This window comes from Acomys russatus, chromosome 9, assembly GCF_903995435.1.
Source record: "Acomys russatus chromosome 9, mAcoRus1.1, whole genome shotgun sequence".
Lineage (NCBI taxonomy): Eukaryota > Metazoa > Chordata > Mammalia > Rodentia > Muridae > Acomys > Acomys russatus.
Window position 1 is genome coordinate 25,392,646 of NC_067145.1, and position 50,915 is coordinate 25,443,560.

The following is a 50,915-nucleotide window of genomic DNA, read 5'->3' on the forward strand; positions in this document are numbered from 1 at the left end:
GGCTTGCCACCCAGTTTGGCAATATTTGGTGGTGGGAGAATCTTTAAACGGGTATAGCAGGAGACTTTTGGGTCGCTGAGGGAATCTGCTTGAAGGGCATGTGGGACTCTGGGCTTCCCCCCCCCCTTCATTTGCTCCCCCAGCCGTGAGGTGAGCGGATTTGATCCACTGTGCTGCCTTGACCCAGGCCCAAAAGCAATGGGGCCAGTAAGGGAGGGACCGGAACCTCTGATATTGTAGCCCCAAGACTTTAATCATTATTTTATTTAATTTGTGGTGAGGATAGAACCAGGGTGTGACTCCTGCAAGGCAAGCAGTATAAAATTGAAATACCGCCCACCCTCCCACAGCCCAACCTTTTCTTTTTCAGTTGGGTTGTTATAGGTGCTTGTGGTCGTGTCAAAGGCTAACATACACAAGAGGTGCAGCCCTCCGATGTCTTTCTTGAAGATTTGGACACCAAGGCTCTGAAAGACTCAGTGATGTTGCCCAGGTTGCAAAATAGACAATGGAATGTTACTTCTTCAGACTCTCTTTCCAAATCCTGTTTAGAAAACAGCTTACTTAGAGAAGACGGGGAAATATGACCCAGAATGTCACTCGGAAGCCAGCCAACACTAGGAGGAAATGCTACTGGGCTGAGAAACCTGGTGTCTGGGCCCAGCTCACAGTCACCTGACTAAAAATGCTTCTTTTCTTTCTTTCTTTTCTTTTTTCTTTTTTCTCTTTTTGTTTGTATTTTGTTTTGTGGAGGGTTTTTTTTTTTTTTTTTTTTTTTTGAGACAAAGTTTCCCTGTGTAGCCTTGATTGTCCTGGACTCGCTTTGTAGCCCAGGCTGGCCTTGAACTCACATCGATCCACCTGCTTCTGCCTTCCAAGTGCTGGGATTAAAGGCGTGTGCCACCACACCTGGCCTCTTTTCTTTTTTTCTTGTGTGTGTGTGTGTGTGTGTGCACGTGCGCGTTTGTGCGTGCACATGTGTATACGCGCATCCTTTTCTTAGTAAAATGAAGTATCCTGCCTCATTCCTACAGCCATTATGAGATTCAGATAACACCACTCAGTCAACAATTCTAGTATCTATTCAGGATACACAGATGCATAGAAAGCTTCCAGAGTGGTGGTGCTCAGCATAGCCTGCATCTGTGACCAACCGGGCTGGACACATGCCCGTACTCCTGTCCACAGGTGAAAGCAAACAGATATGCTCTCTACATGCTAACCATCTTCATCGCTTTCTGCCAGGTCCTCACTTGTTGGTCTGCATTCAGGCGACATTGTAGGAAATCAACTGCCTCTGTGTTCCAGGATTGTAAGGATCTTCTGTGCTCACCATGGCTTTAGGGCCAGGACTATAAGTGGAAACTGTAGAGCAGGCTTCTCCTTTCCTGGAGCTGGCATTCTAGACTATGGAGAGGGACAGTAGATGAGCTGAGAGAAATAACGATGATCAGAGGAGGTTGAAAGCTGTGGAGATGGTAAAAAGCAGCACAGAGGAGAGCAGAGCGCCTTGGCTGTATTTCCAGATTCCACGGTCAGCTGACTTTATGAGCTGGTTGTATTGCGGGAAAGAGTCAATCATGCCAGCAACTGGAGGAGACAGTGCTCAGTGAAGGATACAGTAGATGCCAAGACCAGAAGAATTGGCCTGTCCCACTCAGAATGGTTAATATGGGCCAAGGAGCCAAGGAGCCATGAGCTGATAGTTTGCCAGGCCCTACCACAAAAAGCCTGGTAGGCTGTATTGCTACAAGTTGCATTTGATATCCATAAGTGAGGCCAGCCAAGCTGAACGGCAGCCAGAGTGGCCAGAGAACTACACAAGGCCGAGACACGGTACCCATAAAGCTAAAGAGAATTCACAGCTGTCTCCCATGCTGCTAAGACATTAAGGGCACTGGACAAGGGACCTTTGGATTTGGCAGTGCGGGGTCAGGGAGAGGACTAGTCAAGGGGGTAAGGAAGAAATGGAGACGTGTGGCATATAGGCTCTTTGAATAGCTGTGTAGTCAAAGGTACATGTGCAGCCCAGAAGGGATGGTGGCAGAAGGGATGACCTTCCTTTTCTAAAGATAGGAAGGCGTGCAACTAACTGCTGATCTTGCAGAGCTAAGTTGTGGAGAAGTACCGGGTGAGTCGCAGGGCACAGTGGGCCAAGGAACCATTAGCTATCATCTCTGAACTAAAGCCCACGCTGGGGTCTCGAACCGCCAGCAGGCGACGCTTCCCTTAGAGACAGCTCGGCCGCGAACCCACACCGCCAGTCCAGCTCCTCGCAGACCTCGGGGGACCGCCGCGCCCTCCACGTCACCCTTCCCCTACCAGCCGCTTTGGAGACGTACGTGGCGCTGACCGCTGCGCATGCTCCACACGGACGGGGCAAGGCGGGGAGGCTCGCACAGTGCGGGTGGGCGGGGCCGTGCCACGCAGCCGCTCGGAGCCACGCCTCCCCACCCCCAGCCCTGGGTGGCAGTGCGCGTTCCCGAGCGGCACGCGCCTCACGCCTTCCTTCCTTGGGCCTCACACTCGCACAGCCGCCCACCCGGCCGCTGCCCATCACCCCTCAGAAAGCCAGCGGCGCCATGTCTTCGCCTCCAGAAGGAAAGCTGGAGACTAAAGCTGGACACCCGCCCGCCGGTACTGACTGGTTTGCACTTTGTCTCGGGCCGTCGGGCGGGGGCGGGGCAGCTTCGGGGTCCCTGTACCCCGTACCAGTGCGGCGCGCACAGGTGAGCGGGTCCCGGGTCGCAGGTGAGCGGGGACACGTAGCCACCTCGGAAGTCGCCGCGGGTGCCCGTGCTAAGCCCAGTAGTACATACAACTCGACACTCAAACGTAGGCGTTTCTATGAGATTGCACAAATGTTTGGAGGGGGAGTCCCCAACAATTAAAAGGCAGTGTTATATCACGGTGATTAACAGTGGGCTGACAGCATTTCACACTGACAGACAAAAGGAGCGGAAATAATGCTGATCATTAATCACCCGGCATGACTTCCTTTACTCGCTTTCTTTTCGCACCCAGCTTTCTCTTGAAAGTGTGGTTAAAATAGCAGTTTTAAAGCAAAACCTCAACTTCTAAGCCAAGGCAATTGAGTCCAGTAAAGCGCCACCTTTTTAAGGAAATGGCACCTTTGTGTGCGTCTCCACTCAGTTCCTGTTTGCCCGTCCTTGGCGGCCACGCTGGAGGAGTTGGCATTTTCACTGCCCTTTCAGGTGGCAGTGTTGCCCATGGGAGCACCACAGAAGGCCGCGGGTCCCAGAAACGAAGTCTGCTTAAAGTGGTATAAAGCCAGGCCTTCTCGAAGCAAACTTTAGAGGACTGGGTGTGGGTGCGGTGGGGACACATCTGTGTCAGCTGTCTGCAGTGAAAATTGACACTCTCCAGCTGCTAGCCCCCAAGGAGGACAGGGGTTACCGAGGAGAGGAAAGGTCCTTTAAAGTATGCTGCATTCCAAAGCCTCTTCACTGTGACAGCGCTTCTCAACTAACCTAACTGGGTTTAGGAGTGAGAAAAGAGTCCCAGCGCCTATGTGCTCCGTGTGAGATATGGTGATAGTCTTCCAACAAAACAACCCTTAGAAAGAGTTCCTTTTTGAGGGCCTGGCTCCTGCCCCTAACCAAATCTATCCGCAGTTGGTACTGGCTTGCAAAGAAAGAATTGTTCTTGTCCAGTGGCGTCTCACTGAGTATATAAAACCACACTTAAGGGTAGACCCTATGCCCAGTAGATAGATGGCCAATGCATAAAGAACTCTGGGTATTTTTGTAGACTTCCTGTCTCACGTTGCTTTGGGTTTTGTTTTTTGTTTTGTTTCGTTTTTTGTTTTTTTATTTTTGTCTTATTAGTCTATTGTTTGTATATTTTGGTTTCTGATTTTGTGGAGTGTGTGTGCTTCTTATTTTTCTGTGTTTTAAAAGGAGAGAAAGCACGAAGTAGGGTGGGTAGACAAGTGGAGGTGAATATCATAATCTGATTATATCATGTGAAAAATTGCTATTGGAAAAAGGGCAAACAAAACAAAGCGAAAAAGAAAAATTCCCTTTAAGGGAAACCTTGACATTTAATTCCTAAAGGAGTAATTTTGAGTCCGCCTGCCTGTGGCTCTATGCTGCTTGGTGAGGCCCACACTGCAGGATCACACGCCTCTTGCTACTGGTTCTCCCTAGATGAGGAGTTCATTAATGTGTGTTGTTGGAAAGACGTTGAGTCAAAGTAGCATTAATTACATTGCATGTAGAGACTATCCATATGGACATCTTAGGATCCGAGGAAGAAAAGCCCACATGGGAGAAATGTCACTTGAGAGTTCTCATTTTCTTTGGTTTGTGAACAGGCTTTTGAGTTAGGGATGGAATACCTTGTGTGTGCCTACAGCGAGAACCACCTTGTCTGTGCCTGTGTGGCAGTGAACTGGGGCTCCGAGTTTAGGGTTCCGAGACACACTACTGCGCCTCTCTGGGGCACTGGGTTTCCTCACCTGAAATGAGAGGTTGGACAAGATGGTTTTTCTCTGGACTAGCCACTGGTTGGGCCCAGCTTTGGGGCTGTAACTCTTGATCCTTTGTCCCTGTTTGTTCTTCTAGTTAATCAACAGATAAACTCAGGTGACTTTGGGGCGCGCCCTCTAATTTACCTGATTAGCTGTCAGCTTCAGAGTGGCATACCCCAAGGCCAGCTAGACTTGTGAGCCCTGCAGGGTAGATGGGGAGGTGCCATTAGGAGGCTGTGGGTCTCTACACTTTCTCCCTAACACGGAAGACCCTGGGTTCAGCCTTTTTGTGGCAGGAAGGCCACAGTGCGCTTCAGCTGTGCTGCAGAATAAATATTTTTAAACAGAAGAAAGGGCCGCTCACTATAAAGAATAGTAAAGGATTGCCACAAACACAGTTCATAAGTCAAAAGTCGCTGCCTTCAAAACTTTGGGAACTCTTTCGTTAAGTGCTTAAATTGTATAACAGATTTGTGCCTAAATCTTTAATTAGAAATAATAAAATTTTCTCACCATGACTCTTTTGCTGTCCTCTCTTGTGTTTTCTCTAACAACTGCCCCCCCCATCTCTACAGTGCCCCCACTATTCTCACTGCACCTACCTCCTACTGTCTCCTACTCTTCTCCTGGCTTCCAGGTTTACAAATATCTTTACATGGCGGGGGGCCAAAGGGGGGCTGGACCAGAAGGAGACACTCAGTAAATAGCTCCAGGAAAATTACCTCGGGGCCTGCCGCCCCCCTCACTCCCTAAGAGCATGCCTGCAGCCTCCCTGTCTTCCTCATCCACACAGGTGGCTGCACGGTGGAGCTCCAGAATGGAGGAAGCAGTAACTAAGATCTGGTCAGGGTGACAGCACACCCTCATTACTTAACTGTTCAGCGCTACTCATTACCACGGCCAACTGTCAAGACACTGTGGGCAGTGCTGTCTAAGTCACTGGCAGAGATATTTGGGGTGACCTGCTAACCTCTAAGAGCTGGTTATCCGTGGGTGTCCTGTCCTGAAGGACCTCAGCAGCCTGATGGTATTCACCGGTGCCTCGCCCAAGCTGTGAGATTTACTGGGGGTGGCCTGCAAAAGGAAGGTGGAAGGAAGGAAGGATGGAAGGACAGTACTGCGCAGAGAGCTTCCTGTGGTAGACAGCGCTTCATTGTGCTCTGCACACATCTCCCTAAAGCCGGCTGGTCCCAACCGTAGCCCACCCTGCTAACTCTTCACCAGGAAGTGTGTATGGAGAACTGGGGTGAGACCGTTTGTTTCGCTGCTCTTACTAAGGTAGCGGAATATTAAGAAGCTGCTTTCAGTTCTAGCAGCGGCCACGGCCTTCCCAGCAGCACAGACTGTACATCATCCCTGCCAGCCCCCACGTGAACTGGATAAAGATTTGCTTGGCAAATAAATGTTCCGGGCCGGTAGCCACCCCCCTCCCGCCACATGCACCCGTTTCCCGTGGAAGCCAGATCTGGTTGAGTGTTGCTGGTTTTCTGTGAGGCTTCCCCAGAAGTGGTTCCCATATCCCCCTCACAGAACCACGTCAGATGACAACATGAAGGTGACAGTTTATATCAAGTACAGCAGGAAACAGACCAGTAAGTCACCTCCATTACACTAAGCATTCAGACATGGCTTTGGGGCACATTAAAGCCCATGAATGACAATTGACCCTGAAGTGCTTTCTTGTGGAAGTTTTGGGATTATCCACACTTTTCTGTTGCTAGAAATGGGAGGTGAATTTGCCTTTTATTGTAGCAAGCATCCTGTCATATATGTGGTAAGCAGGTTCCCATGTTTAGCCTGTGAAGCCAGCCACTGACCACAGCTTGAAGGGAGCAAGAGCCATCTGTGTTCACTCCCAGCATGCCAAGGGGCAGGAAGACCCACTAGTGACTTGTTTCTCTTAGCTTCCATCAGGGTTGACCTAGCATTTCTAATGCAGTTATACATGCTGCCCCTGCTCCTTATCCCTGCCTAGCTTCCCCTTCCAGAACCTTCTCTGTGTATCCTTTTCTTTTCAGCCGATGTGTCGTGTCCTGATTCGGGTTGGTGGCTGCCTCCCATCCATACATCAGCCATATTTCTTTTACACAGGGAATAGTCACTTTTGTGAAACAACCCTGTTAGGTACAGCATGTGAGCTGGAGAAATTGAACTTTCTTTTTCTCCTGTTGAACCTCCAACAAGGAGCAGTGTAGAGTCCCAGACACTTACTACCCCATGGTGCTGCCATGTCTGCGCAGGCTGCCACAGAGGATGAGTGTGTGTGTGCACATATCCGGTCTCTGGTGCAGCCCATGAGAGGCATGCTTTGCTGTGTTCGTTTCTATGGCTACTTCGGGTAATTATATTAAACTTAGTGGCTTTAAAGCCATTATAAGCTGAAAGTCACTAGACAAACAATTGAGTTTAAAGTCTTTGCTCTTTTTAGTCGTACGACTTTGTTTTTTTTATGTATTTCAGTAAAGGCAGAATAATTGAGTTCTTTCTTCTTTCACAATCTGGAAGAGTCCAAAATAGGCATTGCAATGCCAAAGTCAAGGTGTGAGCAGGGATGGTGTCCTCTGTGGGCTCTGGGGAGAGCGTTATTTCTGGACCTTCAAATGTTGAGTTCACCGGCATACCTTGGTTTGTGGCCTTTTCCTCCACCTTCAGTGCCAGCAATGACTACTTATGTCTTCCTCCATACCCACCGTGACCTGAGTCTTCTGATGCCTTTCATCACATCTGAAGACTTTTCTGATGACACGGTCCACCAGGGTAATCAAGAATAATTGTAAATTCAGATGACTAGCTCTCTAGTTCCATCTGCAAACTTAATTCGACATACCATAGAACACCTTTGTAAGCTCTGAGGAGTGGGGGACATTATACATTCTGTTGTTACCCATGGCCCAGCTAAATAGCCTACCCAGTGGCAACAGAGTCCAGAAGTGGCATCAACCTACACTTAGCAGTCCCTGCCTCCAGGATTTCCAATGTCCTGCTTCCTCACTCCAGCCTTCTCTTCTGACTCACAAGGCTGCTGGGCGACTGCCAGCCTCCGCACTCAGACATGGTGGTGTGGAAGATGGGTGCCTCTTAAGCTCATTTCTGCCCTGGACAGTGTGTCGTGAGTGATTGGGCACCTCAGCAGCCTGTGCCCTAAGCACAGATTGATTGTTCGCTTCATGTTACTCTCCACTTCCTTAGTGATGTAGCCGTCTGAGGTGCAGGGTCAGGGCATCAGGGAGAGGCTTACAGTTTTAACACGTACCACAGAGAGCCTCTGTAGAAACCCTACAGGGTCTAGGGCACAGGGTTCTCGCTGGGCTCTCCCACAACTGGCAGCTTGATAAGCCAGACATCAAGAACCGTTGCCCACCCATGGTTCTGTACCTCTTCTGTCATTCTCCACCTTCTCTTCACAGGGTTTGCACTCTGGGTTGTGAAAGCTGCCACTGAAGAGAGGTCCCTGCCCAGCCTGGTGGTGTCTGTCTCTTCCTAGAGGCATTCCTCGTAGCTAAGATAGACTGCATTCCCTGTTCCCTTCAGTTTCATCTTCCCATCTCACATATCCCAGGGGAGGTCCAATTCCACCTCCCCTTGTATCCGTGCCTCTGCGGTACACTGCCTGTGCTTAATTCTAACCTACAACATGCACGTTGCTTTCTTGTGTTCTCTCCATCAAAACAGTCATCCGGACCCTTCATCTCTTAAGGGTGGATTAACCTCCTTTTAGATAACATTTCAACAGCTCTTTCCAAGAAAGAACAGAGGCGGCTGCCCTTGCACAGCTCAGCACGCTGTAAGGTCTGCAGCCAGGCTTGGGAGACACTGGTATGCATTATTAACAGCTCTCTGCACTCCCTGTAAGATGCTGTGCCCAGAGCCCACAGGATGCTGGAAGACCTTTCTCTCCCTACTCCACCATCCTGCTAACAGATTTTTCCAGCCTCTTGCTGAGCCTTTGCATCGCTGCCAGTGAATCCCTTTTAATGCTCCATACTGTAACAGCTGAAGGGAGCTTGTTCCAGGAATGGCAGGTAGTCACTGGCCTGGTCCGTTCACTCCCAGGGCCAGTCTCACAAAGGAGGCTTCCTCCACCCTCTTTGCATTTGGACGGGAAGTTGTTCCACAGATAGCTTTTTGTTTCTAACTTTCTTCCTTTGTACAGGTGATGTAATGGTAGGGCCTATCCGTAGTCTCTCTCTACACTGTGCTTGGAAGGGTTTGCAGCGATTAAGGATGTAGATCTTCTAGATCTGTCTGGTCCAGCTGTGCCCCTGGGGGAAACTGGCTTGGTATTTCACATCTCAGATCCTGTGATGGTGGTGAGGTTGGAGCCTAGAATATCACAACAAAAACAAAACAAAACAAACAAACAACAATAAACAGAAGTGGCAGGATTACCCAGGACCTGGGAGTCTCCGGGAGCATCCTTATCTAGTCCTGGTGGTGTCATGACGAAGGTCCGACAACTCAATAATCACATGCCAGGGGCACATCGGTCTCCCTCCCTGTGGGTGGTGCCGCCATAGTGAGGAGATGCTCAAGCACAGAGGATTTGAGCACATGAGACCTTTCTGAGCTCTGACTTCTCATTTTCAGCGCCTGCTTGGTAACAGTGGAGCATATCTTGTAGGCCAGGCTCTCTCAAGAGATGTTTCAGGAGCTAATTCAATTATTCTCAGATGGCTCTGTAAGGGAGGAACACTGTCACTCTTTCTTCACAGATGGAGGATCCTGAGGCACAGACACACACAAGTGTGGGTAGAGCTGAGGTTTGAACCTGAAGGTCCAGGATCCATGCCTTAAGCTCAGCATTACACTCAGCATGAAAGGAAGCTGCTACTCTTCCAATGTGAATCTCTCATTTCGGTAATAAGCACACACACACACACACACACACACACACACACACACACACACACACTTGAATTTTTCTTTTCTAGTATCTCTAAAAAATAATACAGCCTAGATTTGCAAATGGTTCACAGATTTTTAGTTCTTACAAAACAATTCTAGATAGACTGATAGAAGCATTGCAATGTACCATCCTAACCTCTGACATCATTGCAAGCTAAAACAAATCTGCCTCAGCCTTGAGTTGTTATTAGCATTGCCAGTCTTTATTGCTGCATTAATCACAAACATACAGAGATGGATTAATGAAGTTAATTGTTTTTAGAAACAGAATTAAATGCAAGTGCAAATGCTAGGGAACTGAGCTCTGGCGACATGTGCTGTCCCAGGGGCACCTCAGAGGTGTGGCCATTTCAGACGTCATCTTGACAGTCATTTCCAGTTCTCTTGTGGAACATATTGTATCTGTGAACTGCCACATTTGAAATGTCCCGAAGGCATCACTTCTCAGTGACTATCCCTTTGCCACCACTTGGGTAACAGAGCGCCACAGTTGGACAGCTCCTGCAAGAGGCATTTCTTTCTCATGGTGTGGAGACTGGAAGTCCAAGATCAAGGTGTTGACCAGCCTGGTTTCTCCTGCGCCTGCTTTTTCTCTCCTTTCCTTTCCCTGTCTTCCTGCCCACCCACCCCCAAATCTGACCGATGGCCTCACATGACCTTTTCTACATGCATATGCACCCCAGTGCACAAGTTCAGTTACATTGGCATCACCTTCTATTTTACTTTTTCTCCTTAAAGACCCTAATGCCAAACGCCCTGACAGTCTTCCGGCTGTGGTTATTAATACTTCACCGTATGGATTTGGTGACTATGTATATCTGATGCCAAATACCATAACAATCTTAAGGCTGTGGCTGTTAATACTTCACCATATGTGTTTTGTGATGCAACAGCGTCTTTCATCAGTTTCTGGAGGGCATGGGTGGGAGGAAGGAAATATATTCCAACAACCACTTAATGAGGCAATTCTAGACTCTTCATTCTGTCAAAAAACATCCCTTATTCTCAGGTAGAAAACCATCTTAACCTGCCACAGTATTTTAATCTAAGTACTTCAAATGGGGCTGGAAGTTTTAGATTAAAATTTTGCCTGCAAAGGATGGATCTTCTGTGCTCTTTAGTTTTTTTCAACCTGAGCTCAAGGCAAGGGAAATCTATAAGGACCAACAACAATGAAGATGTGGGATTGAGGCGTGAGACTTGGGCCTTAGTGGGTGGGTGGGTGTGAGGCAGGTAGCTGAGCAGACACACAGAGACCTCAGATGATAAAACAGCTGCACAAAAACTGTAAGACAGGTATGCCCGAAACAAGCACGAGATTAGAAACGAGGAAAGACTGAGGCCTCTGCAAATAAAGATTCAATGAATAAAGTTACTAAAAATCAATTGTTGAGATAAAGGCAAATTTCTGAGAACGTTCTTAAGCCCGATCTGATTTCCTTCCAAAGTAGCGGGGCGTTCCCCATATTAAAGGGTGAGACACGGAGGTTTTAGTTTCAACCCAGGCTGGCAGGCACATCATGGTCTAAGCACAGCACTCTAATCTACCGGCCTGTTCTGTGGACTTCTTTGCCTGCTGGCCACCAGAAGCTAGTGTCCTTGTCTTTCCCAGGAAAGTCAGAGTTCAAGCCTGAGAAAACCTTCACCTGCTCCTCACTGCCCATAAGCTCTGTAAACTTGCCTGCTCCTTGTGACCCAGCAGGAGCCATCCAAACCAAGAACACCAGAGACAAGCTGACTACTCCGCTCCATGTGACACAGGCTGTGTGGTGGTGAAAGAGTAGATAGCTATCCTTAGGGAGGAAGGGAGGGGCTCTGTACGTGCAACAGAAAATACCATGCCAGGGCACTCTGTCCTTATTTAGAGGTCTATTTTAGGAGGTCCGCCATATCAGAAGCTATGTGCTGGCAAATACTGGTGATGGAAAAGAATTATGTTTTAAAGGAAACAGGAAAACAGTTTATCCTGGGCCAGGTTGGCATAACTGTGTCTCAGGAGCACAGATTTACATGACTGACACAGCCCCTCTGAGAGAAGTAGCAAGCTTTTATAGCCACAGAAGGAAGTTGTAAGTCTACAGTCGGCAGATACATTGTTGAGAGTGTCGGGTGGGTGGCTGTACAGATTGGAGAATCCTTCCTGTAGGTTTCAGAAGTTGCTGCATTCTTAGCTTTAGGTCTGGGAGAAGCTACCGGTCTGCCAAGCTTAGGAGAACATCTGAAAGGGTTTTCCAAGTCTTGAGAACATTAGGTTAGATACAGAGATTGTCAGTAACTGTTAATGGCTGAACGTAACCTGGATAATTTAGACTCAGCCTACACGATTCCATCTGTACATTGTCACAGAGCTCACTCAGCCCAGGCAAGCTCAGGCATCCTACGGGATCTCGAGACAGATGAGCTTCTTCAAGGAACTTCAGCTCCACACCACGGTGTAAGGCCAGGTGAGTACAGGGCCAACACTTGCAAACCACATTGTGGAAAATTGCTGCTAAAAGATGGTTCCCAGGATTATCGGGGTGAGGGGAAATCTGTTCTCAGATACCTTTGAGGAGACTTCATGTTCCATCCCACCAAAACACATCTTGATGTACATTTTTAGCATGGTGAAGGTTATAAAATCTCTCTTGGATCCATTGTGCTGGGGAGATGGCCAAGTTGGTCCAAAAGCCCGGGGATCTGAGGAGTTCATGTCTGTGATCCCAGTGCGAGAAAGGAGAGAGAGACAGATTCTCAGAACTAGAGAGATGAAAGACAAAGTGTGCACCTCTGGCCTCCTCACTCACACATATGGTTCTGTCTACCTATCATTTCTCACACGTGTTTCCTCCATCCTAGACTCTCCACATCCAACCCCTCCTCCTTGTAAAATAGAGTAATCACATCAAGCCCCCGAGTCAGTGATCAGATTGCAAAGAGATCCCACTTCACACCAACCATCATGGCCACAATTAGAAGTAACAAGTATGGGCACACATGTAGACATTGGAGGACTCATCCTGGTATGTGGTTTCTGATTTCTCAGTGGGGCCCACATAGTTTCTGTGGGACCCAACTTTCCTCACCCTAATACAGAGCCAAGGAAATAGATACTCAGACATAGGAAATTATGTAAGTGTTATCCAGAGCTGCAGTGCAGTTAGCCAAACTGCTAACAACCTAAATGCCCGTCACTTGGTGACTGGGCAAATCAAAACATGGCGCATCCATGCAGAGAAGTGTGCTTGGTATTAAGGAATGATGCCCTAATACATGAGGTAACACAGGTGAACCTTGAGAATACAGAAGAGACCCAGTGACCAAATTCGGTGTGGTTTATGACTTCTCCACCCTAGATGTCCAGAATAGGGAAAGTCTGGACGGTGGTCACCAGGAGCCACGGCGGGATGGACATGGACAGCCATTCATGGGTCTGGGTTTTCTGCATGGCGTGGTGAAAAACAGTCATAGCAGTGGCTGCGCTGCTCTGCATATACTCAGGCTATGTTAGACAGTCTAGGCGGGCGAACTCTGTTGTACACGAAGTGTGTCCCATAAAGCTTTAAAAAGAAAATAAAACCCAGCAGCAGCAGCAGCAGCAGCAGCAGCAGTCATAGGACAGCTTGAGAAGGCTTGCTCTGAATGGCTTTGCAGGCCCTGACTGGGCTCTGAGAAAGTCCCAGTAGCAGTTCTCTCTTGTAAAGAACCCTTCTGGGGCTGAGGGAACTGCTGTTCCAGGTCAGTGCTTACTCTGAAGGCCTGAGGACTAGCGTTCAGGTTGCTGGGACCCACCTAAAAGCTGGGCAATATTAAAGTCTGTAATCAGTGCTGAGGGGTGGAGCTGGACAGATTCCCAGAACTTTCTGGACAGCCATGGCTATGTCACCTGATCCAAACCACTGGTATTTGAAGAACTAAGATCCCCAGGTAGGGTTTCGGTGGCCTGTGTTATGTCTATGTGACACACAGACCCTAACCTAGGAGCCACTTTGTCACGTGGCTTATGTTCTGTTCACGCTGCTCTTAGAAAGTACTTTAGAGGTGATCAGAAAGGAACACTGGAGTTTCCTTGGGGAGTTTCTAAGACATCAGAGCGCACCAAGGGCTGCATCGTGTTCGTCTTCTCTACTTCACAGTACCTTCCCTCATCAGTGATGGTCGCTGTTCTTGGAGTCCATTAAATAACTGTGGCCTTCCATCAGTTGTACCTGATCCATAGGCCTCACCACCCTGGTGACCCCTGCCTCTGTTTTTATTTCAGTGAAAGCTGGCGGGATGCGGATTGTGCAGAAACACCCACATACTGGAGACGGAAAGGAAGAGAAAGACAGGGATGAGCAAGAGTGGGAAAGCACCAGGTGAGAGACAGCTGGTGGCTCAGCCAGCCTGTGTAAATGGCCACTGGTTAAATATTAATGTCTGTTCTGTGTTTCTGGTAACTCCTGGGCTTCCAGCCCACGTGCTGTGTGTTTTCCTTCCCATCACAAGGCAGGGTTCTGTGCCTAGCAAGAAAGAGACAGTGCCTGAAGTCCTCCCTCCAGCCTGCCTCCCCTAGGCCCCTGTCCTCTGCTTTAGTCGGGGTTGCTGATCCCAGGAGCTGAGCTGGAGCACGGCCTTATGCTGCAGCACTTTACTTTGGTGGGACACAGCGCCCACCTCTCCTGGCAGGTCACACTGCTGGAATGGAAGAAATAGGGTCTTGTGCTTGATGGACCTTTGTCCTCTGGTCTCTCTGCCCAGGCCAGAGACACGTGTACTGCCCGTCTGTGCTGGAAAGGCCTCACTAGGGCTGCAGTCTGAAACCCCTAGAAACTAGATGCGTACTTCAGTGACATCTCTCATTCGGCCCTCTTGGGTCCTGGACCCTGGTTTACCATCTATTTTCCTTGAAGTTTCTCACCTCATAGTTTGGTTCATTGTGAGTAGCCCTGTCAGAGCATGATCACCAGAGACACAACTGTGGATACATCCACGACACAACTGTGGATACGTCCACGACACAACTGTGGATACATCCACGACACAACTGTGGATACGTCCATGACACAACTGTGGATACGTCCACGACACAACTGTGGATACATCCACGTGGAAAAAACAAAGAAGTAAAGTTCTCTGCTCAGAACTTGACTGCAGACAGTGTCTCCACCACAGTAAGAAGGAAAGGGGGTTATGTGTGGCAATGAAAGGCGCTGTGGTCCACTCTCTGTGTTCTGAGGGATGGAAAGTTATCTGTGTGTAGGAAGTAAGACAAGACGATCCCTTGCGTTCCTGTCTGACTCTCCCATGAGTTGAAGCACACCCGCTATTGCAGATGAGAAGCTTAAGTAACGGAAGGTGGGTGGCAGTGAGAGAAAGATCAGGGGTACCCGCGTTATGTTACAGCACTGTCTTCACCCCAAAAATTAATCTCCTCCACCTCTGTAGAGCCTGGGGTTTTGAAGCAAGCTGACTGCTGAGTAGGTCACTGCATGTGCGAACAGTCTCTGTTGTGTTCCCTGAAGTCAGCTGGCTGTGTTCCTTGTGGGCACATTAGCTTTGGCTTGGCCCTTCAGCCGTGTGGCTTAAACCATGTGACCTAGTGGGAGTACATCTGGGGTGGGAGAAGTCTGTGGACACCAGGCTGTTGATTTGCGTTGTCAGTACAGGCCTCAGGCCTCGTGCCCCCGCGTGACGGTGTGAGTTGCTACAGCTCAGGCTGGCCTCACACCCTGCTTCTTGAGGGTTGGACTTATACAGGTGTGTGCCGCCACCCCTAGTTAATAACTGCTGACTTGTGGTCAGGAGCCCATGCCCATGAACAGCCCATGCACCTCTGCACACAAGATTCCCACTGCTCTTTGTTGTTTCCCCCTGCTTCGCAGCTGGCTGTAATCCCGTTCCCCAGTACCCCTCCTTAACTCTCTACGGAGTAGACTGAGCTCCTGTTCTGGGCTAGACACGTGCTGACTAATTCACATCGGGGTAGATAGCACCTAAAACTTAGAATCACCAAAGTATGTGAGAAAGTCATATCCCACTCTCCACTCAACTGTGGAGAATATTCTGACCATTGGCTAGATCTGGGTAGGGGCTTAAAGTTTACCTCCTGTATTGTCCTTGGCTGGTGCCTTAGTTTGAGCGGGACCCCTGGGCCCAAATCTGCCTATCATATTGTTCTACTTGTAGATTTCTAGGACCCTCTGTATCCTTTTATTTTGCTATTCTCCCATCCGTCTCTCATTTAGAGTCCCAATAGGATGTCCTCCCCTCTGTCAGAGGAAGGACAGCAGGTTGCCAATAGGAGACTTGATACCCTATGAGCATATACAGGGGGAGGTAATCCCCCTCAGGAACAGTCATAGGGGAGGGGAATAATGGGAAAATGGGGGGAGGGAAGAATGGGAGGATACAAGGGATGGGATAAACATTGAGATGTAACAAAAATAAATTAATTTAAAAAAATATCCATTGGAAGGAGGGAGGAAGGGGAGGATACAAGTGATGGGATAACAATTGAATTGTAATCTGAATAAATTAATTAAATTATAAAATAAATAAATAAATAAATAAATAAATAAATAAATAAATAAATAAAACTTAGAATCACAACGCCCACTGTATGGATGAAGAAATCAAGGCCTGGGGAGTCCATCCAGCCCACGGAGGCTTACCTAGTTGGTGTCATAGCTAGAGTTGAGCCCAGGAGCCTCTCCTCAGCACCAATGGCATCTGGATCCTCCTCTGTCTAAGATGAATAGGTTCCGAAAGTCTGATCTTCTCAAATCCACCCTTCCTTCTGTGCCTCACCAGAAGGAGATGGTTATGAGTGTCCAGTAAGGCTCCAGGGAGTGGGCTGCTCCACTCCATGTATGGAAAGGCCTGTTTATTTTCAGAATGCACAAAATAATGTAGTCACCCGCCGGGGAGTGGTATGCAGTTTCAGCATGCACATTCTCATGCTCCTAAGCTCTTACCTCTTTCCATGTTTTGATCAAAATGCTCTCCGAATATGAAAACAAGCGTGCTATCCGTGTCACATGGCCAGCTTCCCCCTCAGATCCACATTTGTAGAGTCCCTTTTAAAGACATCCTAGATATTTAAAACTGTTTACCTACTCCTTTCTGGTGGCTTCCCTCTTCCTCTTGAAGGTAGAGCTGTGATTACAGAAAAATGAACATCCAGAGCCCAGAGGAGGTCATTATGGGACCCAGAGAATCTCAAAACTTTCCCTGGCAATTATTTCCTCAGATAAGCTTGTGCATCCCTTATTCCTTTAATCTTTAATTTTATGGGGATTTAAAAATAATGTCTTGAACGCCGCCAGGCTGTTTTGAGATATTACATTTAAGGGAAAAGGAAAAAAAAATATATCCAAACCATGAAAATCGGGACTGGAGAGATGGCTCAGTGGTCAAGAGCACTGGCAGCTCTTACAGAAGAATGGGCTTTGATTCCCAGCACCTACATGGAGGTTCACAACCATCTATGGCTCCAGCAGGGGATCCAATGGCTTTTTTGCCCTCTATAGGCACTAGATATACATGGTACATATACATGCAGACAAAACGCTCATGCACATAAAATAATTAAATATAAAAGGAGAGAACTTTATAACTGATCTAAGACCACCCTCTCTTTTTTTTTTTTTATTAATTTACTCTTGTTACATCTCAATGTTTATCCCATCCCTTGTATCCTCCCATTTCCCCCCCCCCCATTTTCCCATTATTCCCCTCCCCTATGACTGTTCCTGAGGGGGATTACCTCCCCCTGTATATTCTCATAGGGTATCACGTCTCTTCTTGGCTACCAGCTGTCCTTCCTCTGAGTGCCACCAGGTCTCCCCCTCCAGGGGACATGGCCAAATGTGAGGCACCAGAGTACGTGAGAAAGTCATATCACACTCTCCACTCAACTGTGGAGAATATTCTGACCATTGGCTAGATCTGGGAAGGGGTTTAAAGTTTACCTCCTGTATTGTCCTTGGCTGGTGCCTTAGTTTGAGCGGGACCCCTGGGCCCAAATCTGCCTATCATATTGTTCTACTTGTAGATTTCTAGGATCCTCTGGATCCTTTTATTTTGCTATTCTCCCATGCGTCTCTCATTTAGAGTCCCAATAGGATGCCCTCCCCTCTGTCCCAGTTTCCTGGTAAGTGAAGGCTTTCATGGGACATGTCCCTTGGGCTAGTATGCAGATATAAGTGAGTATATACCATTTGATTCTTTCTGCTTCTGGGTTAACTTACTCATTATGATCATTTCTAGCTCAATCCATTTATCCACAAATTTCGGGAATTCCTTGTTTTTAATAACTGAGTAGTATTCCATAGTGTATATGTACCACAGTTTCTTTATCCACTCTTCTACTGAGGGACACTTAGGCTGTTTCCATGTTCTGGCTATTATGAATAAGGCTGCTATGAACATGGTTGAGTAAATTTTCTTGTTGTGTGCTGGAGCATCTTCTGGGTATATTCCAAGGAGTGGAATAGCTGGGTCTTGAGGAAGCCCTATTCCCATTTTTCTGAGATAGCACCAGATAGATTTCCAAAGTGGCTGTACTAGTTTGCATTCCCACCAGCAATGAAGGAGTGTTCCTCTCTCCCCACATCCTCGCCAGCGTGTGGTGTCACTTGAGTTTTTGATCTTAGCCATTCTGATGGACCACCCTCTCTTGGTGTTCCTGCTATTCTCTCTGTACTTTCGACATCCCCGTCTCTGTGTGTGTGTGTGTGTGTGTGTGTGTGTGTGTGTGTGTGTGTGTGTGTTCCTGCTATGTCTCTGTACTCTTGGCACCACCCCTAGGTGTGTGCACACACTCCTGCAGTCTCTCTACAGTCCTTGCACAGTAGTGCTCCTCTCTTGGCACTCTTGCTATTCCCCCTGTACTTTCTCTCCATGCAGCTGGTGTTGTCTGTATGCTCAGAATAGCATGCTGGGAACTGCTTAATCACATCTCTCTGGAGGACCAAGCCTTGGTTTGTAGCACTTGTTGGTTCTGTGAGGTAAATACTCCCACATGGCCTGTTTTAAGTAGAAACATGATCTCACTGAGCACAGACATGTGAAGAGAGACCTCTCGCCAGCTCTCACTAGAGTCAGCTCCAGCAACCCAGCACTACAGCCACCTCGTGGTGGTTGTCTGCACTCCATAGTCTTAAAAGAGGTGTAAAGATACAAAATTCTTTAGGATCCACTGTAAATGTCCACATGTTTATTCTGTCTGGTGTCCTCTATAGTAATGAAATGGGTTAAGTATGCTTCTCAGACACTCACATGTTGAAATTCAGCCTTCACTGTGAGGCAATGAGATGGTGGAAAGGTGGTCAGACCAGCAGGGCCTTAAGAGGTAACTATGTTGAGGTAAGTCATAGCCTGGATCTCCATGATGGAATCCCAGTGTCTTTATAAGACAAGATGGCGCATACAAGAGTGATACATGTGCAGTATCCCCAAGCTGCTCCCCACCTCCTTGGAACTGTCCCCAGAGGCAGCACCTGACCTTGGACTAGACCACAAGCCAAGGCTCCTTTCTTTAAACTTGGATTACTGCATTATAGTGACAGAAAATGGACCACAACGGAAGGTCTTCTAGGGATGAATTCTTTCATCTCTTACTTGTCTGAAAATGTATTTGCTGTGACGTAACATATGACATAAACAACTTATAAGGAGGGAGATTCATGCTGTGCATCAGAGGGCTCTGTGCTTGGGCAGCACACCATGCTGGAGGAGTCTGTGCAGGCAGACAGGGGAGGTGGAGAGGGGCTGTGGACCACAGACATGGTAGCATCCCTGTGCTGGCTTTTGTGGGCTCTCCTTCTCTGTCTCATGGCTGCTGTGACACAGATCGTTCTGTTCTGCTGTGCCCTCCCATCATGATAGACTGAGCTTTCAAAACTGTGCCAAAATCAATCTCTCTTCAGTTTTTTTCCCCCTGGCAAATATTTGGTTATAGGGATGATAAAACCAAAGCAGAGACCTGGAACTGGCAGTGGGACCGTCGCTGTGACGACCTGGCCATGTGGACCAACAAGAATGCCAAGGTGCAGGGCAGAGACACAGTTGTGGAATCCTCGTGGCCCTGGGCCTCACAAAGGAACAGGGCTCGCCTGGGCCTCCCTCCTCCCCGAAAAAAAAAGGGCTGTTCTCCTGAGGTCAAGTGGGAGTGATCACAACTGCTCTGCTTCAAGGTGGCACCAGCCATGTCCAGCCTGGAACAGTTTCTCCACAGCCAGTAGTCTGATACTCCGTGGTTTGTAAAGGCACTTGCCTTGCACACCCTGCCTTTGACACACACACACACACACACACACACACACACACACACACACACACACACCACCTCCAACCACCTTTCTCCATGTCCACATTTCCTGTTTTTACAACATTAGGGAAGCTGTCAACAAGACCCTGATTGTTTGAGAATGGCCTCTAGGCTAACTTTAAACCTGAGATCCTCTTGTCAAAGCCTCCCAGTGCCTGGGTCATTTTTACATTTTACACACACACACACACACACACACACACACACACACAACACACACACACACATACACACACATCACACCTACACACACACCATACAACACACACAACGCATACAACACACACATACACACACACACATACACACACACACAACACACACACACCACACACATACAACACACACACATACACAACACACACACATACATACACACACACGCATACACACACACACACGCATACACACACACACACACACATACACACACATACACACACATACACACACACACGCATACATACACACATACATACACACACACACACATATACACACACACACACACACGCATACACACACGCATACTTGTTTAGTGCTATACCTCCATTATATAAGTTATATAATACCCACAAAGTAGATTGCAGCCTAATTGATAAAAGTGAAATAATCAATAGCAACTTGATACTATCACTAGCGAATATCTCAAGGCCCTACCACCCCAGTGGTGAAGTTTCCCACTAATAAGGACATTTCTAATGACCTTCTGGGTAATTGCAGGTCTGGTAGGGGCGGACTGCTTCTTGTCAAATCCAATTAGACTGCTGGCATTTGCCACCTCGCTGGTAATGAACTGAGATGTGGGGTTTTGCTCATAAGTGCTCACTGACATTAGCCTCATTGTAAGCCACGTGTCCATGTCGTCAAACTGGTTTAAACTCGTTCCTTAGGTAGCATTGGAACATAGCTGTAGGCACTTGGGATGTGTCAAGGATGCAGTGAGGCCACAGCCTCACACGGTTGTGCATGTCTTGCAAGGTGCTGAGGGCAGATGAAGGGTCTGGGAGAGGTCACGCTATGTGCCTCCATGGGAGATCCCAGGACCATGATGGACAGTCCACCTGCAGACAGGTGCAGCAGCCTGTGTGTCAGGATTTAACTTAATACGGTTTGCTTCTCTGAGGCAAACAAGTGTAAGTGGTGCGTCCCCATGTTCATCTGCTGCTCCAGACTGACCATAGGCATCTGAAGCTCAAGGCTCCACCTATCCCCTGATTGGTTCACAGCCCCAATGCCCATCTATGCACAAAGAGCATGTGTGGCAAACAGCAACAGCAGGAATTGGCTGTTTGCCCTCAGCCAGCCTGATTTCCTGCACCAGCACAGGAAAGTTGCATTTGGTGCACGGTGAACAGAGCATGTGGATGCTCCTAAGTCACAGGATCCCACTGGACTCCTTAGGTCTGGGGAGGAGACAGGAAGTGTGAAGTCTGAGTTTCCCTTGGGGCCACACTGCTAGTAATGGGCTTTGAGACAGCATTCATCCAACATCTGGGTCCTTAGCAGATTTGGAAAGCAGAAGTGGTCTGTCAGCTTCTCTGTGGTCCTCAGGAGCCAGCTGCAGCCTCCATTCCAGGAGGGCCCCTTTCAGCATGTGGAGGAGAGAGGAAGGGAAGAAGACTTTTCTGTATGTCCACATGAGGATTAGCCTTTCCATTCATTCTTGTTTATGGAGACTCCAAGAATTGCACTGTGTATCTGGAGTATTTGCTTACCATAAACACATGTGCCGAGCTTAAATCAACTCTAAACACTTGGCTTCATAGAATAAAATATTTAACAGTAACAACATGGAAACAGGAGCCGTGATTGAGTCTGCTGCCTTATAGTCACCAAACCCTTTAACTCTTTTAAGTAGGCCTGTTGGTTTCAACTGTCCCAACTACCCAGCACTCAGAAAATGCCTGGTTGATTCATTTTTAAAGATGGATTTCTAAGAAACCTACAGACTTGCTGACTTCTCCAGCGGGCAGGACAGGTGCTGCCTGTGAGCGGGAAGAGGCTCCTTGTCTGAGTTCTGTTGTCGCTCAGCTCTCTTGGGGCAAAGCGTTGATTGAATTTTGCTTATGTTGATCCTTTGGGACAAGGTTTAGTTATTAAAGATGAGTTAGATTGTGGATTGGAAGACTGAAAGTCGTGTCACACTCAGAACGGTCCCTTAGCATCCGTGGATGCTGCCTCAGAAGTATAGTTAACATTGTCCCCTCTCTTCATTTATTTTTGCAACCTATAAAAGCTGTTTGTACCCAAAAAATAATAGTTCTATTAGAATATACACTCCAATATTATTTACGCTTTTAAAAGGAAGAAATTGTGTCTCATGCCACCACATGAGTGGACATTGAAATGCTGTACCTAGTGAAAGAAGCCAGGGGTAGAAGGACACAGCCTGCAGGATTCCACTGGCAGGGCTGGTGCAGTCTCAGTTGTAGTTGTGGAAGTAGCCAAAGGGTATTGGGAGGATGGGGGGCAGTGTTTGTTCAGTGTGCCCTCTTAGATGCTTAGGATGGAAAAGACCCAGAATTTGTCTCAGCGCTGTGAACACGCTTAGCACTGCAGACCTGTACACTCGACAGTGGCAAAGGTGGCGGCATCATTAAATGCTTAAGTTCAGCACAGCCAAGAGGCCCCTGCACTGCAGCGCTACCCTGTGACTCAGCAGGTCTACCCCTAGATGTTCACCCAAGAGGATTCAAAACAAAGGATCAAACAAAAGCCTGTCTGCAGGTGTTTAAAGCATCCTTGCTGATAAGAGCTAAAAGGTGACACTGTGCCAGGTGTCCATCATCTGATGAGCAGGAGGAATGTGCTCCATCCACGTGGTGTGGTATTATCTAGCTGAGAGAGTGACTGAGGGCTGAGTCTTGTCACAACAATAGGCAGAACCTGAAAAACGTTTTGCCAGGTAAGGGAAGCAGACACCAGGGGCCATGGTTCTGGATCCATTAGTGGGAAGTACCTAAAGGAAGGACATCCATGGACAGAAAGCAGCTCCCTGGCCGCTGATGGCTGGGAGGAAAGAACCCATACAGAGCTGCGGCTTGATGGGTCTGGGTTTCCTTGAAGATGATGGAGTCTTCTAGAATTACATATTCAGCACTGTACTATGTAAGGTGGTTGAACCGATGAGTCTTACGTCCTATGGCTCTTACCATCATGGAAGGGAGAGGGAGCTCTGGCTGTCGCCCCGCCCCCATGTCTTCTTAGCTGGGAAAGTACACATTCAGGTGCTGAAAGGATTTTCTACAGGGCTGTGGTTGCAAGCCCAGGGGGACCAGGACTATTCCCAGAGAAGGGGAAAGACTTGATAGTCTCATTGAAGAAGGGCCAGGGCCACTGAGCCACACCACTGGAACCTTGAACTCCTTATACAGTTGTCTCCTTAGGCCCAGAGGGCTAGCCGCAGATAGATGGGCCACATCCACAGGAGTGGTACCCGGAAGAGGAAGCAGGCATCCCTTGTGTCTCGTTTTAAGAGCAGGAGGTACTATGCCAGATGCCCCCAGGAAAGCCATTTGTCAGAACTGGGTCATATGACTATCCCTAACTCTAGTATGCCCAAGATTCTCTTAGACCTACAACAGGCTGAGTGTTTGGCATAGGGCCGCATCTCACAGAGCAGTCCGCACAGGCACCCTTGGCACTAATCCGACACTGCTGGTTAAGTTGCTAGAATGCTGCTGCAGAGATTGGACATCCCTGCTTTCAACAGCGGCTTCCAGCTGTCCCCAGGGTGCACCCAGCACTGCTGGTGCCAGGCACTTCCCTGTGCAGAGCCTGCTAGTGTGCTAGCATTCCTCTGGAGACTATAAGCCTAGATAAATGAAATTACGTTCATCTCCAGAATTAAACCTCACAGCAGAGGGCATCTTAGGGTTCTTCAGCTCCTACAAAAGCTGCATGTAGAAGACAACCTGACTCGACGTTCTCGACCACCCACGATGACAGCCAGGGCCTTGTTAGGGATCGGCGGTGTGGACAGACAAGCAGTGAAGGTTGATGCTGGATGGCTGTCTCAGGCCATGGCTGAGCAGGCCACCTCATGACCCCCACCAGTGTGGGGAGCTCACTGAGCCAGGTTCCCGCAAGTGCTCAGGAAGCTGAATACTTCTACCCTGGTGTTGCCTGTGTCCCTAGAAAGATGAGTTTTCTGCTAAGGCAAGTGCCAGAATGGGATCTTTTGCAGACAGGACTCCAAGAGTTATGGCAAACCCGAGCTTGAGGCTTTGCCAATGATGCACGTTGTGTAGCCCAGGTGTGCCTGCCCCTCTCTGCCCCCCTGCCCCTGGAGTCCACAAAGCAGAGCCCCATGTGGGGCAGTTGCAGCACTCTAGAGGAAGACAGAGTATGTCTTAGATCTTTCAAGTACGTGTCTTCTATTTCAGTCAAAAAAGTCATACTGCCACTGGTAACAAAGTGTTGGATTTATGTGACCGGGCTGTGGAGTGATGTGTGTCTCAGAAGCTGCTTCATACTGTAAAGTCTGTGCTCTTTACAGGAAAGGACTACTTGGTGTCGTGCAGCCTTAGCTACACTTTGCATTCTGTAACCAAGCTCCTGTAACTGATGGATTACAGAGTAAAGGTTTGTTTTGGCTAATGGTTCTGGAGATTTATAGCTGGAAGAGCTGCACCTGGCGATGGCTTCTGCTGAATCCCAAGGTGGCATGATGCATCACATGACAATAACAGGAGTATTGTGTATGTGTGTGTGTGCATAGTGTGTGTGTGTGTGTGTTGTGTGTATTTCATGCCATAGTATATGTGTGGGGGTCAGAGGACAACTGGGAGACTCAGTTCTCTCCCACAAGGTAAGTCCCTGGCTTCGAACTTAGGTTGCAAGGCTTGGCAGCAAGTACCTTTACCTGCTGAGCCATGTCACTGGTTCTAGCAGGCAGAATTTTGATGGGAAAATATGGGGATTGGTGCCAGTTAAAGGGGAAGAGCGTTGACGGTCCTTCTCAAGAGCAGAATCATCCTGCTGACACTGGAGCAAAGCCTGGCTCACTTCTCCTACCTGTCCCCTTCTTGTCCCTTCCTCTTTACGTAATGCCACCATCTGAGCACATGGCTCCCACGCTGTGCCACCATCTGAGCGCATGGCTCCCACGGCTCCCACGCTGTGCTGCGGGTCACGGCCAGGCACTCACTTTTCAAACAAGGCTCACTTCTGGTCTGCCGTTAGTTTGAACCTAGAAGGCTGATGGTTTATGCTTTGGCAAATAGACTTATCGACACAACAGAGAAAAAGAAAACATGGCTGAAGAATGTGTGTGTGAGGTCATCACATGGTCTGCCTTACCTCACTTGCTCCCCAACCCACACTCTGCACACTGGCTTGTAGCTCACTGAAGCTCTGAGAAAACGGAGCACGAGGTTGTGGTGCCGTGGCAGTCATTGTCACCTGTCCCTGGGTGGAATCTAAACCTTCCCAGTACCTCAAAGATCCTCTGCTTTAATATTCTGAAGTGTTGCCATCTCGAGGAAGCCCAGGACAGCCTGTCAAGGCAAGTGGAAACAATACAAATGATTCAGAATGCCAGATTCCCAGTAGGTCAAAAGTACACAACCCATAAAAGTCTAAATGTTTGTAAATAAATACCAGTGACAAACAAATACAAAATAAGGCCACACTTCTCTTGCATCTAAAAAAAAAAAAAAAAAGTTAACCAGGGCTGTGGACATCTTAAAAAAAAAAAAGTTAACCAGGGCTGTGGACATCTTTAAAAAAAAAAAAAAAAAAAAAAGTTAACCAGGGCTTGGTCAATAAAGCACTGGTCACATAAACAGGAAAACTGTTCAGTCCCCAGCACCCTCATAAAAGCTGAACTTGGTGGTGTGAGCCCGTAATCCGGGCTCTGCGGAACACAGTCCAGAAGATCCCTGGAGCTTGCCAGCTAGCCAGCGTAGCTGAGCTGTAGAGATCTAGGTTCAGTGAGACAGCCTGTCTCAAAGCTGTTGAAGAAGAGACCCGGTATCAGCCTCTGGCCTCCACATGCTTGTTCACACCCTGGGAAGAAGAAGACATTGCCTTGATGCTGTTTCTTTCCTATTAATTGCATATTGGCTGGTTGTCTCCATGTGGATGCAGAAACATATCAGACTGGCTGCAAAGTGAGCATGCCATTCTCGCCTTGAACTTGCGCCTCCATCCCGTTTCCCAGGTTTCTTGTTCAGCTCTCATGCTGGAACCAAGCAATCAGCCCTTTCTTCTCGGTCCCTCACATCCTGAGTGTCAGGAGAAAGTCCCCTCCCCAGTGAAAACAGGGCCACGTGCCCACCCACACCTGATTGTTGTGGTTCTGCCTTCCCAGGCAGCCCTTTCTCCATTCCTTGGATGGAGGTGGTGGAGTTGGGGTTCACATGAGTCTATGGGCTGTCCCCCTACCATGCCACTGTCTTGACCATGGCCGCTTCTCTACTCACAAGCTCCTGATCTGCCTCTGTCGTCTCCTTCCGGGTCAGCCACCTGCTGCCTTGGCAAGTTGAGAATTGGTTCTCCATGGATACCTCATAGTTCTGCAGTCTGGATCATTGGAGCCAAGACATACCGCCAAGATGGCGTTACTAAGTATGGAGGCACTCCAAGCCACGGAGGCTTAAGCACCGCCCCCTCCCAGATACATCCGGAATAGAGGAAGAAAGACTTCATCTCTCATTCCTCATTCCTGAGACTGCTGCTGGCGTCTGCAGTCATGAGAGCTGTGTCCCCATCTCCAGAGAAGAGAGGGATGTTGCCAGAGCCCTGTGCAGCGTCAGCCACCCTCATTTCAGGGATGTGTTCTTGCAAGGATCCCACTGCGTGCACAGGTGACAGCTGGTCTTCAGGACGCTGCTGTCTCGCTGTGGGAATTGGTACTGCAGGGCTGCTGCTGTAGCATCACTGGCGTTTATTCCTGTTCATCTCTGTGAGCTGGAGAGAAAAGAGAGGCCTTAGATACTCGTTCTCTCTCCTTTCTGCTCTCTGAAATCTCTTAAATGTGTCTGCTGGCCCTGAGACTCATCTCCTCTTCACGCCCAGGGCGCTTAGAAGGGGAGCCTCCAAGGCATACACATACCCCAGCCTGTGCAGTGCACACTCTAAAAGGCAGAGCAGGCATGAGAGTTCTTACAGCTCCCTAATGGACTTGTGGATTTGCAGGGTCTCCTGAGGGGAGAAGGAGGCAGATGCGGGAGAACTGTCCACAGGGGAGCGTTGAGAATGTTCTTCACAGGACTCTAACCTGCTTCACAAAGTCTGTCGTTCAGCCTATTGCATTTGTAATGACATGGTGCCCCACCCCACCCCCAGGCCCTGGAGGATAAGAGGTTTAGAAGATTGTTTTGGATGTTAAACAAGCAACCCAGCCTTGTTCAGAAAGTCTCAGGACCAAAATAATGGCAAATGGTACCCAAGTTCAGACTCATCTAGTTTTTTGCTTCCATCTTCACTTCCTGCTGCAAGTCTGTTGTGGCTCCATCTTATGGTTGTGGAGCTCAGCCCAGAAGGGCAAAGGTCATGTTCTCAGAGCACACTGAAAGAACTGACAGAACTGGGATTTGATACGAATGTCTAATTTCAGAGGTGTTTGCCACTCTCTTGGCACCCCTGGTGGCCTCTGTTCTGGTGACTAGTGGGTTTCCCCTAAAGGCCTAGGGCAGGTTTTGAGGAGAGAGTGTTGGGGTGAAGGCTCTCTACAGAGTAGGATTGCATTACTGGGCACTGGTTTCCAGCTAAGATCATCTCAGAAGGGGCCACTTCTAGGTGGCTTTCCACCTACCCTGAGTGTCAGCATTGAGGTTTACAAGGCACTAAGCAGTCACTCTACAAGCGGTGTACAGGTGTTGGTACAAGTGGCACAGGTTTCTGCAGAAGGATTATTTTTTTTTCTCTCAGCTGCTAGTGCAAAGTGACAGGCCACACAGGAACCAACCAATCGAGGACCTGAGACCCCGTACTTCCAAACTGGACTCACTATAACACAGTCCCTGATTTCAGAGACTGGAAGTCCTCAAGGCGGTTGCAAAGAAAAGAAGTCAGGAAGGAAAAACACAAATAGGGGGAAGTTTGAGTCTGGGTAAAAACTGATGAGTCATCTCTGTTAACGCCTGTTGGGATCCTAAGTGGAAAAAACAAAACTGGCCTTAACCGAGAAGAAGGGCGTGGTACCAGTGGGGCCGCAGGCAGACAGATGAAGACTGAAGAGTTTATTTTCCTTGGGCCAGAATGGAAAAGCAGACAGACCCTGGTGAGGCAGAGCCAGAGAAATGGAAATATCAGAGAAAGAGGCAGGGAGTGGGCGGGGCAGGGTGGGGCAGCATCTCTGGATCCCCAGGTGTCTCAGGTAGTTCAGATCCTTCCTCCTGAATGAGAGGCCTGGACAGCCTGAGCTGAGGAGAGGAAGGACCCCCTTCCCTTCAGCCTCCGCTCCTGCCTCACAGGCAGTGTGCCAGGGAGAAGTTTCACCTTGGGGCTTGAGTTTGACTCTTGCTTTACAATTTCGTTTTCAGTCATCGGCTACATGTGTGATACTAAATTAAACAACTTAGGGCCATATCGTCAGCCTCCAAGAGTCAGAGTTATGCATGGACCATTCCCTTCCGAAGCAAACAAAAGAAGCCCTGAAGTGCCTGGGAGTCTGGCGCCTGGCCCCCCAGTTGTGTCTGGGGGCCAGGCTCATGACTGCTGGGTGGCCCCAGGTAGAGCATGGAGCTTTGGTGCCCGTTTCCTTGTCTAGTGACCAGGATTTTGCATGTGTCCTCTTCTGTTTGTGGTAGAAAGAACATGAGATAAAAATGAGAGTCTGTAGTTTTGACTAACAGTTAGAACTCAGCATGCATTATTAGTAACTGTCCAGATTGGTGAGGCTCCTGGAGGAGGCTAGAAGACACAAGTTGGCCTGTGGAGAGCTTGCTGGCTGGTCCTCGCAGAGCCGTCTCTATTGAAAAGCTAGTTTCCAGATGTTTACAAGTTACCCCACTTGGGGATTAGACGCTCTGTAAAGTTTTTATTTTAAAGAAGCCGGGATTTATTTGTTGTGTGAGTATTTTGCCTGCATGTATACATTTCACCATGTAGGTACCCGATGCCTGAGAAGGTCAGAAGAGAGCGTTGGCTCTCCTGGATGTGAGGTTACTGATGAGTGTGAACCTCCAAGGGAGTTCTGGGAGCCAAACCCAAGGTCCTCTGCAAGAGCATAATGTGCCAGTTAACCTTCGAGCCAGCCGCTGGCCTCATGCTGCCAAGCTTTCACAGAGAACCTTTGTGCAATGTTTGCGTGGAGCACAGGAAGTAGATGCTGCACCCACCAATGGTTAGTCGCTCCTCACAGGGTTACTTTTGTAGCCGTACATTTTCTTTGCACCTGAACAATGCACCATTTGTATTTTGCCATTTTGCTGCAGTTGTCGTCCAAACAGACACCTAGCAAACACAATTTAGCAAACAGCCCCTGAGAGGCAGAGCTAGATTGACAGGTCCTTTCTCGGTACCCAGTGTTGAAGGTGTCATGATTCAACAGTCTAATGAGGGTAAGATGAAGGCACGTGATGAAATACACAGCCACTGCAGTCCAGATAGCTATAATGAGGTAGGAGCCTGATTTCACACATTTGTTCTTTTGCCTGAGTGTCTGGCCTGGAGGAGCCTGTGACAAAATCGCTCTCTGGAAAGGGCTGTGTTAATTAGTGGCTATAGCTTGCAGTCTCCCTTTACTGAAAATGCTCAGGACCTTTTTGCGTTTGGGGTTTCTTTTTTTTTTTTCCCCTTTGCTCATTTGTTCAGCTGTGTACATGTGTGTCAGTATGTACATATGAATACAGGTAGCTGGAGGCTACAGGCACCAAATCTCTGGAGCTGGAGTTGCAAGTGGTCATGAGCCACCTATTGGTGCTGGGAGCCAAACTCTGACTCTTGGGAAAGGCGGTACATGCTCTTAACCACTGAGCCATCTCTGCAGCTCAGAACCTCTTGTTTCATAGGTTTACCTGGGTCTTCTAATGGTCAGACCTGCAAGTGCCTCCTCCCCTTGAAGTTTCTCCCTTTCCCCAATGTCCCAAGGACGTACAGAGCACACGGTCAACAACAGCAAGTAGTGTTCCTGATGGATGCGAGGGTGGAGAGTAAAGGCCTGCTGCTCTGCGAGTTGACTGGCTCTTCTCATATGAGGTACTGTGGAGAAATGCACGCCCCATTAAAAGACCAGGGTTGCCAGCAAATATGAATATCAAGTTATAAGGGGAAGGTGTGTGCGTGCACATGGGTTTGCATGTGTGCATGCATGTAGCTTAAGGACGTCCCTATGGGTTTTTATCATTCTTTAATTTTGTATCTGAGAAGCTATGGAGACTGTTTTCTCTCTGTCAGGCTAGAGTCCTCTCACAAAGGCTGAGAGACCTGGCACAACCGTGTGGGGTATGTGTGTCTGTGTTGCTTCACCACTGACATGCCATCAAGGAATATGGCCCTGAGTAGTGGCCGTCCCCTACAGTGTCAGCACTTTGTGGCAGCAGTGGTTGAAGCATACAGTGTGCAGAGGGTCTCTTGGCATGTGGGGCACTGTCTAGCACTGCGGCTTTGCTCATTGATAACGCTTGTGCGGGCTTCTTCCCCACTGATGACCTTAAAGGACAGTGGGGAAACATAACCTCAGTAAAGAGCTGTCATGTGTCAGTCATGGGTGCTGGGGTGAGAAGGCCATGACCGTTAGTGGTTAAAGTATCTCTACTAGGCATCACTCTAGCCTGGATGAAATACGGCAACAAGCTGACAGCCACCCACTTGCAGAATTGAGAGTTTAGAGTCTCCATCATGGAAAGGAGCTAGATTAAAAAGATTTCTTTCTTGGTACCCACAGACATTGAGACTTCAAAGGCTTTGTCCTGTACCCTTGCATGCTGGCTGTGGTTTGGGTTTTGGTTTTTGTTGTTGTTGTTGTTGCTTGATTGCTTAGGTTTTTGAGGGGAGTTGTTTTGTTTTTTAAATTTTGGGCCTATTTGACCTCATTTTTTCACTGATTCTTCATAGATGGCTTGTGATTTCTGTATTTCTCTGTCATACTCTTTTTGCCCCATAAAAGTGGTATACAATAATTACATGACCATTGGATATCATGCTTGCAAACACTGGCCACAGCGCTTACTTAGCCAGGACAGTGTTGCTGAAAGGTGGACACCAAGCAATCCTGGGCCGATGTGTGCTTGCCCTGTTGGAAAATTAACAACGTTGTTTATCTCTGCTAAATCTGGGCAGGATGTATCAAGAGACATGCTGTCAGACTCAATTTAGGATCATCAAGTTAACTGTTACATGTGACAGGTTGACATGTGCAGAAAGTCATAAATAGCTTGTGTTGAGGTTTCATGGTGGTTCTCATGGTCAGGGGCACAGGTGATGAGCTACGCTGGCATCCTCCTTGCCCGATGCAGCCTGCCCTCTTCTTCCCATGGTGTCAGAGAACTGATCTCCAGACCTGATTAACATACTCACTCCCGAGACTTGTGTTTAAGTATTATTGTATTGGTTGAGAGGGGTGCTGTTTACCTACTTTTCATCCAACAGCTATTTTCAACAAATATTTGAGGGGGGGACTAGAGAGATGGCTCCGTGGTTACAAGCACTTGCTGCTCTTCCAGAGAACCCAGGTTCAATTCCAAGCACCCACTTGGCAGCTCACAACCATCTGTAACTCCAGGTAGTTTCCAGGGTACTTAGACATACATGCAGGTAAAATTCCCATATACATAAAATAAAGTAAAATAAAATAATTTTCAAAAATATCTGTGGGTGGCTAGTGTTGTAGCTCAGTGGTTGATAGAGTGCTTGCCTGGCATGCACAAAGTCCTTGGTTCAGTCCCCAATTCCACAAAAATAAGAAGACTCTTGCCAGGTCCTGAGGACATTGTCAGTGGTGGATCTCAAGGTCAACAGATGTCACCTGGGAACCCAACTGACCTGCTTTAACATCTCGGGGTAGAGTATGATCCACGGGATGTAGGGTTTCTGCCAATCGCAATTCCCTTTTTCTTTTCTTTTTTTTTTTTTTTTTTTTTTTTCCATTTTCAAGCAGGAAAGCACTGGGCAGACTGCCACTCAGCCCTCAAACCCTGTGCTTTTCCCACTGACCATCCATCAGAAGGCTTGCCTCTCTCCCTGCCCTAGTCATTTCTGCGTGCGGACCAGCCATGTCTCTGAGTACACTGAGCAGGCCTGCTGGCTGGAGAGACTGCTCTTGAAGCCCAGCGTCCCCGCCACCCCGAGGGAAGGGTGCAGCATGGTAGGCACATGGCTAGGGAGGAAGGGTTAGTTAGATGTTGTTAGCTCCATCTCTGTGCCCATGGAAAGTCATCTCATCCCTAGAGCCTGAGTTTCTGGGTCAGAAATGAAATATAAAATAAAACAAAATAAAATAAAATAAAAACCTCTCACATGGAAAGATGCAGTATTTTATGGGTAGTGGTCGCTGGTCGTCCTCAGCAGTGGGGATGCATTGATGTCTTGTCAGCTGCAACCAACTCCTCTACCCACAACTACCATGTTGTTCCCCTGAGAGGGGCTAGGGCCACTTGAGTTGAAAGCTAAAGAAAGATAGGTACAGCAGCTGGCAAGCAGCCCAGCCTAGGTTTCCAGTCTGACTCACCCTTACCACAGCCTGGGAATTTTCCCCTAGCCAGGCCACAGGCTCCAGTGAGAGGCGCCATCCACCCCAGCCAACAGCTAAGCCAGCTGCAGGCCTTTATACATCATCGTCCGAAGCCCTTTCTTAGTATGGTCCTAACAAGCACTTTGATAGAGTTTCACAGTCAGGGGGTCCTGGCCATCCTGTGGCAGGTCTTAGAAATTCACTGTACACTAGAGCATGGGGCCCTTGTCTCAGAGAAAGCCACACAGCTCTGCTTGCCCATCAGTGCTGCTCTACTCTCAGCACCTTCCAGCAGTAGCGTGGCACACTTATCACACCTGGGGGGGTGAGGACCTTCTCCAATGGTGGGATCCCTGTCTGGGAGTCTGCTGCTTCTAGGTCTTGTATACCAGGCAAGAGTGACAAGGCATAGACAAGTCAGCTGTGCATCACTGGACCTGGGCCTCTCTGTCTGTCTTCCATAGCAAGCAGCTCACCTCCATCTTCTGCAAAGTGTACCCTCATGGTGCGGCACCTTGGTTGCTCATGCTGCTGCCGAATGGCAGTCAGTGAGACCTGTTTCTAGGGACCAGAGAACACAGCTGCAGCTCCCTTTAAGACTGCGCCACAGTTCAAGGCTATCTAAGGGAAATGTGACTTATGCACAAGCAGAAGTGTCTATAATAAACATACCAATTGTTTGTGTACAGATTGTTATTATGGGATGTTTCTAATTGCCTTCCAAAGTCTTGATTTCTTATAGGATTTTAATATTCCCCTGCCATCTTGCTTGTACTGTCTGTAGCCCTTCCCCCCAGCAAACACAAACTTTATATGAGTGAAGGAACTAAGTCTGTAATATGTTGGAAAACATGTCCCCCTGTTAGGGAACCACCACCCTTCTGTACTATAGTGTGTCTGGTCACAGGTTCTGAGAACCTGTTACAATGGTCGCAGTCATTCTGTGGCACAGATCAACCCTCGTGACAGCCCTATCCTGTAGGCGTGTCAGTCACTCTTTCCATTACTGTGACAAATGCCAGAGAAAACAAGTTAAAAGGAGGCATTGCTATCCACAGTCTTTGGCTCATTGAGTTGTAGGCCCAACGTGAGGCAGGAGCATCAAGGTGTCAGGAGCTTTAGGCAGAGGCCATATACTCACAGTAGGAAAGAGGCAGAGAGGGAGGCTAGGAACAAGGGCCAGCCCCTAGGGGAAGCCCTAGGGTTTGTCCCAGTGACCTGCCTCCAGCTGGCCCCCACCTCTCCCAAGTTTCCAGAATCTCCAAAAATAGCACTGCTGACTAAGGGACCAAGCCTTCAGCGACTGGGGGTGTTCCATACAGTAGAGCAGGGACTTTACTGGGTCTCAGGGCTTGAAGTTTAAGAGAAGCATCAATGGCTAGAAGCTCAGGCTGGGGTGACAAACCTGTGCACTTGGATCCTGAATCTTCCATCACGGCTCATGTAGGAATAGCTTTTGTTTTTCTTTTTATGTACTTACTTATTTGTTGATTTAGAGTGTGTGTGTGTGTGTGTGTGTGCATGTGTGTGTCTGTCTGTCTGTCTGTTTGTCTGTCATCTGTCTGCAAGAGACAGGTAAGGATGTACAATAAAGCTTTGGTGACCAGGGGTCCCAGCAGTCACACCAGAGATACCAACAGTTAGGTGTCTGATCTGTGCTGTGTGTTCCTGGCCTGCATACACATGAGGGCAGAGGGACCATGGACAGCCAGGCACAGATTTCAGTGAAACTCTGTAAAGCCACAAGAGTGTTTGAACTCAGTGATGTCAATGCAAAAAGAGCTATACCATCTCTTCTGCCTGGTAGGTGGTTTTAATTGGTTTTAACTGAATTGGCAGTGTTGCTCTCTGCAGATCCTGTGTGGAACTGCCCATATGTTTTCCAGGCAATGCAAGGAAAAGGCCCACCGTTCTCCTTACCTCCTAACAGTTTTACCATCTTGTTTCTGTCAGGTCCGTTCCTCTGTCTTAGTGGGTGAGGTAGTGATGTAGAAACACACAGGATACAGAGAGCAGAAAGGCCAGTATCACCAGGGCAGGCAGGTGAGCAATACAGAGGGCTTAGGAATCTGCTCCATTTTCACATGTCCAGGCTAAAATGCCCGTGCTGATGAAAGTGCCACTGAAGTGACTTTGGGAACCCTTGTTCATCCTCCTTAGGGCAGTGTTGTGCTTAAAAGTGGGGTGCTTTTCACACTTACAGAACATAGCCCCTTTATAACAGTTGGAAAATTGGGGGCCAGTCAGATGCCTTAGTGAGTAAAAGAATTTGCCATGTAAACCTAATAGACTAAGTTCAGTCCCCAGAACTGCCCCCCTAAGAAAACTGGGTGCAGTAGCATCTCAATCACAGCACTCCCAGAGCAAGACAGGAGCTGGCAACAGGAGAATCGCCAGAAGCTCATGAACCAGCTAGGCAGGAGTATCGCAGAGCAGCCAAAACAACAGATAGCTTGGTGCTCTGTACGGAGAACCAATTCCAAAAACTTGCCCTCTGACCTCCACACACACACCACAGAACACACGTGCCCCGCCTTCAGTAAGGAGAACCAATTCTGAAAACTTGCCCTCTGACCTACACACACACACACACACACACACACACACACACACACACACACCACAGAACACACATGCCCTGCCTTCACCACACATCTGGTAATAGCAGATTTTTTTTTTTTTAATTTAGGGAACAGAGTTCTGGAAGCCTAGTGGTTCCTGGTAGAAGAGATTGGAGCTGCAGTGGAAACTGAGGCAGAGAGCTGAGAGTGAAATGTGCCTTTTCCTGGCCTTAGTGTTTGAGAGACATGCTCCGTCCCTCAGTTCAGCAAAAGGCTCTCAAGTCTCCGGTGTTCCTCTCTGGCATGGCCCGCGTGCTAAGGGTTTCTCTCCAGAAGGCGCCTCACACTCCTGCACCCAGGCTTGTCTGTCAAGAAGCCATTGGCACACGCCCCAGGATGCTAGCTGCTGCTAAACCCAGCAGAGCTTGCTCTGCTCGTCCATTATGAATTACTGAATTGCATGCATATTTATAGCAACTTCCTAGTAGTTTAATAATTTATTCATCCCGTATGGCTCCTTTGGTCTATTGCTTTTAATTGTTAGGGGAGTCTTTTTAGAGCTAACTCTACCAGGTTACTCTCTCAAAATGACACTTCCAGAATTCTAAAATAGAATCCCACACACTTGTCTCTAGCTGAAAGGGCCTGCTGCATAGCAAATAGGAGGACACCACACAGGAGTCTGAGGTGTACTTCCTGCCCACACCCAGGCCTGCCATGAGTCTAGAAACAGCTGAGCTCTTCTCTGCGCCCTGAAGATCAGCGCACACATATCCAGTACCTTACACTTGGATTTTGTGTAAGATGAGAGAGATGAAGGACCTAAGGAAAAATACATCGTATGTAAGAAGAAAAGCTCCTTCCCTGCCTCAGCCAGCAAGCTTCCCTTTTGGGGGGCATCCTGTCTTCTCAGTGTGGTCCAGTACCCACAAGTGAGCCATTCCTCACAGACCCTGCGCCTCCCTCCAGCCCTTACTGCTCAGTGACAAACAGATCCATAGAAACAGCTGTCTTGTTTCCATGCAGGTAACTGAACCCAGCAGTTAGAAGGTGTTCCCAGGTAAGAAAGGAGCCTTTGGCATTAGAGTCTGGCTGTGGAGACAGAGCACACCAGATTTTCCCTTGAAGACAAGACTAGCACCCACGCATCCTTGTCTTGAGCACAGGCCTTGCATGTAGTGGTCTGCTTTGCACTGAGTTTCTTGTTGTGGTTGACATCACCCAGTATAAAGACATCACTTTCTTTACATGGTAAACTTCTTCCATGCCAGAGTCTGATGCTGGTCACCTGGACTTTCAGGACCATTGCAGACTTTTAGGAATATGTAGCAAGACTCCTATGAGGAAACCCAGCCATTGCTGGCCAGTGCTGTGGGTTAGCATTCAGCAGGGAGACAGGGTTATTTCCTAATAAATTTAGCCCCGTCTCTCGAAAGGACCCTTCAGCGGGCACACACACTGCCCTTCTCTTCTTTTCTGCCCCCGCCTAAGCCCTTATCATGGATTCAAGTCCTGGCCCCACTCCCAGTCTCCAGGCTTCGTAGCCTGAGCTCATGGTGGGAGGCAGAAGGTTGCACGGAAGCTGAAGGGAGAACCTGTTAAGTTGGGCTCTAGGGTGGCACTCCATTGCCCATGGGGCCAGCTCGGCCGGAATGGTAGATAACAAAAATAAATTCACACATTTCTAGTCACTCTCGCCCAAGCCTTTGAGGTGGACACTGTATAAGTAACTGCGTGCATTTCCAAGAAGTGAGCAGGGCTTAGCTGCCTCTGGTTCCTTGACTCCCTCTGTGCCACTGAAACCTGTTCTAAGCCTAATGTTGCTCTCCGATTATGTTCTTAGCCCCTGAGGAGCTTCTCTGTGGGTACCAAGCAGTGTGCTGGGCACTAGGTGTACAACAAACTCCCCACAACCCTTGACCTTCAAAGGGAGCCAGGGTGTAGACACCTCCATCACATTTTGCGAAGGTAGGAGGTTCTTATGGAAACACAGCTGGCAATGCATCGCCTCTCCCCTCAGAGAGTCAGGGAAAATAGCAGAAAGGAAGCACGTGTGGTAGCCTTTGAAGCTGGCATTACCTGCTGGCTCGAGTATCGAGGTCAAAGTAGGCAGAAGGAATCTGATCATTGGTTCCACCAGAAAATGGAAGTCTTAAGGGCCTGAGTAAAAGTGAGGATCGTTCCAGACTTGTATCATGACTTGGCGTGGCCCACAAGTGTTTAGTGTGGTGTGCCTTTGAGAATAAAAGAGGGCCCTGTCCGTTACTGCACCTGGACAGACACAGAAGCCCAGATTCTTCTAGGCCTCCTCAGTGTCTTCCTGAATAAAGTGTCTTCTCCCTCTGCTGGACACCAGGAGGACAGCAAGGATTAGGAGTGCTTTCGTTTCTTAAATTGTTCTAGAATAAAAGGACAGAAGACAGATGCAGTGCTGTCCCCACCACAGTCATTTCTGAAAACTACAGTACCAAAAACGTTTGTACCCATGTCCCTGATAACCACTTCAGGCCTCTCTCAGACCCGTCATTGAGCTATAAAGATGCTGGAATTTTCCTTCTGTTTCTATTGGTTCCTTATTGAGGCAAGTACCAAGGAAATGCACCAAACCACATCCTGACCATGAACAGAGGCCTTGCTTCCCCTGCATTCCTGAGTATCACAGAACCACCTTCAGAATTAGTCCTCCCGCCCCGTCATCACCAGCCTTTATGAAACAAGCAACAGAGGTACAGGCATTTTCATCTGGGAGTACTGCTCATGTGCCTCATTTTAAATGAGAAACAAGTCCTAGAGAGCAGACTCTAGGGCTGGTGAGGTGGCAGCTCAGTGGGTAAGAGCACTTGTCACCAAGCCTGATGACCTGAGTTTGATCCCTGGGACAAAACTAGTGGAAAGAGAGAACCAAGCCCTACAAATGTTCCTCTTATATATGTGCTGTGGCATACACATGTTTACACACATGTACATACACAAATACACAGCACATATACACAAAATAAATATAAAAAAAATTTTTTAAGAAAACAAATGTCTGCAAGACTGGTTCTCACTAGTGCCCCCCTCCCTACAGGCCTCCTTTCTGGGTTTCAGGCTCACTTTTGCTACATACAGTGCAAACACAGGGGATTCACACCCCTGCCGCTACAGATCAGGGGACACATTGACCACGTTTTCAGGGTAGTTCAGTGTCCCTTATTGTCCACACAACACTCCAGACAGCCTTGGGGATAACAAATGCTCAGGGATAACAAATGCGGAACTCTAAACTTAGCTTCCCAGTAGAGTGAGGCCTGCCCATTACCCCCGAGAGACAAGCTCTGCATCCACACAGTGTCCGTTAGATCCCAGCACCTTCCTGAGGTCTTACTCCATTAGGTCAGCCCTGCCTGTGCTGCTGCTGCTGGGTCCATAGCAACTAACACTGTGGTGGACACTAGGCTTTGCTCGGTGACTGTGGGTTCCTGCTGTGCTCCCTACAGCCTGCTCTAAGCATCAGGGTACCAGGGACGGAAGTTGTCCTCTTCACCAGCTGCTTTTAAAAGGAGGAAAGATGGCTCAGAGGTTAAGAGCACACTCTGCTCTTCCAAAGGTCTCGAGTTCAATTCCCGCAACCACATAGTGGCTAACAACCACCTGTAATGAGATATGGTGCCTTCTTGTGGTGGGCAGGCACACATGTGGGCAAAATACTGTATAAATAATTAAAAACTTTAAAATGGGGGGAGGAGCAAAAAGCCAGACATAGTGGCGCACACCTTTAATCCCAGCACTCAGGGAGGCAGAGGCAAGTAGATCTCTGTGAGTCCTAAGACAGCTTGGTTTACAAAGTGTGTCCAGGACAGCCAGGGCTGTACGGAGACATCCTGTCTCAAAAAAAAAAATCAATAAATAAATAAAAATAGAAAGGGAGCAAATTTGATGGTGGGTTGGGTTTTCTTCATATTTTGCTCTTTTCTAATTCTAGTAAAGTCCCAAGTGCCTGCTTGGAGTGCCATAAGGAGGTTCCTGAGTTAGATCTCCACACAGGCAGCAGCTGAGTTTGTGTATTGCCAGACCAGGATGGCAGCTGACCTGTCATCTCAGACACTGGAAGTGACTGATACTCTCAGCTCACACAGTGACAAGGAGGGTTACAGATAGGCCCATGGATCCAGCAGTGAAGTCCAAAAGCCCTCACTCTGGGTGTGTGCGCACCAGAGTTTGACCCCGCTGGGTTTTGTCCTGTTGGACGTGCTCTGGTTCTTGCTAGATGAATAGCTTCATGGCTCAGTGGTTGGCAAAGGTACCACACAGAGATGAAGCCACCACTCTCTGCCGCCTGGTGACCACTGACCTGGAGGTGGAAGCAGATGCAGATGGGTGAGGTTGTCTGGGTTTGACCATCACATCCTGTCTGATGGGATCTCTGTTAGTACTTGTCTTTTCAGCTTCTTCTTCTTTTTCTTCTTCTTCTTCTTCTTCTTCTTCTTCTTCTTCTTCTTCTTCTCCTCCTCCTCCTCTTCCTCCTCCCCCTTCTCCTCTTCCTCCTCATCTTCTTCCTCCTCCTCCTGCTCCTGCTCCTCCTTTTCCTCCTCCTTAATTTTTTAGTTTTTCAAGATAAGGTTTCTCTGTGTAGCCTTGTGTTCTTGGTTGGCCTGGACTTACTTTGTAGACTAGGCTGGTCTCGAACTCAGAGGTTGACCTGCCTCTGCCTCCTAGATGCTGGGATTACAGGTGTGTGACACCATGCCCAGCTCAAGGTTTAGGGGCCATAGGTTGGTCTAAAATGACATACTTTATCCTTTGAACTGCGGACACCCTCCCCTGAGAAACCATACCTTTGTAAGGTATGACCCTTGAGTCTGAAATTTATTTCCCGATGTAACGACTAATGCCTGAGCTTTTAGCCTAATCAGCATTGACTATTCCCTGGTACTTCCTGGTAATTGAAATTCAAAAGAACGCACGTAAAAACATCCCTGCTTTCAGCATCAAAGATGGGATAGCTTTAAGTGTGTTGCTTACTGAAATCAAGTAACTTGTAAAGCTTTTAATGCACGTGTGGTTTTACACACAGGCTGATGATCACACAGATTATTTTCAGGCTGCTCAGGGTAACATCATGCAGGCACTTCCTACCCAGTTCCAGGAGGCTTTCCAGACATCACTGCAGACAGGTCTAACTCCTGACTCAGCATGTCCAGGAGCTACCTTTTGCCAAACAAAACCCTTCACCATTGGCTCTGGAGCTACCCAGCACGGTCCCTACCTGCAGCTTCTTGCTCCTGCACTGTCGCGTGATAGACCGCAGAACACCTCCCAGTCTGGTTTATGTTTAAATGTGCTCTTACCTCTGATGTTGCTCCACGTTCTTCCTAACACTAGAAAAGGAAGGCAGCTGTCCTGTTGGAAATACAGAGCATGTAGGAGCAGGGCGGACAGGGCTTCACACTTGGAGCAGTGGAGGAGCCTTTCTTCTTGTACTTCCAGCCAGTCCTCTGGTACCAGCGATGCTAGGGTGAAGAGTGAGAGCTTAGGGCAGCACCCTGACTCCTCAGATGAGCCCAAGAAGCCTTGAAATTCTCTAATCAAGGAAAAAAACAATGGAGGAAGATGGAGAAGGAAAGAGGGAGACATACCTCTATGTAAAGATCTACTTTCATTGCATGTGCGGGTGTGTGCACGTGAGTGCAGGTACCCCTAGAGGCCAGGGGCACCGGATCCTCTGAAGCTGGAGTGGCAGGTGGCTGTGAGCCTTCCAGTGTGGGCGCTAAGAACCAAACTTGGGTCCGCTGCTAGAGCAGCCTTCCTCAGCCGCTGAGCCATCTCTCCAGTCCCTGAGAGAAATTCTTAAGTTACAGTTCAGAAGAAAAATTAATTCCATTATTGACATGTGAGCGTGTGGACAGGTGTGTGCTACATATGGCCATAGGTTTGTTCATGTAAACATTAGCTATTGTGTGGGGTGGATCTCATTCACATTTTACAGGTGGATAATGAGGCCAGGAGCCTCCCCATCTGGACCCAGAACCTCTGTCTCATAACCCACGCCCATTCACACACAGCACCCTGTGCTGCAGAGTGGTGAAAGTCTATAGGGAAAGCAGTGCTGGGCTCCTGTGGCCAGGGGTCTCCCCTCTGTGGTGGGACAAAGCTAGTGGCTTTTGGGCACCAAGTTCATCACTATGTATAGTCTGTGAGGAAAGGTCAGTAATGGAGTAGCGGCAATGTTTGTCCTCTGTGTCAAGGGGTGGAGGGAAACAGGTAAGAACAGGAAAGAGAAGGAATGCAATCTTCTGATCTTAAGGAGTCTGAACCCTCAAACAACTTTCTGGAACTGTCTAGAAGTCAAGTGAATATCACACGGGCTAACCCCACACTCGCCCTGGGAGTTTTAGCTTCTCTTAAGTACAGAAAGTAGCCAGGCATCTAGAGAGAAGCACATTAGAGCCCCAAGCAGAAGCTGCTACAACACGTGGGACCCTTGTCCTGGCCACCTGTGGACACGTGGGAGAATAGGCTGGCCCTGGGTTGGGGGCTCAGCAAGAGGGAACAGGCACCGAGGACCAACTCCAGTGACAAGACTTGTCACTGCAAAGCAGCTGCTGTTCGGCCAGACTGAATATGAGCCACACGTCTGAACTAACCTAGCACCTGCCCTTGTCCTCTTGAAAACCGCCAATTGCGTGTGCTTAAGGCAGAGGCCTTGGCTCCTTCTCTCAGATTAGTCACTAAGACCCTCCTGACAGCGACTCTTCAGTAGCCACCCTTTGGCCACAGGGGACTCCGGGTTTCCTGATGCTGTGCCTCCGCCTTCACCAGCTCTGAAAGGACCAGCAGCACCATCTTGTGGGGACAACAGGCAGCAGGTGGAAAGCAGCCTCAGAATGCCATTACAAAGCCTGTCTGGGTGCAGTGGAGTGAGACAGTAGCCTCCACTCACCAGCCTTGCTAATGATTACTCAGGTGTCCGTGAAATTAATAACCCCAATAATAGAAGACCAGGCCAGGATGGCATGAAGAGGACGGAGAATGACAGGAAGGAACTCCTCTCCCATCTGTTTGCTATGAGATGCTTCAGGACACACCCCAAGTGGGAACTCTGGAAGCACACAAGGCCACAGGTTCAAAGCCAAGCTGAAATAAAGCTCCAGGATTTGCTTCCAAGTTATCATAACTCTACTTCCGTGTAGAGGGTCCCCAAGAAGAGCTCATCCACGGGAGCCCAGCTAGCCACTGGGCCTCTTTCCCTGTGTCCTGACAAAAGCATGCCACTTCTTCCCGCCACTGTGCTCAGAGTCCTCAGATGTGTGACAGACGTGCACACTCACAGAGCTCAACTGTGACACTGCTCCCTGCCTCCGACACACACACACAAAGTCCCCAGCACACTGAGCAGCACAGCTGCCTCCACTCCAGGCGGTCAGACTCTCTCTAATCCATGCCTGGGGCCTCAGAGCCCTGCCTGCACTTGAGTCCCACACAGGCATGAGCTGTTTGCATCAGCTTTGCCTGGCTTGTGAGAAGGCGCAGTCGATTTCAGTTGAAGTGTGCGCATGATTTTGCAGCCCCTCTGAGGGACCGCGATGTCCTCCCCAGTTAGTGTGAGCCCTAGAAGCGCCTCCTGGTGGAACTGACGCTTGTGTCTCCTCATCTTGTATCTGGATGTCTAGGCTCCTGATGGGCTTCCTGGTGTTGGGGCATCTTGGCCCCCCTTGTATGTGTGCTTCGGCGGACTCCACTGCAGCTTTGGTCTCAGGGAGAGTACCTACTCCAGCAATTGCTAAACCCCTTCCTAGACACTGACACGAAGACTCTGGGACTGCCGCTGACTCAGCAGGCAACTTTGCACTCTAAGGGGGAATTCTTTTCCAGATGTTGTCCAGGACTCCTCCTCCCAGCTCCTCCTGGAAAACATTTCTGGATGTTGCCACGTGCAGCTGGCCTGTCACATCCCAGGAACAGTCCATCAGGCTCCGGAACTGGTAGCACACTGTTGACAACTTCCTACTTTCCCCTGAACCAGGCTGGCACCCCATGTACTCAGGGAGCCCAAAGCCAGGGCACAACTACAGCATCTCACTGCCCTTGGGCACCATGTCGCTTGTCATTTGTGTCTGGACTAAAGCGAGCTAAGAACTAAAGTAGTGACTGTTTAAATCGGGTCAGACAGACAGAAAGCCCTCCTTCAAGCGCAGTCTGTGGGTCTGTGACGATGCCCGTTGTGACGTGAGACCTTTCTCTGCTGACTGTGGCAGCCGCGCTGTCCTGTATAAACAGGGTGTGACTCCGTATGGCTAGATGATCTGAGGATGAAACAGCCAAGCTGGTCAGGAACTAGCAGTGGAGACATGGGGAGCAGGTGAGGGGCGCATCGCCATCATCCTTGACATCTTAGCCGCTGGCTTACGGTGACGCATGCTAAATGCTCAGCTGTGGATGTGTTGCACACCCACACAAGTGCCTGAGGAGGTGGGGTGCACTGCCGACCATGTTACAGATGCAAAGCTAAGCCACAGAAAGGTTAAGCCATGGCCCGACAGCAGACCATTAGCAGAGCTAGGATCTTAGCACAGACCATCTGAGAACACAGCTGCACCTGCAGGTGACCGGAAGCCACCTTTCCTCCTGTCCTTCCCCTGCAGGGGCCGTCTTCTGTACCTTAGTTTGGAGTTTTGACTCCACTTGAAGCTTGTGAATTGAGCTCTCTGTGATGCTGGGGCAGATCGCCAGGCAGGGCATGCCTCTCAGGCCCGTGTCTCCCAGCACACCGAAGGAGGATCACGTACTTGCTGGGGAGAATCAGATGAGGTCTTTGTATGCTGGTTAAGTGCTGTAGACATAAATGGCAATTTAAAAAAAAAAAAAAAAAAGAATTGGCAAAGTCAGAAAGCAACTGTTTCCATCGACTTGAATGAGCTCTGTCAAACAGGGGACTCGGGTTGCATTACACGGCTTACCTTAAGCTGCATCAAATAAGAGGCCCACCAAACTAAGGCTTATGAGGGTAGGCATGGACCCCAGACAACCTTGGGTCTGAGTCTAGCTCCCAGCACTAAGCTGCTGTGCAACCTTCAGGCAATGTAAATCCTGCTGCTTGGGTTTATGTGAACGGAGGAGAGCATTTGCAGAAAATAGCTTCAGCATCTTCAACTCTGATCAAAACTAGCACATGGAAAAGGTTCTGTTACTACAACTCTGGAATGCCTGTGTTATCATTTTGGCTTTCGGTAGGATGCTAGGGAAGGACAAGATGGCTTCCAGGACACTGACACCCCCCCCCCCACACACACACACACACACAGACACACACACACACACTACACAGACTCCTATTTTGGGTGACAAAGGGCTCTGCATTTTAAAGAGTATGTGTGTGGCAGTTCCCCAGAGTTAAAGGAGGAAGGCTAGGGCAGGACCTCGCATTGCTAGCCAGGAAGTGGGGCTGGCCAGTAGGTCCTGCATGCAGATGCTCAGCTGTTGCTACTTTCTGAGCCACTGCCCAGGCTTACCTGCCCTCTGCAGCTTAGGGAGCATAATGTGGAAACACAGGTGCCTGGCACAGGCCCAGTGGGTGGTAGAGGCACCTGGTGATGCTCTGGGGAAAACTTCACACCGCCCTGAACCGCAGATGGAGAAGAGAGCCTAAAAGAATGTGTTAGGCAGGGGGTGAATGGCCTTAGAACAGAATGCCAGCTGGGCGGTGGTGGTGGCAGCGCACCCCTTTAATCCCAACACTGGGATCGCTGTGAGTTCGAGGCCAGCCTGATCTACAAAGCGAGTCCAGGACAGCCAGGGCTAAACAGAGAAACCCTGTCTCGAAAAAACAAAAAACAACAACAACAACAACAACAAAAAGAACAGGATGTCATATAGGTGTGAAACCAAATCTGTCACCTGGGAGACACCTGGACTGGCCAAGCAGGATCGGAGGAGACACAGTGAACCTTATCCCATGGGGAAGGAAGTTAGGCATCCTCATCCTATCCAGCACTCTCAATGGAGAGAGCTTGTCACTTTAGCTTCTCAGAGTGATTATACTGACAAGGGAGCTTATGAAGTCCTATAGACATGCAAAAATCACATGAAGTTAGCAGTAATTTTTAATGTTCATGACATGTTGCTATATAGCATTTTGTATATAATAAGTAAAATATTGAAATTAATTTCATAAATTGCTACCCCAGAATTCAGGGGAGTTAGGAATATGGGATATAAGCCTTCCTGATGTCTGCATCCCATAGGGTCACTGACTCCCTGAGCATTGCGGGTGTTTCATCCTGCCTTCTGCAGGTGCCTTGAAATGCCAGAACACATAAGAAGTGCTCAACAAGAAAGTATGGGGAGTAATGGAGGAAGAGCTTGTGGCTCAGTTGACCCCATTGAGAGTTTGCTGGGATCCTTGATGGGGAAACAGTAGTGTCCTGTGTACGGGATGCTGAGCAGCTGCTCCATCCCGGTGTGACAAAGCAGCAGCTTCCAGCCATGGCTAGGAAGTACTCCTGCTCTAATGGGGATCGTTTTTCCTGGCCTTGAAATAAGTGATTTTAAAGATTGTAGAGTCATGAGGCCAAAGAAGGGCAGGGGTGACAGTTGTTACCTGAGAGAAAATAGTCATGAGTCCTCCAAACATTATCTGATGCAAAGACTTCCATCAGAGGAAAGGAACCCCCACGGCGGTCCACTTGGCTGTAGAACCTCAGAATTATGGGGCATGGAAACCATGGAGGCCTGAAGTGCTCAGCTTCAGCTCTGTACCATGCTGCCGAGTCCCTCAGTCATGAACTTTCATTTAAGCTACTTTGTCGTCAAGTGTTCAGAATTACTTTATAAATGCATGAAGCGGTCACTCAGCAATTGAAGGTCCTGTTGATGGTCCTCAGAAAGGGCCGTGATCTTGACCAAGGTTGATGGAAGCTGGCAGTGCAACACACCCTGCCTAGAAGGAGCCCCAGATTGTAGGTGGCAGCACCAGGAGGCATGGAGGAGGCTTGCAGAGTACCACAGTCTCTGACCAAATTGTACATTTTAAGACATATGGCCAAATAAATTTGAAAGGATAATATTTGAACTTTTCCCTTCATGTTTTTACTGTTTACTAATTTTTAATATTTAATGTTAACCCAACACAAAAATTTAATATTTACTTCCCAAGTTTGGCAGGGTTTATTCCCTCTCAGATTTCTTCCCGTGAGTCTCTGGGCTATCTGTAGTCCAGGGAGGCCAGGACTGTTTCAGGTACAGTGTTCCTAAGTAGCTGCATTGTACAGGATGTGGCACATTTGCAAAGCTGGCCATCCTCTACTCATCGCTGCATGCCACAGGCAGCCTTCCAGGACACTGTCCCTGAGAGTTCCTTGAAATGGAGTGGTGACTTGTCCAGCAGCAGATGCACTTGTAGTATTTGGCCTGGAGGACAGTGTTGTCCTTGGGTCTCCTGCTGGTGCTCAGAACCTATGACCATTGTCCCCTGCCAAGTCTCCCTGTGATGACAGGGACAGGAGGGGTCATTCTTACTGCCAGGGTCTCCTTCCAGCCCTCAGTCTCTGCAGCCATATACAGTTAGAATGGGACCTCCTCTCTGTTGTTAAAGTGACGTGCAATAGAGAAAACCCTGAGCCACTTCGTCTCACCACAAGCACTCAGGGAAACCAAGTGATACGGGGACGTTTCTGAAATGTTTAGTAACATGAAGTTTCCTCAGCTCATGGAGCAACAGAAATCACTTGAGGGAATTGCATGTGCTTTTACTAGAGTCCCAAGGACATAAGCAATACTGCAGCTTCTAAATACCGTGGCCTTTGCTGTACCCACACAAAGCCTAACTGTGGCTTCCTTCAAAGGATCCCCGCCCCCCCCAAATGCACACACACACACACACACACACACACACACACACACACACACACACACACAGCAGAGCCGATCAGCAAAGCTGTGGGAGATGGGCTGGCAGCTCACGGGATACTTCCTCAACTTCCGCCAGCCAGGCCTGGCATTAAGCACAAACGGTGTCCCAAGGACCTGCTCTCAGTCCCATGTTCTGCCCCAGTCTTTCTGGGCTGTTACCTTGTCATTACCCCGGTCCCCAGTCTGCCCCTGAATGCCTCCCACATGCACTCAGAACAAAACACAGCTCCTTCTTCACACAGAAAAAGAAATCGCTTATTCCAAGACAAATAGAAGTGAATGTGGTCCAGGCACATGAGTTGGGACTGCTTCCAATGATTGTTCCTCTGTGGAGGCAGCTACATGAGCAGAGGAAAGTCATGAACCAGTGCACTGAGTGGGGAGAGAGGCCAGTTGGGAAAGCCCTTGTCTTACAAGCATGAGAGCCTAAGTCCCAGAAGCGGGGTGTGGTAGATGGTGTTTATAATCCCTGTGCTGGCCGATTCCATGGACTCACTCACTGGTCAGCCGCTGAGCCCACTTAACACATTCTAAACCAGCGAGAGAGGCCCTACCTCAGACAGATAGACAAGAGTGGGCAGTGCCTGAGCAATGGCATCCTACGGGAATAGACCCGTGGAAGATGGGCAGGAGAGCTGCCCCACTGGTGAGCTGGGATTACAGCAGTCTCTACCCCTTGTGAACATGTATGACTTTGATGCAATGTTCTGATCCTCAGAACTGATGACAGTGTCAGGAGCTGACTATGAATTAAGATGCTAAGAATTGCTGATAACTGAAGACTTAAAGGCACAAGGGATGGCTGAAGACTTAAGAATACTTAGCTGCTGTACCAGAGGACCTGGGTTCGATTCCCACTCCCACATGGTGGCTCACACTGTACCTCCAGTTCCAAGTGCTCTGATGCCCTCTTCTGGTCTCTGAGAGCACCAGGCACACAACTAGTGCACAGATCATATGGGGAAATGCCCCTACACATTTTTTAAAAGTTTTAAGTGGCAGTGGCTTCTTTTTCTTGGGGGAGGGGGGAGCATAGGTTTTATTTTATTTTAATTTAAATATGTTTTTATTAATTTATTCATATTACATCTCAATTGTTATCCTATCCCTTGTATCCTCCCATTCCCCCTCCCTCCCTCTTCAATGGCTTCTTAACGACTTTGCATTTGCGAAACTTGGGGTGGTGGGGGAGGGGGCACCAAGGCAGGAGTTTGCATTGACTGAGTCTCTCCAGTTAGAAATTGCCAGAAGCTGTGGTCTTCTGGGGACCCTGTAAAGGAATGCCCTGTGTGAAGCTGCTTCTGTCTTGCCTCAGGGACGCCCCTGTTTCCTGTAAACTCACACTCTTACTCAGCTCAGCAGAATCAGTGCTGTTTGCAGCAATCCATTTCCATGCTCACATTTCCTGGGCTGACCTCAGAAGTACCCCAAGCCCGCAGACCCCAGAGCCTACAGCCCCAGAGCCCTGCAAACCCCAGCCCGCAGTCCACAGCCCCCCCACCGAACCCGCAGCCCCACAGCCTGCAGCCCACAGCCCCCCAAACCCGCAGCCCCACAGCCCGCAGCTCTGAGCCCTGCAGCCCCTGAGCCACAGCACCCAAGCCCTCACGCACCCCCCCCCCAGCACTGCAGCCCTTGAGCCTACCCCGCAGCCCCTAAGCCCCGCAGCCTCCGAACCCTGCAGCCAGTTTGTTGACAGTAACAAAGGGGTCAAAGTCAGCTTCCTCTTTTCCTCTTTCCTCCTCCGTGGCAGAAGCCACCACTGCCCATTCTGTTCTCTTCTGCAGTCACTTTCCTTCTTCCCCTGTGTGGATCATGCATTAAGTCCTCATTTTCTCTCTGTGTTTTCCAGCCCACCTAAACCAACAGTGTTCATCTCTGGCGTCATTGCCCGGGTAAGTATGTGACCTCTGTGCGTGGGCAGTGGGTGGTCGAGGAGGCGGTTCCTGCACCTGACTTGCTCCTGTAAGAGTGGGCACGTGAGCCCCCGTGCAGTCTCTTTGCCTTCAGTGAGCACCGGAGCCACCCGTCTGACATACTTCCTTCCAGGAGTGTACTTCAGGGGACTCCCACAGCTGAGCACCTGCCTCCATGCTGCGGAAGCGCCTGGTCCTCACAGGCTATGGCTCTGGGCCTTAAGTGGCCTGACCTGCAACCGATTTCCCAACAGCGTGCAGGGTGTGACCCAGGCAACTTAGTGAAAACCAGTGCAGAATTGAGAATGAAGTTTTAGTGTTCTGCAGGCAGGCACACCCCTCCGTGTCCTTTCTGGCTGCTTTTGTTTGCTGGCCCTTGGGCTACATGTGTGTTTTCTGCCACACCATGTACTTTTCTTTCTTTCTTTTCTTTATTTCTTTTTTGTTTTGTTTTGTTTATTCAAGACAAGGTTTCTCTGCATAGCCGTGGCTGCTTGGAACTCGCTTTGTAGACCAGGCTGGCCTCAAACTCACAGAGATCCGCCTACCTCTGCCTCCCGAGTGCTGGTATTAAAAGCGTGCACCGCCATGCCCAGCCACACCATGTACCTTTGAGGAGCCCTTTTCTCAAGATCCAAGTTCCACTGTCCAGGGAAGCCACCATTACTGGGAACAGCCATTTAAGACCTAGAGCCAGGCCATGACAGGTCTGCTGTGTGCAAGAATATTAAATGCTTGTGTAAATCCAGACTCAGTCCTTGCTTACATGGTCTGTCTGTTCTTACCCAGATCAAAGCCCGCTGCCGGCATAAGAAACCAACTGACGCCTCCTTTCTCCAGGGCCCCACAGGTGGCATCTGATTCCATCTCCTGGGCCCACCCTGCCCTGTGATTTTCTCCCACACCAGGCCCCAGTCCTGCTCACAGCTATGCTGACAAATCCCACCTTGAGAGTCTAGATTTGGCCTGTCTTGCTCCCAGCTCAGATGCCAGAAAAACAGACCTAGCAGGGAAAACCCTCCCATGCCCACCCCCATGCCCATCTCAGTGCTGAGAAGCCATGTGGCAGTTGGGTCTTCTCAAGGCAAAGTCTGCAAGCGTCATCACTGGTCTGGTGAGCTCATGCTACCGTCTGTTCCCAGTTCCGTGTGGCCTGCAGGGCCTCGCTAGCCACAACAGTAACCCATTTCTGCACAGCCAACTCATCCCCGAGCCCTGCAGGACACTGGTAGGGCTCTGTTAACCAACCTATATATTGCTGTCTCCTCCCAGGGTGACAAAGACTTCCCACCAGCGGCTGCACAGGTGGCCCACCAGAAGCCACATGCCTCCATTGACAAACACGTGTCTCCACGAACGCAGCACATCCAACAGCCTCGCAAGTGACCAGCGCCCGGACCAGGCCGCCTCCCAGGATGCTTCCCTGGCCAAAAGACCTTGTGCTTTCCACGCGCCTTACTAAGTCCAGAAACTTAAGACAAAGCAAAGTGGCCTTTTGTTGATTCAGAACCCCCCCCCCATATTTAAAACTAGAAGAAGCTCAGACCCCAAACTTTGTTTCTAAGAGCCCTCGCTGTGTGTCACTGTACCTCCCAGAAGTGCCATTAGTAGAACTTGGCAAGTGCTGGGTAAAAGGTAGTCCTTCACACTATGCCAAGCACCTAAACTCCTTACTCGTGGTCCCAAAAGCAGAGGCCACTTTGGGGAGATATGATAAGGTTAGGAGAAGAAGAAACACATCAGAATGCTATGATATGCTACTTAACAGTTAAGTCAGTCCTGCCGCAGGATGCCCTGAACTGCCCGGGTTCACGCCTGTGAATCCCTGCTTCTCTGAAAAGGCAAAGGGCTCCTTTAGGCAGCCGTAGAACCTTCCAGAGCGCTGCTCATGGACGGTGCTCCTGGCCATCCCAATGTCTTGCAGTGTCGCCAGCTTCAGGCCACAGTGGCTCTGTGCGCTGCATGCATACCACCAGCGTTTCTGGGACTACTCAGGAGGCCTGTGCCGTGTCACTAAAGGAGGATGAGCTTCTCAAATTTTATGAGCAGTTTGGTGCTCCAGTCGTGGACTTAACAGGGAGCAGTACACTGTGTTGTCAGCCTCCTCCTTCATTATTACTGACATGGTGTGAACCAAGGGTCGCTTTGGAGACCCAGAATTGGCTGAAGCACCACCATGGAACCCATAGCCTTGCTCTGTCATATGGAACCAAATGTAGGAAGGGACCTTTGAGCCAGC

General features: G+C 49.0%; 1 protein-coding gene across 1 annotated transcript; it reads left to right on the top strand.

The window, feature by feature from the left end:
* The first annotated feature begins 2,456 nt into the window (after nt 1-2,456).
* Nucleotides 2,457-50,323, top strand: Dap (death associated protein). Its single transcript, XM_051151024.1, has 4 exons — nt 2,457-2,637; nt 13,638-13,734; nt 48,613-48,655; nt 49,949-50,323. The coding sequence occupies exons 1-4, from the start codon at nt 2,583-2,585 to the stop codon at nt 50,060-50,062; spliced, it is 309 nt and encodes a 102-aa protein (XP_051006981.1). The 5' UTR covers nt 2,457-2,582; the 3' UTR covers nt 50,063-50,323.
* The last annotated feature ends 592 nt before the right edge of the window (nt 50,324-50,915 follow it).

Excerpts from the sequence above, each read along its gene's own strand:
- Dap (XM_051151024.1), top strand. The coding sequence starts at position 2,583 with ATGTCTTCGCCTCCAGAAGGAAAGCTGGAGACTAAAGCTGGACACCCG. Across the intron at positions 2,638-13,637 it reads AGCTGGACACCCGCCCGCCG|TGAAAGCTGGCGGGATGCGG; the intron begins GTACTGACTGGT and ends TTTTTATTTCAG. Across the intron at positions 48,656-49,948 it reads TCTCTGGCGTCATTGCCCGG|GGTGACAAAGACTTCCCACC; the intron begins GTAAGTATGTGA and ends GTCTCCTCCCAG.